General features: G+C 38.5%; 1 protein-coding gene across 1 annotated transcript; it reads left to right on the forward strand.

Annotated features, from left to right (window-relative positions):
- The first annotated feature begins 14,312 nt into the window (after positions 1–14,312).
- On the forward strand, positions 14,313–47,717 carry gypc (glycophorin C (Gerbich blood group)). Its single transcript, XM_052124545.1, has 5 exons — positions 14,313–14,521; positions 16,374–16,510; positions 44,305–44,349; positions 45,333–45,500; positions 45,742–47,717. Exons 2-5 carry the CDS (start codon positions 16,426–16,428, stop codon positions 45,750–45,752), a joined length of 309 nt encoding a protein of 102 aa, XP_051980505.1. The 5' UTR covers positions 14,313–14,521; positions 16,374–16,425; the 3' UTR covers positions 45,753–47,717.
- The last annotated feature ends 24,372 nt before the right edge of the window (positions 47,718–72,089 follow it).

Here is a 72,089-nt window from a genome sequence, read left to right on the forward strand (position 1 = left end):
CAACTACCTCAACTCCGACCTCTTGGCATCTGTAGATACTGCACCAGTACGGCAACACTTCTCACAGTTCTGTCTCGCTAGTGGAAGCTTGCATTTGTTATCTGACAGGTTGCCTCGAAGGGGAGTTTTGCTTTTACCTCAAAGAGAACTAGATGTTGGAGAAAACTTACTGAAACCTGTCAAGAACATGCTCAGGTTATATTTAAACCCCAAATCAAAGTAGAAAATTAAATATTTTGCTCAAAGGAAACCTTAAAGATGTCTTCAACCTGGTCTCATAAATTCACGTTAATATACTTACATTTTTGCTAAGTAATTTTTACGTTGCACGTTGCAGTTTACTGGTAAAACTAACTCTGAAGGCGCTACAACAAAGTGGACTTTTATTTTCAGATTATCAGTTTATAAACAAGGACTTTTCACCCTGTACTTTACACAGTGCTATCTTATGATATCCAAACACTTTTAACTATAGTTCATAACTTGTAAGGTGATACTGTACATTTTAATGTTTCAATACACAACCACTAAATTTACAACTTGATCGAACACGATCAAATTGCACGATACGCAACTGATAGAGCGTTTCAAAAGCGACGTAAAGTGCGAAGTACAAGTCCTGAAGAGGAAGCAAGTCGACATGTATATCGAAAGTGTCATAAAAGAAGCAAAAAAAGACGTGGTTGCTTCAACAACTGCGTTTTTCATGTCACATTTGCTTTTATGACACTATTGGTTAGGTTTAAAGTTTAGGTCGTGTTGATTTAAAACTCAATTTGCACAATTTGTATGGTGGAACTGCTGCATGACGCAACACAATTACAGCCATTCCGAATATATCTGATGTTTAATATACATCATTTAATATACTGGTTTGTGGAGTGGGATTTTGGACCAATGAGATTTCACAGTGGGCAGGGCTACTCAACGTGACGCTGCAGAAATAGAAACCAAGCAATCAAAAAATGTCCTGTTGCACTCCAATTTATATAGAAGAGCTCTTTTTCAAGGTTTTATCAGCTTTCGCTTTTATCGCGTGTTGATTTATTGCACTTTGGATAGGATTATTTTTAAAGGAATTCCAAATTATCAGCAACTTTTTTTTATCTTTCTTTTTTATATAAGAATGTCACATTTAAAATGACTAAAAAAATGTACCAGGCCTTCATCTTTTATGTTTGGCACTTTTCAAATGCCTTTTATCTATATAATTTACTGTTTAAGCCTTCTCCCAGACCCAGATTTTCAATATTAAACTATAAAAATCCATTATAAAAATACTAATTATTAGATTTTAAAACTAAATGAAATAATTCATAAACAATTTCAATATCTATTGTGAAAATGATTTCTGTCAATTAAAAAAAAAAAAAAAAAAACAGTTGTCCCACAGTTGTGACATCATTTCCACCACACCAATTTAGCCTCTATGTTTTTATCAAAACATCATTTTTAATTTTTTTGTAAATAGTCCAGAATAAACTTCCTTAATTAGAAAGTAAAATGTTTGTATGCATAAAGCTAATGAAAATTTGAGTGGAAAATGTGATTCATTGTCATGAAAATAATTCTAAATAGAATCCAAATTCTAAATAGTCCTAAAATGATGAAGTGTAAGAGAGGAAAATAACAAGAGAAAGTGGAAACTGCTAGGGTCATGACCCCAACCACAGAGTGTCAGTTCTTATCGCTACATGAAAATAGCCTGTAGTCTCACAGAGGAGAGTTTCCAGGAACGATTTAGTTTCCAGCTTGATGAATGATGATTACAGGTACGGACCCTAGTCAGTGTGCAACTAATGCACTTGTCTAAGTGGTTATTTTGTAAAAGCCCCCCAGAGTGAAAAGGAAAAGGTGCGGGCTTTGTTTTGGTAAGGTTTATGCAGGTTCCTGTTTTCCTCGGTGAGGACAAAATGAGCCCGTAAATATCATAGACCGAGCAAAGTACACAAACAAACACACACACATTTTGCCAAGACCAAATTAACTTCAATTTAAATTAACCAAATAGACGATGCATGTGACTCACATGCACACCACATGAGACACGAGTAATATATCAAACTCAGAATGCTAATTTTCTTGTATTTTCAAGCATTACCTGATTGGACCAAATTGAGGGACTGTTGGAAAAAAACAAGGATGATTTTTTATAATGCACACTCTTTCAATAAAAGATCATAAAAAAATTAAGGATGGGATTTTAATAATTACTACTTTTAAATTTTCGACGATACTTTTGAGGAAGAATCTCTACTAAACAAAACAAATACTATTTTTGTGACATTTTAATGTTTTGTTCTTTGTTTTTATTGATATAATATTTATTCTAAAAAAGGGAATTGAATGATTTTTTTTATATATATATAATTTTCCATTTTAAGTAAAAAAAAGAAAAACCTTTAACGTTTATTTTCATACTTTTGAGGAAGGTATCATATTTTTGTATTATTATTATTTTTTTATTATATATATTTATTATATATATATATTTATTACAACAAAACTCCTATCTGACATATTAAACATACTTTAAAGTTCACATTGACATCAACACCCTGTTAAAAATTACATAGACAAGTGCAACTCTTATTTATTATTATTATTTTCATTTTTATAAAAAAAAAAAAATATATTTAAAATTATTTTCATACTTTTGAGGAAGGTATCATATTTTTTAATGTGTTATTATTATTATTATTATTATTAATATGGAATATATTACAACAAAAAACCTATCCGAATAAGTATTTTAAAGTTCACATTGCCATAATCAATTAGTAAAAAATTACAAGGAAAACAATGAATAAAAGGGCACATACAGCAACATATGTAATACAACATCATGAAACTAATAGTTAAATATATATACGTTCAGTATATATTTTTATTATTGAATCAGTTTTCAATAAGAACTGGATCTCGATTTCCAACCCTATGAATAAAAACAGAAAGGAAAATAAAAAAAAAAATTACTTTGATGATGAATTAACATGTGATATTCAGTAAAGGAACATTTTGCATTGGTGTTAACTATTACACCATAGAGGACAGCCATAAATCTTGTGGTTGTGTTTGACAATCAGTTGAACCTCCGACAGCATCGCAAGAACAGCCCGATCATGCTCTCTAATACATTAGGAAGATCAGACCCTTCCTATCTGAGCATGCTACACAACTCCTTGTCCAGGCTCTTGTCATATCTAGATTGGACTACTGCAATGCACTTCTAGCACAACTTCATGCATGTAGAGTCATTTACAGGTGCGATTGGTCCTCAACAAGTCCAAGAGAGTGCACATAAGCCTCTGCACTGGTTGCTTGATCAAATTCAAGGCATTGATGCTTGTTTACAGAACAACCACTGGCTCCGTCTATATTCCCTCCAGAAGCTTACAATCAGCGGGTGAGAAAAAAATTCTCAATACATTATTTTACCTCTGTCTGTCACCTTCCTCTCTACTTTTTCTTCTCTGAGCAATTTGCAACTTTGTTTGACAGTACTTCTGGTATTGCTGTCTCCTTAAGACAAATCCTTTCTGTTGTATTCCGCGTACTGTCACTGGATTCGTTTTTAATAAAGAAGGTATATGTGTCTTTGTTACAGAGTATCGTGTGTGAAATATCAGGAGGGTAATTAGCTCATGTTTTTGATTACACTGAAGTGATTTTAATTGATAAAAATTTGTTTGTTTGTTTATTTCGGTAACAAGGTTTTACAGCCTCATTAGAGATGGAGTGTGTGTGTAATACTTGTTCCCACACGCACACACACACACACACACACTGTGTCTATATCCACAGAGAGCCGCAAACATAACATTAATTTCAATTTTTAGGTTCAAAATGAAACACCCGTAGCTTTTTTGTTGAATTGACTTAAAGGGTCAAAAAGTATTAATAGGCCTAGCAAAATATAATGCTGTATATATTTCTTCTGATTATGGGGTGAAATATGACCCGGACATGTTCTTGACAGCTTTTGTGAGATTCACGCATATAGTGTTTTACGTAGTTCCTGAGGGTGAGAATAAACCAGTCCCATGTTGAGTTATTTCACTCACACACACATCCGTTTGGCCCCTGTTGACTGGGATCCCTTCTGCAATCCCCTGCAGGTGTGCATTTACTCCCAACGGGAAGCCTGTGGTGTGAAGCTTCCCTTAACGCATGACTGGATCCATCAAATACACAGACACCTCCTTTTTTACTCATCTCAACTCGCATTTCTGCTTTAATTCATTCCATTTCTTCCCCTCTTTCATACCCTGGCTGTTTCTAAAGAATTGGATGGCATTTGCAGCATGCCTCCTGGTCCGACCGATGAGTTTCCTATTAGCTTATGCATGTATATATATTTTTATATTCCTACTTTACTCAAGTGTCACTGTTTCTGTTGACTTTATCGTTTTTACTTCACTACATTTTGAAGAAAAAATAATACTTATACTACAATACATTGATCCTTTCGTTAAAATATAAAATGGCATAATAAACAAACATTAGATGCATGCGGCTCGTCAATAGCGATGTCCGATTTATGATAAAAAATCATTTTAATTTGTCTTTATTCGCAAATCAGATTCAGTGTGGTTGCTAGGGTGTTTTAGGTGAACTGTGTGGTTGCCAGAGCATTGCTTTGCAGTTGCAGTGTTTTGGGGGCATTGTATGCCATTGCTAGGGTGTTTTGGGTGATTATTAGGGCATTCTGGGTGGTTGCTAGGGTGTTACTATGCAATTGCTAAGGTGTTCTCTGTTAATGTTGTGCATTGCTATGAGCATGGTATTAACACACAGGCTTAAGCTCGTGGGGGGATTTTGCAGCCCTGTGGCAGCACCCACCACTTGAAAGCTTGAAAGCATCAATCCGTTTTTGTACAATTTAGTGGAAAAGAGCGACCAGCTCTTCAGTCTTTCAAATTTGTCAATTTGTGCCGCACAGCACGTGTTTGTGTGTGTTTTTATTGCAAGAAAGTTAAGAAAGGGAGCAACGGACAGAAAGAGGGGCGCACCTGTTCCAGAGGAAGAGAGTTGCTGATAAGACCCCTGTTGATTCTACAGGTGGTCACTGATCAGAGCTGAGAGCTGCTCCAGTTATCTTCTCCTCATTACAGACCCCTGACAGGCAGCTCGAAGAGCGAGGAGGAGACATTCGCAGAAAAAAACAGAGGAGAGGAGAAACTTCAGGAAGATTGTAGGAAGAGAAGACAGGGACAGACAGATGAAAAGAACCAAACTCACCTTCATGTACCTTCGTTCTTGGGTCTGTGCGAGGCCTCCTGCCATTGTTACCTTGTTGGAAGACTCGCTTGAGGTTTCTCATTATGTCATATAGTTATATTTTACCTCAGTGGCACTAAGACAACAATATCACTTTTTCAAATGTTGCCTTTAAGCAATGTCACATTTACAGTACGAGATTATCATGTATGAATGAAACCACATTCAGTATCTTTACGTGCATTTAAAATGTTGTATTTCAGTCAGACTTAAACTATAATTATTTTTTATCGATAATGTCGAAATGTGACTGTAATTCTGCTTCGTCCAGCATCTATACACGTTAATCAGACCATATTTAGTCTTAAGTTCTGCACATACATTTTCCGAAAGACAGAGTTGATGTAACTGGCCCTGGTCCCCCCACTCCAAATGGGATTCGAACCGGCGTCTACGGCGTGGGAGGTGGGTGTGCTAACAAGGAGTCTAAAGGCTACATCCTCTAGCATCAGTTGCTAGTGCACCTCTTGAGGTCAGGAGAGTGAGGTTTACACATTACACAGCTATCTACCAGTTGGCTCCTATTACACTCACCCCCCCTAAACCTCACTCCCATTTGGTTCACGGCACCATTGTAACTGGCTCTGGTCGCCCTGCTCCAAACAGGACTCGAAACAGCATCTTCGGCGTGGGAGGCGGGTGAGCTAACAAGGATAAGCCTCAGGAGAGGTCAGGAGAGTGAAGTTTACACACTCCACAGCTATCTATCAGCTGACTTCCATTACACTTACCCCCCTAAACATAGTGTAATAAACCTCACTCCCATCCGGGTCATGACACCATTGTAACCGGCCCTGTTAGCCCCGCTCAAACATGCGCCTCCGACGTGGGAGGCGGGTGTGCTAACAAGGAGGCTAAAGGCTACAGCCTCTAGCGTCAGTCGCTAGTGCACCACTTGAGGTCAGGAGAGTGAAGTTTACACACTGCACAGCTATCTATCAGCTGGCTCCCATTACACTCACCCCCTAAACATAGTGTAATAATCCTCACTCCCATCCGGGTCACGGCACCATTGTAACCAGGCCTGTTCAACCTGTTCTGAATGGGACTCAAACCGGCATGGGAGGCGGGTGTGCTAACAAGGAGGCTAAAGACTACAGCCTCTAGTGTCAGTCGCTAGTGCACCACTTGAGGTCAGGAGAGTGAAGTTTACACACTGCACAACTATCTATCAGCTGGCTCCCATTATACTAACCTCCCTAAACCTCACTCCCATCCGGGTCACGGCACCATTGTAACTGGCCCTGTGCGCCCTGCTCTGAATGGGACTCATACCGGTGTCTCCGACGTGGGAGGCGGGTGTGTTAACAAGGAGGCTAAAGGCTACAGCCTCTATTGTCAGTTGTTAGTGCACCACTTGAGGTCAGAAGAGTGAAGTTTACACACTGCACAGCTATCTACCAGCTGGCTTCCATTATACTATCCCCCCTAAACCTCACTCCCATCGGGGTCACGGCACCATTGTAACCGGCCCTGTTCACCCTGCTCTGAATGGGACTCAAACCTGCGTCTCCGGTGTGGGAGGCGGGTGCGCTAACAAGGAGGCTACAGCTTCTAACTTCAGGGGAGTGAGGTTTATACACAGTTATCTACAAGCTGGCTCCCATTACACTGACATGCAATGCGTATTTAACCCAGCATATTTGTCATCCTTCCTTCAAACATTTTATTGGGCATTTTTTCATGTATACTTGGTAAGACAGATGAAGACTGTAGCTTGACTATGCAAAACCTGATCTAGTGCGATTATAACTGTGTACTGAATGACGTAATTGCCAGCGGAAAACACTTGATATTACTTTGGGAGTGTTACTTTGAGAAATCTTGGACGTTTTTACCTATTTTATAAATTTTCTGTAATTATGACTAGTGAATGTGTGAGTAGGAGTATTCTAGAAGGACTTTAAGCCAGCAAAACTACACAATTGTACCTAGTTAAACCTTCCATCTAAAGCATATATTTGTATTCATTGTAATTAAGGTAATTAATTGTCTCTGTGGAACTGTTTGACTGTACAAGTTATTTTGTAAACATTTTGTATTGGACTTGAGGGCAGCAAATGTAAACAGCTAAAACATCATGGTGGATGATTATTTGTATTTGCATTTATTTATCATCATGCAGAGAGACTTTATGGCAAATTTGCCGCAAATTCTCCACTGATATGTTTCACATGCAAATGAGCTTTGCGCCAAACTTGTGGCAAATTGTCTATTGTTACCAAAGGTTTACCGGAGGTTCACTACTACCAGTGAAGAGCTGCAAACTTGTGGCAAACATTTGCTGTGAATCAAATGCTCATTTAAATGTGAAAATACGAGCAGCAAATTTGCGGCTATTTTAGATTTTTTTTTTGTGAGGGTACGTCATTCATTATTATGACTTCCAAACCTGTTAAAACATTGAAGGAGGATTTAAAGGCAGAAAAATTAAATGCAAGAACAGCCTTTAGCTAATGCCATCAATTAAAACATGCTAATGCTACAAGACGCTAATGCTGCTAATAATAACTTAACACCATTAGCATTTACAGATAATGGGGAAGTGTTATTTTTAAAAGGTCAGGAAGAACTTAACTTTCACATATTTCTGAAAACCCTGAGGTTAATTAAATACCATTTGGGAAATTTTTTTTTTAATCGGTTAGATCAAAGAATGATTGGAAAAAAAGAACATTTGAGGGAGAAGTTCTAACGTGTTCCAGTTCACCATCAGAGAAACGTATTTTTTTTATCTCCCTCATATCTTTGATATTCAGATGGTGGAGGCATTAAAAAAAATGCGTCTTTATATTTGTTTGCGACTTACAGAGCAAGCTGGACGGAAATGTCAACGGCGTAAATACCAGCATTTGTTCTGCTTGCGATCAATATAGAGTATCATTATATTTCCTGTATCCCTCCACTGAGCTTAGGCAGGCAAAGTTTACAGAACTTTCCTTTGATAGCTCTTAAAGGGTTAGTTCACCCAAAAATGAAAATGATCCCATCATTTACTCACCCTCAAGCCATCCTAGGTGTATATGACTTCTTTCAGCCAAACACAATCAGAGTTATATTAAAAAATATCCTAGCCCTTCCAAACTTTGTAATCGAAATGAATGGTGCCTTAGATTTTGAAGCCCAAAAAAGTAAACCATACAGCTCCAGGGGGTTAACAAAGGCCTTCTGAAGTGATGCGATGCATTTTTGTAAGAAAAATATCCATATTTATAACTTTATAAACTATAATCACTGGCTTCTGGTAGTGGCCGTCTGCACGTTCAAGAGAGAGTCGTGTTCCGCCATGATGTAGGTGTAGCGTAAACTCCGGTGAGAAGTGACGAACACGGAAGCACAGAGGATAGAGGAGGCCAGTGAACGCGTGGACGGCTGTTAACGGATGCCAGAGATTAGAGTTTTTAAAGTTATAAATATGGATATTTTTCTTACAAAAATGCATCGCTTCGCTTCAGAAATTCTTTATGAACCCCCTGGAGCCGTATGGATTACTTTTTTGATGGATGGATGCACTTTTTTGGGATTAAAAATCTAAGGTACCATTCACTCCCATTATAAAGCTTGGAAGAGCAAGGACTTTTTTTTAGATAACTCTGATTGTGTTTGGCTGAAAGAAGAAAGTCATATACAACTAGGATGGCTTAAGGGTGAGTAAATTATGGGATAATTTTCATTTTTGGGTGAACTAACCTTTTTAGGCTCCCATTTATTTCCGAAGTTCTTCTTTGCTCAGGGGTAAAAAGAAGTTCAAAACAGCTGAGCAACGGTATACTGTTTGCGAACATTCAGACACCCACCACAGCTGTGGGAGGCATTTAGAGGAGCATTCAAATATACGAACAAGACTTCATGTAAAACTTTAACTAATTAAAATGTGTTATCAATGACTTTATGCCTCATTCTATGAGAAGAATTCATATGAGGTCAGTAAAAAAAAGCTGTTTTAACCACTCAATGATGATTTAAAGAAAATCTATATGCAGTAGATAATGTTTAATTTGTCTTGTTTACATTCTGAATTCATAGCGCTAATGCGCTAACACGCTATACACAGCCATAATATGCACCGATTACACAATGTTACTGTAATTTATGATGACAATGATACTAATGCAAAGATGGGTGTATAAAAGAGTGTTAATATTCATAGTACAGACCAAAGAATGAGAAAAAAATAGATTTTGGAAAATGTCTCCACATGAATTGTAGAAATGTAGGTAAATTTGCATCAGCTCCCTAATTACTCTTCACACCGGTGTGTTAATGTTGACTGAACTTAACTGGCTCAACAATGTAAACAGAATTAGCTGTCGTCCTCAAGGTAGGTGGAGCTTCAGGTCACACCTACTGATAAAGTGGACCAGTGTCAATAAGAGGCTGTTTAGCAGCCGGTGAAACGTTTTAATAAAAGTTTGCCACAGTGAGCTGTTATGAACAACCGAACAAACTCAAGAACACCTTCTTTTAGGACAGATTTAGTTCGAAATGGGGGCCTTTACACCTCTCAAATTCCTATGAGTGTGTGGGTTATACTGGTCTTCAAGCCTGACCAGCTTAAACTTCCCAAAACTCCTCTCAAATAGTCAAAATGACCAGGGTGAGAGACCAGCTAAAACCAGCCAACTATCTTAAGGCTGGTTTTAGCAAGAGAAGAGACAAGAAGAGAATATCTCTCAGATTTTACTTTCCTTTAGAAAAGCAATGGAGAGACAGAGAAATAGAGACTGACAGACAGAAAGTCTGTCAACAGGGTCTAGTAACAGAGATTTATTACAGTGGAAGTGATGCTCTAGAATGAGCTCTGATGGACAAAACAAGACGAGACACAGAGGAATGCATTCCGAGATCCAAAACTTTCTCCTCACAACTGTCGTTAACAGCCACTCATGTCTCTCCTCATAATTCTCCATGCTGCATCCACCAATAAAACACATCGTCCATCATAATGGGAGCCCCCATGGTAAGAAAAAGTGTCTGTTAAGGCGCAAAGAGAGGAAAAGATGTGGTGTTACGTGCCTTTACCTGAAGGCTGTTTGGTGAGATATCAACAGCACCACCTAATGGAACCTTTGATATTTTTATTTGGGGACGCTTGAAGTATTATTTTCTTCTTTATGATTGTTTGTAAAAGTCTGGCATGCAATGTGTGAGTTTTTTCCAAAGCAGCACACACAATCCCTTTTATCTCAAAAAGAAAAAATATTTATCCATTTATTAACGATTGGTTTAAATTTCACAGTTCATGGCAGAACTCAAGCTTCCGTTTAATTAAACCGCGCCATTGTCGTCTTCGGACTGATGAAAGAGGAAATAACTTGAGAGTGTTTAAAAGTGTAAAATCCTCTGGGTTGAACCTGCAGTCATTCAGTTTTTGCCCACTGTGTAGGAAAGAGATAATTGGCCAACTGTTCAATAGCTAATTGCATATTTCTCGTAAATTTCCTTTTTCGTCATTTAATTTTTTTCCAATCTGGATGCTGTAATGAACAGTCACCAGTCACATGGATGGACTGTTGGTGGTGAACAACGGAGGAAATAAATTATATTGGCCATAAATGAGGACATTTTGCAAGTGATGTGTGTGAGTTTAGCATGAAGTGGATTGCTATGGTTTTTAATTCGATTTTAAGATTATTGGGGGGGGTTTCTCAGAAGAAACATAGCAAAATTTTCCATTTGCTTTCCATTTAATCGCATAGCTTGGAGAAACAACTGAGATACAAAAAAGATCTTATTTATGATTTATCTTTCCAACAAGAGCTTTTTCAAGCATGATATCAAAGCAATTTGTCTTCATGCTCTCTTTTGCACAATTTCTTCCATCTTTTGTTCGACTGAGCTGCTCTCCGTCATGTTGGCATTTCAGTATGTAGGGCAGACAAATTTGGTTTCGAGCGTCTGCCTCGTTAAATGTTGTCACACGTCTCCCTTCATCACACCTTCTTTTACTTCTCCTCTTCTCACATTCTCTCCTTCCCTCGGCATCCTCTGAGGCTTCGGGCAGTTAGACCAGACACACACACAAGCTCATCGAAATCTTTCCCAATTCTCTCTTTGAGTGACAAAGGCTGAGTTTTGTTTTTCCCATGTGTGCATGCATGTTTGTGCGTACTTGCAAATGAATGCCTGTATAATCTTTTTCCAAGCCATCCCTAAACTACGGAGCCTCCCAGATGACAGGGTGGGAATATATAGTTTAAAATTCTTCAAAAATAGTTTTGCATTCCCTCTACAGTAACCATAGCTGAACTATGGTATTCATTATAAACCACAGTAAACACAAAATTTACCATGGTTTTACTACTGTACAGTAACCATAGTGATAGTACAAATGTTACTACAGTAACTATAGTTCAGCTATGTATTTGCAGTAAAACCATACCAACAAGAAATTTTACCTTAGTAGTACTACTGTAGCCATAGTTCAACCATAATATTGTAGGTAAACTATAGTTTAACTATGGTATTTGTAGTAAAACCATTTCAGCTCCAAAATGTACCATAATTTTACTACAGTAACCATATTTTAACCATTATATTTGTTGTAAGCAATAGTGATAATACAGGAAAACCAAAACTATGGTAGTAAAAATCATAATAATTCTGCCCAAAAACTGCAGTTTTCTTATTGTAAAACTTTGGTTAATTTGTGGTACAAATGATGGTATTTGTAGCAAAACCATACCAACAACAAAACTTACCATAGTTTTACTACAGTAACCATAGTTCAGCTATAGTATTTGTATTAAAACCATACCAACGAGAAAATGTACCTTAGTAGTACTACTGTAGCCATAGTTCAACCATGGTATTTGAGGTAAAGCCTTAGCAACCACAATATTTACCATATTTTAACTACTGTACAGGAACCATATTTTAACCATGATATTTGTAGTAAACAATAGTAATAATACAGGAAAGCCAAAACTATAGTAGCAAAAATCGTAGTAATTCTGCCAAAACATGGTTACTACAGTTTTACTATTGTATAACTATGGAGTGGTGGTGGCGTAGTGGGCTAATGCACACAACTGTTAATTAGAAGGTTGTTGGTTCGATCCCCACAGCCACCACCATTGTGTCCTTGAGTAAGGCACTTAACTCCAGGTTGCTCCGGGGGGATTGTCCCTGTAATAAGTGCACTGCTTTGGATAAAAGCGTTTGCCAAATGCATAAACGATAAATGAAATGAACTATGGTTGATTTGTAGTACAAATTTTATTACAGTTCTAAGCATCATCGAAACAAACAGACACACATTCAGAGAAACAGTTCAAGGGATTTATTTTCAATAAATATGAGCAGTCACTGAGTTGTTGAATCCTCCATGTAAGACCATCTGACACGCAGCACACTGGAAAGCATCCAGACTCCCGACATGCAGGCAACCAACCGATACACGAGACAGGACCAACTAGGCAGAGAGAGTGATGTTAGTTACTTGACAACAAACAACAATCTAGCAAATATACTGAGAACATGAAGGTCTTAAGAAGGGAGTGAATTAGAGGAGAACAGGTGTTGCTCAGCACGATAATCAGTGGTATGATCAGCGTTCCCCCCGGGAACAATCAATGTTCCCATGGAAACACACCTGTGTCTCAATATCCATAATTCCCTACTATATAGTATGGCAAAAACTGTATGCCAGTGGAGTATTATGTCCGAATCTAGAGTATTCAAAAGACATTAAGCGAGAAATGTCCGGGTGACCTACTACTTCCGGTGGGAATCCGAAATGTGGATCGGTTTAATAATTTCCTATCCCACAATACATTGGAAGCTGAGAAATCAAACAAACCTGTATGCAGAAATAAGAGCTCATGAGCTAAGATGACAAAATTCAAATTGCAGGGCAACGTGCACCAGCCAAGCAACAGCCATTGAGATGAATGAAAATGCTCTATATTAGACCTTCTTGGTTAAAGTAATGTGCCATCCAAAAATAACACTAGAAAAATAGGCTTTATATATTTCTAGAGTATACTTACAGTGTTTAATCTGTCAGAAATAAACTGTTTCACTAATATACGCACAGCCACACTAATGAATTTTCTTGCCAATACGTTTGTTTGAAAATACAATTAGCGAAGACTGCACTCAACATTAAGGAGTCATAAATAATGTGTAACCAGACGGCACCATCGTTGTTTTCCTTTGCATTAGTCATGCAGAGTATAGCAGGTCAGTCAGTGTGTTTTTACGGTAATTAATATATTTTCCCATATGATCCAGCTGTAGCTGGCAGGAGGGTGACTTGGTTAAACCCGTGCAGCATCTGTGGCTGTTGACAGCCGACATCAGTTCATTTTGGGGTAGAAAATGGCGGTAATTAAAAAGTCATTGTGGTTCCTTTAATGCTGTCAGTCTCTCACCGCCAACAGCTTCTCCAATGAGAGAAACAAGGTGGATTCTCATCAGGGCTGGACTGGTAGTCCAAGTGCATTTTCCCGGTGGGCTGATGCACTTTGGGGCCGGTCAGGGGCGGACTGGCCATCGGAAGAACCGAGCGGGCTGTTGGGTTGGCCGCGAAACATACAATATACTGCAAAATTAGTAAGAGTAATGCTTTTCCAAACATGGTCGAAAGTGTTTAAAATAAGAGTGCTACGTGTCGTCAAACAAAAAATTATTTTAGAAATAATTGGAATCATTGTCCCTAGTGGCTGAAGCTGGAAGTTTTGTCAGGGGCAGATTTACAATTTCTGAGGCCCCAAGCAACCAACCTGGGACTCCATTTCGAAATTGTTTGCATAAAAATGTACATCAATTTACATAAATGTATCCTATTCGAACTTGTACATAGAAAGTACATTTTGACTTCATGTTGACTTGCAATTTCAAGGCCTAACATCTGCTAGCTGACTTCATTGCCAGTTCCTTCACAGTCAGCTTCCTCCAAACACATATGTTTATGGGTGTGGGTCTTTTTCCCTAGAGCCCCTTGTCAGATCTGGTCCAGAAAGCAACTACAATGTATTTGAATACAAAGGGTGGGGCTTGTTGGCTACACATGTTCAGATAGTCACCATGAGAATACAAGTTCACAAGCCCCATATCTGAAAAACACCAGAGAGAGGGAGACACGCAGAAAGACAGATAAAGAGAAGGTGAGACATTCAGCCGTGAGCACTGTCAAACTCAAGATAACTACCACAAACTTTACCAAAGTTTCAGTGAGTGGACATCAGCCAAATAAACAAGACAACCAACTACAAAACAACCTGCTGCAGACGGCCTGGTAAGTGTTCAACTCTGTCTTTCACTCTACTTTGTTGAAAACTGCAGGTTTGTTGCTGTCGTCAGACCCTCGTGTAGATTTGTAAGGACACGCTGCCTTTCGCTAGGACACTAGGTGAAGACATTAGATTCAAGCTGCAAGGCAACACCTGCAATGTAACTAATAGCCAGTCTCATTCTGTCATCTGCGACACTTTCAATTTGACAAATAATACTCATCACAGGCTGTTGGTCCTCGGTGTCATTTCTGCCTCTTTCTGGGAAAAGTTTGAAATAATCTACAACACCTTAATTAGCTGCCTAGTGCATGTACTGTATACCTTCTCAATGCGACCTTCTGCTGAGGCTCCGTTTCAAAACCTAGTGTGACTATCTACTATTAAAAAGACAGCAGCGTTTCGAGCCAGCATCCTAACAGAAATGGGAAATCATTAGTGAATTTGGAACTCTACTGCCACATAAATAGCTCATGGGAGACTCGACTCACAATTGATTTTTAACAGAGTTTGATGTTAGCATGTTGCTAAGCTACCAACACATCTAAAATCCAAAAATTGTCGTTGTTTTTCAAAGTATGTGGTTATGAGGAGCGTTTTTGAAAGTCTCTTTCAAACGTTTTTGGCGAAGACAATTTCCGTTGAGGTGAGATCCGTAAACTTAGCGAAAAGTCATACTAAGCGTATTAGTTTGGATGTGGCCTTGGAAGGAAGTATAATGCTGCTGTCTGCTTTTTGGAACAACCTTCCCAACGAGGGCACCTATGATACCTTACAATACTGTCTAGGTGGGCAGCTAATGTTGTAAAATAAGTGGTCTCTGCATCACAAATCCCCGATAGCACATGTACATCACCCAGACGTCTATTTGATGTGTGTGTTTACATCTGGAAGACATGTTTTTAACATTGTTAGCTCATAAATGAAATTCGTCAATAAGTCAAAAAGTGTGTCTCGGATGTCAGTAAGACATTCAGCAAATGTATTTGAGATGTTTATGATTTATAATGTTTTTAAATCTGATCTTTGAAGATGTTTAGCAGATTTGAATTAGTTTCTGATGCTTTCCAGATGAAAAGATCTAAAACAGACATCTCAGAGCTTATGTACAACATTGTACATAAGCTGGCAAGGAAAACCGCTTAAACTACCAGTTAAAAGTTGGGAAACACTCAACTGAATTTGTGCTTCTTCTGATCTTACAACATTCAATCTACAGGCTTGAAATAGATAAGTGTCCAGCAAAAAGTGTCCACTTTAGTACTGTTTGAAAAGCATCTCAGGATGCCCCTAATGATGTTGGTTGAAGAATGCTTAGTGAGTCTAGACAAATGAAACATCTTTTAAAAAATAAGACCGTTTTGACCTCTACATAATTCCCATTCTTCAATCAATTTATGGTATTTTATAGTTTTGATGACTCTACTATCATTCTAAAATATGCAAAATAGTAATAATGAAAAATAAGTTGGTGTGACCAAACTTTTGACTGGTAGTGTACGTGAACTATCCGTGCAACATGGCCCTACACACAATTTAGAGATAAATGTGTTGTTGACTGATAACTATAAGCACCCACACGTTTTCACCCAACCTTCAATTTTCTAAAAATTGGGGTGTGGGATTGTATGACAGCCAATCAGAGGCCAGCTCTCCCTAGGAGATTTTGTGCTTCAGCCAATCATTTCACAGTCTGATATCAGCTAACTGTCAACACCTTCTGATTTCAACTGACCTGTGAAAGCTGATTCCATTCTTTCTTAGGGTCTCATCAATTGAATTCTAAATTCTATGAGTACTGTTTGCATTACAATATTTAAAGACTATAACTTAACAGTACCATGTTTTTGGTCTAAGGCAGGCTTATGCAGGCACCTTAACTGTTGGACAATATACTCAGACTGCAGTCATGGACAATTTCACTGATGTCCCTACACTTGGGCCAGTAGACACAACTAGCAAGATTCATAAAAGGACATCAAACAATGATACCTGTAAGTGTTTCTTTAAATTCTAAATAACAAAACTGTCTTATAAACTGTTTGTTATTCTGGGCTGGTATTTGCTTCTTTCAGGTTGCCCTTTGATTTAGCACCTTTGAAAAGTGCACTGATGGTGTATGTACACAAGGCTTTTTCGTGATATTCAGCGATGAGTGAGCAGACTGCAAGACTTTACGAATCAAGACTGCTGTAGTGCTCAAACCTCATGAGAATATTGTGCAAAACATCAGAGGTTTAGGAAAGCAAGTTTAGATACAGTAAAGCTCTTGATTGATAATCCGTGTGTTTAGATAAGAGTTTAAAGATCTTGCGTGAACTAGGCTAGGTTATACTTTGTTTTTACACATGCCGTTTTTTCTCACGCATCAAATCATACTCATCTGACCGCGGGCCATACGATTTGATGCATGCGCACTACAAAATACGTTGCGTATTGTCCTGAAGACGAAATAAGCGTAATGCGCACTGTGCACAAAACGTAGCAGTACAGAGAAATCTGAAGTTTGCTTTAGATTTAACACTTAAGTAACTTTTTTGTTTATATAGTATATTTTTTACTATAGGTTAAAACTGGGCAATGTATTGAATTTTCACAATATTTTTGTATTGATTTTCGTAGGCAATGTGAAATTAAGCAACATTGTAAATGACGCAATGGTTTAAATGAGCAAAAATGGTGTTATAGTTGGTCAGTTAAATTTATTTTTGAGAATCAGTCAAATTTGTCCATTTCGATGAATCAATACAACTATTTCGATTGGTTTGCAAAATCACTCAAACATGTTGACAGAAGTCGGCGTGTAAAATTTTGTTGCCGATATATTACATTTTCACAATATATTCGCAATGATTTCCGCTGGGTATATAAAATCAAGCAACATCATGAATATCGCAATTATTGACCATATATTCCCTTACAAAAATCGAGAGTTCTGGCAAACTTGCCCATAAATTTGCCACTACTCTTCATTGTTGCCAAATGTTTGCTAAGGGTTCACCACTATCGGTGAAGATCTGCAAACTTCTAGCAAAAATTTGCACCGAATTGCAAGCTCATTTTCATGTGAAATTAATGAGCGGGAAATTTGCAGAACGTTTGCAGCAGGTTTGCGGCAAGTTTGTCAGAACTCTAGATTTTGGGTCCCTTTCCTAAAGAGCGATTTATTAGACTAGCACCTTGAGTAAAGAAATGTTTTTGTAGTAGCTCTAATTTCAGTTAAAATTAGCAAAAATGGCATCCATTCGATTCATATTTATGAATCAGTTCAAACTGTCCAATTCAATGAATTGATTTAAAGCTCTGGATTAATTTGCGAAATCACTTAAACATGTTCACAGAAGTCCCAGCTTAAATTTATTTTAGTATAAATGTATTTAGGTAAGTATTGTTGTTTGTTACTATGTATTTGTAAGGGAAGTCACACAGAATGAGGAAAGGAGAACACTGGGTCACCATGAGACTCTCGTGCCAGACCCTCTCTCTCGTCTGCTGGTGGGATGGCGGCTTATATGCCGCTATACTCATTCTCACTGGATTTAGTGACAGGTGTTAGACATAATTTAGCTCAGGTGAAAGCCCCCTTACCGCTTTCTCTCTCTCCTTATGGACATTTAACCATGGCCCCGCTACCACATATCCCCACTGCCCGACTCAGGCTGGGGAGCCATCTGGCCTGTATACCCCCCCCCATTTCTGGAAAGGAAGTCGGCGACAGCCATCTGTGCCCCCGGTCTGTGGACCACCTTGAATTTAAAGGGCTGGATAGCCAGATACTATCGGGTGATGTGCACGTTGGTATTCTTCATGCGGTGGAGCCATTGGAGTGGGGGCGCTTTCTGAGCAGAGGGTGAAGACCCACCCCAGCAGGTAGTAACAGAGAGTGAGGACCACCCACTTGATGGCCAGAAAGTCGAAATCGGTGCTTTCTTGTCAATTTGGGGACGCACCTGCCCTTGGCCCAAGTGGAACCCCAGATACTGTAACTCCACCCACCCAATCGCGCACTTCTTTGGATTTGCTGTGACTCCCGCCCATCACAGCAACGTCAGAACTGCCCTCAGATGCTACATGTGCCACTGCCATTCATTGTATGTGTAAGCCGAATGCAGTCAGAGGATTCGGTCCATGAGGTGCTGAAATGAAATGAGTCCCAACAAACCAAACAGAAGTGTCACAAAATGTTGTAATCCAAATGATGTGGAGAAGGCAGTTTTTTCACAGGAAAATGGAGTCAAGAGAATCTGCCAATAACCCTTTGTCAAATCCAGTGTCAAGTAAAAACAAGCAGGGTCTAACCGATCGAGCAACTCATCAATACGAGACATTGGGTAGGCATCAAATTTAGACACCTCATTGACTTTTATATAATCCAAACAGAACCGAACAGTCCCGTCGCTCTTAGGAACCAGAACAACCGGGCTGGACCAGTCGCTGTCGGATTTCTTTAATACTCCCATATTGAGCATTGCATACAATTCTCCCCAGACAATATTTTTTATGTTCGGGCAATCGGTATGGACAGCTACGTACCACCACCCCTGGCTCGTTCTCAATGTGGTGTTGGATGAGGTTCATGCGACCCTTTAGAGGGGAAAGCACATCTGCAAATTCTTGTTGTAGTTTGGCAAACTCTGCGAGTTGGTACGGTGAAAGGTGGTCTCCGCAAGTGACTGGGGTGACGTGATTGTGTTTGGATTTACCTCCGGCCCGAGCTCCGCCCTCTCCTGAACTACCGTAGCCAGTGTCACCGGGGCTGCCTCCACAATTTCAGGAGGTTGAGGTGATAAATTTGACGTGCGCCCCCTCTATCGGTTCGCTTTACCTCATAATCGAGTTCCCCCACTCGTCGTGTGACCTCAAAGGGCCCTTGTCACTTGGTGAGTAATTTGGAGCTCAATGTGGGGAGTAATACGAGTACCTTATACAGTCGGCTCTGTCATTCTTGAGCTTGGAGCAAATTCTCCTGTGTTATGTGCCCCAAGTTGTGGAGTTTTGCTCTAAGATCAAGAACTTATTCAATTTCATTCTTACTGTTAGAAGGTCCCTCATCCCAAGCTTCACATATGATATCAAGCACGCCGCACTTGCACCCATACAGCAGCTCGAATGGGGGAAACCCTGTGGAGGCTTGTGGGACCTCTTCTACTGCAAATAACAGGGGATCGAGCCATTTGTCCCAATTTCTATTATCCTTGTGCATAAATTTACGAATCATATTTTTAAGGGTTTTATTAAAACTCTCCACCAGGCCATCTGTTTGTGGATGGTAAACGCTGGTGCGAATTATTCGTAAAGCTCACTCACAATTCGTAAAATTATTTAGAGACAGGTGTTAGACATATTTTAGCTAAGGTGTAAGCACCCTTACACTTTCTCGACCACGCCCCCGCTACCACAGTATTGTTATTCTGGTTGATATAAATGAAAATTATTAAATACTATTATATTTACGTATTATATTCATATTTGTAAATGTTTTTATTATATTTATTTTTAATTAATTTAATAATTATTTTATATATATAAATGACATGTACAATTCATAATAATATATTCTTAATATTATTATATATATAAAATATTACATAAATAAATAATAAAAAGTTTTTACTGTATTTTATTCCTAGAATTAAATATTTTGAATTTATTTGGCAACAAATGGCTGTTGTTTCTAAGCCATTAAGAAATATATATAGAGAATATCTTTGAAAAGTAGAAAAATATTTAGATGAATTTTTTTTTCACCCAGCCCTACTGCAGGTTTACATACCCCGTAAAGTATTTAGTTTCCCCAGAGCCATTTTGCAGTTTTGCTTTTATAAATGTCATGATTGACAATGTGAGCCATTGCCAAAGGAGAATACATTGATTCATTACCTGTCTACTCACCATTCATGCAAACAACATATTCGCCGATCTCTTTAGAGAGATTCTGGACTCCGCTCTGACTGGCAGGACTGTGGATTGCCGGTATATTTAGCTTTTGTCTGAAAGATCTTTAGGTTGGAGCAATAAAAGTCTTTTCTTCCACTTGCATTCCTGCCTTTAGCGTTATAGTGCTTCTCGCGAAACAAATTGCACATCACTCCACCACACAGGCCAGTGTAGAGTGAGCAATGTTTTGAAAGCTTGAGATTATTGGCCTGACATACTTGGAGTGACTCACAAAAACAGTGAGGAAAAGAGAGCGAGAGAACACTTTTAAACAATTATTTCTAGCTTTTATCACAAAAAGGACAATAACAACATGCTAAAGCCCTATTCGGACAAAAAAAGCACCATTTAAAGGGATAGTTTGCCCAAATGCAGGTGCCTGGAAACCAGTGTTGGGAAGTAGTTAACTAAAAGTCACAATGCTTCAAACGTATCTACATTTATCACAATGTGTATATATAATTTTATGTTCACTTTAATGTTTCACCCTATTTGTTTAATGCTTACTCATGCATTATTTATCAATGCATAATCAACTGTGCATAAACATTTCATCCCTTGGCTGTGGATAAAGTTTTGTTTGAGATGTATTGTTATTGGTGCACTTGTGTTTGCCATTGTGGCTGCTTAGATCTGGAGGGTGTCCTGCGTTTTCCCTGCCTGCTAAATCGATTGCAGGTAAAGTAATCTACTTTTGAAGTCACCTGAACAAAGAAGCTCTCCAAACGAGAGCTCTTACCGTACATGCTATGTGGAGAGGGAATTGTGGAGTTGCTGTCAAAGGGGCCTGTCCCAGTTGCCATGGTTGCTGTCTCCATGGAAATGGGAGATATATCCTTGTTTATATATGGGCTTTTATGGCATGTGAATGAATATAGGGTTATTAAATGGTTCAAAGTGATGGCAATTTAGAGATGCTACATAAAAATAATTTAAAAAAAGGATTTCTGATGCTTGTTCAGTTTACTTAATTAAAATGATGTTATGCTGGAGTTTTGGGGTTACCATTGTGGTGAGTAGCCTACTGATTGCAGTAGCCTACTGATTGCTAAAATAAATTGAGTTGGACCAACATAAGAAAACTATTTGAATAAAACCGTAGTAAACCGTTGAGGTAAAACTACTACAATACAATGATATAAACTAATTCAACTAAAGTATGTTGACTCAATAAAACTTAATCTGTGATTAAACTTATTCTGAATGAAGGGCATTAACCCCTTAAGTTCTGAGTTTTTTTTTTTTTTTTTAAAGTCCTGTTTCAGTGGCATACCCAAAATTAAAGGATTATAACTTGATAAAAAAAAGCAAGGACGGTCAATTGTTTGGTAGAATTTTAAGTTTTTAAAGTTCACATTTTTTAATGATATAGATTATGTTCAATTCTGCCTAAGAAACTACTTGAAAATCGAGAAATAAAAAAACTAGATTTTTTTTTTCAGATTTTTCTGATTTGAATTTATATATTTCAGGGTTTAAAGGTAGCTCTGAAAAATCTGATTCATTTGTTTTGTTCCCAATCATGTCACCTGTAACTGAGCACAATTTTGTGTTCATATGACAAAGCAATCAAAAATTATTTATAGTGTTATTCTTAGTGTCCAAAAACGTCTCCAAACAAATAAAACATAATAATTGTACATAAGAACTAATTTCACGTTCAAATACAACTATGCATTTAGGTATGCTCTCTCCGAAACATGCAGGCAAGTGTAATGAGATCTCGTTTAGTTCCATTCTGTGTCATTTGAGCCATCATTGAGTCTTGGCATCATCTCCTGGAGGCCATTGTAATTAGGGTGAATTATCCTCTCTCGATTATCCTCTCTGCAAATTTCAAAGCCTTGTTCAGTTTTGGTCATAATGCCTACATTCATTGTAATGTAGAGTTCCCCTTCTGTCACTCACTCAAAGTTGTGTTGAATGAAGCGACACAAGGGGTCTTCCTGGGACGCCAAACTTACCCCTGAACCTGAAAAAAGGCCATGCTGGACATGTAACACCCTGGACATACGGGTATAAAGGGAAGCGGGGCAGCGAGTGCCAGTCAGAATTTTTCTTCGGAGCCGAACAGTTGTGCAACAGCAAGCTAAGTTCACCACTATTTCACTCACCTCTACTGGCGATAAGCACTACTATTGGATCTACGGCGCATTGCCAGCTGGCGCAATACCTTTGCCAGATTTTACAATCTCAGGGGTGAGTCGGTCTCGTCCCGTGTTTTGTCAGGTCCGAGCCGGTAAAACTCGGTAACGCAGCATAACTGACCGGGTGTTCTGCTTGCACAAAGCGCCCTTCACCAAGTTGATCCAGTGCGCCTTCTATCCCAGGTGAGCCACTAAACGTCGCTCCCTGGATGTTCTCCTCCCTAGCCTTCTGGCCGGCGAATTCAGACCCACCATGAATCACAGGTGCTCTGTACTGGGGTCGGGCTCCACAGGCTTAGTTCCCTTTTCAGGCAAACTCCCCGTGATGTATTTCCCGCGGTACGGTCCCCCTGCCAGCGGACCCGCGTTTCCCTTGGGCAGCCCCGTGGTAAACGATCGTACCTTATTTTCAGCTCGCTGCCCCGCTTCCATTTATACCCGTATGTCCGGGGCAGGGCATGCAAATTCTGTCTGCCAACTTGACATTGGCCTTTTCTCAGGTTCAGAGGTACGTTTGGCATCCCAGGAAGACCCCTCATGTCATTTCATTCGACTCAACGTCTCGTTCCCTCCCTCGGGGAACGGAGGTTACAACAGTAACCATGATGCTTCTAAGCTTTAAAACTATACCTATTTTGTGTTGGTCAAGACTGTAGTTAATATTTTGATCATTATTTTATTCTCGGCTGGCCCAACTCAGCTGATAGGGTTAAATTGCTAATAGAAACTTTCTCAAATTTAATTAATGTAATGACTTTATTTTTTGAGTGTACTCGGAGCTGTTCATTACATCCTTGAGAAGGACGATTAACCATAGGTTACTCCAGAGAGTCTGATTCTCACTGCATTTTAAATGAGCATCTGCTAAACGCCACATCTCTTCTAGAAAATTATGTTAAAATGAGCTTAAGTTAGTAGTTGGTTTTTGCATGGTTTCTAGTTGGATCAAGCTGGATATTTATGGTCATTGGCTTGTCTAAACTGGTCTAGATGTTCGACCAGCTGGACTACTTGCTGGTTTTAACCATGCAAACTATCTTCCATGTTCTTAAAACCAGATTGTCACCAGAAATTGGCACAAACTAGTTTTTACTTCAGGGTTCCAAAGAATTTTGACCAATACATTTCCCTCACTTTTCCAGTTGTTTTTGATTATTGGATATTCACTAATGAATCCTTCAAACCGATGTTTGACAGTTTTTGTGAAATTCAACCCTTTTTAATGAAATCATTGGGTTCAAATATGGGTTTGAATGAAAAAATTCCCTGATATTCCCAGGCTTTCCATGACAGTTGGAATCCAGTAACTCTTAAAACTGTATGACCAATGACCAATGACCATGAAGTCACAAATGTTCAACCAAAATATCTGTGAAGGACAAGACATAAAAAAACTTAAAGGGAATACAATGTTTTCAACACTGACATGAACCTCAAAGGACCCGGCCCTGAGGACAGCGAAGAACACAGCAAAGCGATTCACACGTTTGTGGAAAGAGAACCAGAGGCATTTAATGACATGAGCATTCACTTTAGCACTATCTTAGCAACAAAAAAAGGAGTGAAAGTGGAAAAAAAAAACCTCAGGTGTGAGCTGTGATTTTCCCTGACTGTCGGCACTTTCTCCTCACTTAGCGAGACCACATACACACATTTTATTCTGAGGAAAAGACAGCGATGAAAGACAGAGAGAACATGGGCAGGAAGTTGATATCTATTCTTAGTTCTATTGTTGTTCAGGCAGAAAATAATCGGCTAGTGGACCATTGAAGGAGTGTGTGAACGGTGAACAATTGGGAATGGCTTTGATATCCACCGCATTTGAACACTAGAGTGTTAGTGCGTGTGTATGTGTACAATCCCTTAGGAAAAAATAATAGCCTATGAGCTTGGAAATAACCTAAGTGTGCATTGTACGGAAACTCAATCCTTGCTTTTTGTGTGTGAGTTTGTATTCCTCAGGGTATGCTGGAAAAAAGAAAGAAACATGCTACAAGAGACCATTGTAAAAACAGAGAAAAAAGGCAATTGGAAGTGTGTGTTTGTATCAGTGTGCGTCTTCCGCTCTCATATACACACGTGCACACACACACTCTGCAGCTTTAGATTAAGAGGGAGTGTCTGTTTATCAGAAACTCTCAGGAAGTCATGAACACTGAGTTTCATCAGGACTGATCGTCACGTATTCATATGTAAAACTGTTCGATTCTCCCTTATCTCACAAAAACATGTTCAGGTCAAATTTCATCCAAAAATCAAAAGGAAAAAAAAAAGAAATTATTATTTGCAAAAGAAATAAATTGTCTTTAAACAGGCTTCATGTTTTGTTTTGTTTTTTGCATTGTGACATGTTATATATATTTTGTAATTATTAAAAAACAAAATTGTATTATTATTATTATTTAATATTTTTATTATAATTTTGTTTTAGGTCTTTTACCACAGATTATTTTAGGTGCATTTTGTTTCTCTTTTTATCTGCATTTCTAGAATCAAAAGTCTTTTTCCACTTATGGCATTATTGTGTTGATGATATATCTCAAATGAGTCTTTACCCAGAATCCCACAGTCCTCTTGGCCTCCTCCATCTTCAAGTGAGGTGACAGAGAAGGAAAGAGACAGTGGCATGCTTTCTTTGCAGTCTGGAATATAAACAGACAAGAGTGTCCAAAGTAATTATCCATGAGTCCAGAGAAGCACAAGATTACAGCAGTATAGCATTGTCGGGATTCCTCAAATCTTTTTTTTATTACATGGGTCCTCCGGCCCCTTGCAGATGGAGGCAACCCCTCCATTCCCAGACAGATGGCCGCGGCGAGGGCTCCGTGACAGCGCATCTCTTCTCCCTCCCGGGTTTCAGCACCACTGTAACATAAAAAGGACGGCAAGGAGGAGGCAGGAACCAGCTGTAAACATAAAGTTTAATGGTAAACTTACAGCCAACATGAACAAACGTGCAGTGTGGCCGCGTACGTCTCTCTCTTTCTCGAACCGGCGTCTGCCCGATTCAGGCCAGGGCACCACCGGTCTTACTAACCCCCCCCCATCCATTCCGGCCGTTCTGTCAGTTGGTGGCTCACCCCGCCTCCTGTGAATCTGAGGAAGTGGCAAGGGGAGGCGAGGGGAGAGGAAAATTTGCGAATGGAGACGAGAGAGAGAAGAACTTGACTGCCTTGACTCAGATGCGCTGTCGCCCGGTCCTTAACCGCTCCTCCATCCTCTGGCGGATGCTAGCTCGCTCCTCCCCCGGCGGACAGCAGCGGGTCCTCCGGCCCCTGGCAGATGGAAGTGACCCCTCCAGCCCCTGGCGGATGGCTAAGGCTGCTCCCCTGGCAGATGGCAGTGGCGAGGACTGCGCGACAGCGCATCTCTCCTCCTTTCCGAGTTTTGGCACCACTGTAACACATAAAGGACGGGCAAAGAGGAGGCGGGAACCGGGCCTGGCCACGCCCTCCTCCTCGTCACATGTAGGTATAGTAACATGATTCTATGAGACCAGTGTGGATAATTACCAGCAACTTAATTTAAGATGCCAAATCTAACCAATGCTAATGGGCAAATGTTGGCTTTTATTTCTGAAAGGGAAAGGCGTTCCATCTGAAATCATCAGTAAAGTGTCACTAAAGCATTTCTCTCACACATATGCAGCACTTTGCAACACGCCGCCATAATTTCAGAGAATACAACCCCGTCCACCAATTTATTATTCTAAAGCTCCATGTTCTCAAAACTGCCTCTGGAGCGTATCATCCATTTTTTCTCCCATTCTTTCAAAAATCTTTTTTCTTCTTCCCTAGAGCAGATGTGTTGGGTGTTGAGGGCGTATCGACGACAGGCATTCTTATCAGGCAGAGAGATTTCAATTTTTTTCATCTGTGGCAAAAAGTACTTTTTACAGTAATGTAATTTCCTTTAGTGTTGATGCTCACGGCCTCTGTGATGAAACGCATACAGACGGCCTGCTGATTTCTGCAGAAGTGGCTTTTGAGAATGTTCTGGAAAGGAAGGAAGAGAGCAACTAATGCCAGCACTGTATTTGTCTTTAATATAACAGAAAAGCAGCTCTCATTTAACAAGCAAACACACGTTCTCTAAGTTTACATCATTAGTGTCACAACATTCTAATATGAGAGAATTTCCAGTTACGTTTGGCTGGAACCACTGACAATGGCAGCCATAAGGAATGTTGTAATATCACAGAAAATCCAAGCAACCTCACCTGAAGACCCTTCTGACTTATTACCATGTCTGTCTCTTTTCCACTCCAATGGCACCCTACCAAGGGAGTGAAGACAAATCAAATGACGAATCAAAGGGCCTTGTACCGCACGTCAGAGCTGACGGGCTTTCTGACAACTCCAATGCTGCAGTGCGTTTGATCATGGCGTACGTTTGTGTGTGAGTGTGTGTGAACGTGTCTGTAGCAGACAGGGAAAACGGCATGTCCATTCTGTCAGGTTCCTGGGGAAAGCAATGTACGCCTTTCTTCTTCCTACCTGTCGAGACGTCTGGCTCTTTTTTTTTTTTTTTTTGCAAGGTTGGAGTGATTTTGATGTTTGAATCCAGATGCAAACATTTCTAGTCAGATGTTGATGATTTATCATATAAGAAGATATCTTTGCTTGTATTTATTGACATTATGATGTCAATTAATATCTAATGCTAAAGCAAATACACTATATGGAATGTTGACACCCAGAGTTTGGCAAATCCATTTTTAGTCATGGTCACTTTGAATCATTTAATGCGTTCATTTAGAATTATTTTAGACAATCAATTTGAGCCATTGAAAGCAATCGAGTCATTTTAGGTGATCACATTGAATCATTTAAGGTGGTCACTTTGAGTTATTTAAGAAGGTCTCTTTGAATAATTTTAGGTGATCTTTTTGAATCTTTTAATAAGTTCACTTAACTTTGAGTCACTCAGGGTGGTAATTTTGAATCATTGTGAGTCATTTAAGCTATTATGTTAAATCATTTAAGGTGATCATTTTGAATCATTTTGAGGGAGGCATGAAATTATTTAAGGCGGTCCCTACAAGTCATTTTAGGTGATCACTTTGAATCATTTAAGGCAGTCATTTTGAATCATTTGAGGTGGTCACTTTAAATCCATTAAGGTGATTCATTTTGATCATTGAAGGTGATTACTTTGACTCAATTTAAGTGGTCACTTTGAGCCATTTTAAGTGATCACATTGAATCAGTTAAGGTTATCACTTTGAATCATTTAAGGTGACCACTTTGAATCTTTTAATAAGTTCATTTAACTTTGAGTCAGGGTGGTCATTTTGAATCATTGTGAGTCATTTAAGCTATTATGTTAAATCATTTAAGGTGATCATTTTGAATCTTTTAATAAGTTCACTTAACTTTGAGTCACTCAGGGTGGTCATTTTGAATCATTGTGAGTCATTTAAGCTATTATGCATATATTTTGAATAATTTTAGGGAAGGCATGAAATTATTAACAAGTAATTTTAGGTGATCACTTTGAATCATTTAAGGCGGTCACTTTAAATCCTTTAAGGTGATTCATTTTGACTCATTTTAGGTGATCATTTTGAATCCTTTTAAGAAGAGTTCATGGAGTTATTTAAGGTGGTCACTGAGTCATTTTAGGTGATCACATTAAATCATTTCAGGTGATCATTTAAAATCATTTAAGGTGGTCACTTTGAGTCACTTAAGGAGGTCACTTTAAAACATTTTGATTAATTTAAAATGATTATGTTGAATCTGTTATGGTGATCATTTTTTTACTTTGAGTCCCTTAAGGAAGTCACTTGGAGCCATTGAAAGTAGTAATTTTAAGTAATTTAAGATGGTAATTTTAATTTATTTAAAGTGATTACTTACTTAATTAGTCAATTAAGGTGGACACAGAGTCATTTAATGTGGCCTCTTTTGAGTCATTTAATGTGGTAACTTTGTTTGGATCACTTTAATGCGGCAACAATGTGTCATTTAAGGTGGTCACATTGAATCTGTAAATGTGACCAGTTTGGGGTCACTTTTTATATTGGTGTCAAAACAGTTCTATGTGGAGGTCATTTTGAGGTGCTTAAGCATTTAGCTAACACCTTTTTCAGTCAGATCTGCTCATTTCTGAATGCACCCATTGTGTCTCATTATTAATTGAAATGCTTCGGATATAATCGTCCTAATTCGGGGCACTGTGTAGGTACATGTAAGGTCCTCTGCCGTTTTATCTCTCTGTCTCTTTCTGTCACATTGTCCCAGAGTTAATGAGAAAAAGGAGAACATCTGTCAGATGTGTGGAGCTTGGTGCCCCAGAAGTACCACCAATGTGTGTGTGTTTGCCTGTGAGAGCTATCTGCCCCAATAACTATCAACTGTAGAAGTTGAGGTCTCTATATAGGCTCATGGTGTCACTGTATCTGGTCCTCAGAGGGGCAAAAAAAAGACGCCTCGGCATGCCATAGTGACAGCTGGGAGATGATGGCTCAGATAAATTAATAAACTGCGAGAAGAAAGAGAATGTTCTCTGATCTAAATCAGGAGATGCTTGGTATGATGGGCTTGTATGCTTTATTAAAAGTTTACTGTATCTTTAAAGAGAATGCGAGAGAGAGACAGAGAGAGAAATTTGTTCCAAAACCAATTGAGCTGCCAACAGAGGTAACTTTTTTTAAGGCATTCTGAGGTGAAGACTGCCATAAACAAAGGCAACTAAGATGTTTGCTGGTCTCCCAGCCTGATTCTGGTCTGGTCTGCTGGTTTTAGAAGGATTTGGGACACTTGTCAGCAGACAAGCTAAACCCCAGCTAGACCAGCTAGGCCAGGCAAGAAGCTAGATCTGCTTAAACCATCTAAGACCACCAAACCTTAGCTTAGGATGGTAATCAATTGCAAATAACAAAATCTGGGCACTTATCAGCAGGTCAGGCTGAGATCTGGTCTCCCAGCCAAGTTCTGGTCTTTTTGCTGGTTTTAGAGGGGTTTTTGGGGACTTGTCAGCAGGTTAGTCTGAGAGACTAAATGGCTAACACAGTAAACCAGCTGTTTATCCTCCAGACCAGAAGAAGACCAGCTTGGCCAGGCTAGGAGACTAGGAGACTAGCTAGACCAGATTAAAGCTAAGATCACCCAACCTTAGCATAGACGTGTAATCAGTAATGAATCAGGTCTCCTGTGTACTACCTAAACCAGCCTAAGATGGTTTACTTGCCTCACAGTTTGGTTCTGGTTTGGTTTGCTAGTTTTAGAGAGTGTAAGCAAGTTTAAAGTAGATTTAAGTAGCACATTGCCAGACTAAGTGAAGTTTCGGAAGTCTTATCTGATTTAAGCTGGTCAATTTGGTCTCTTAGCCTGGCCAAGCTGGTCTTAAACCAGTCTAGATCGTGTCAGCTGGTTTTCTGGACTAACCAGCTGGCAAGTGCTCGAAAACCCCTTTAAAACCACCAAACCAGACTGGAACCTGGCAGGGAGACCAGTTCAGATAAGCAAGCCATATTAGGATTGTTGAAAGCTGCTTTAAATAGTGCACAGGATATCTTTGCTGGTTTAAGCTGGTCTAAATGATTTCCCAGCCAGGCCAAGCTGGTCTTTAGCTGGTCTAGCTGGTTCTGGTTCCAAACCAGACTGGAACACCAGCGAAGACCCGAAAACCAGATTAGGCTGGTTTACAATGGTCTTTTCAGCAGAGTAGGCAGTAAGACAGCTCACTAGGCTTTGGAACAGAGCTCTGTTCCAGATATCTTCAGTTCCAAACCTCTATATTTCATGAGTTCATGGAGTCTGGTTCAAATTCTGGTTCAAAAACTTTAAATGAAAGTAAAGGAAGACATCCCTTTTTCATTGATTATTAGCATTAAGCAGCAAAGAATTGTTGGATACAGCAGACTCTTAGATTAATTTAGAATAGCAGTTACTACTCTCTGAGTGCTTGAGTGGTTTCATCTTGCGCTCATTACCCTGAAAAATTCCACCATCTGCCTGTAATTGTCAATTCCCATTTAAACATGTCACAAAATAGCAGTGAAGTTGTTGTTAGCATACTAGTTTGCTCAGGCAGTTGAACCTGAGAACGTGGTTTGCAATTGCAACACTTTGTGTTAAATTAGATCATACACCAAAGACACATTGTTGAAACATGTTGATGCTATGGAGTTTTCACGCCAACTCAATCAGAAACATCGCTGACAAACTCATCTATGAGGTTGCAGTGAATTGTTCTCAGTTTACATTAGTGAACATTATCCCTGTTAGAAATTATCCACAGATCTCAGGAGAAGCAGACATCTATAAGATGTTTATAAATGTTAGCAATTTATCAATTTACACTTATTAGAGGTACAAACACCCTGGAGTAATCTAATATTTTGTCTTACTGTACTGGCAGAGCTTTTATAGTCAAAACAAGAGAAAAAAAAATCTACCAGTGCTGAAGAAGTAATCCAAAGTATTTAGAATATGTTACTGACCTTGAGTAATCTAATGGAATACGTTACAAATTACATTTTACAGCATGTATTCTTAAAAAAGGACGCAGAAGTATCATAAAAGTAACGCATTAGCTGCTAACACACACTAATGTCTGCTATACAACCCTTGTGGCAAGGTTGAGAATGCAACACGTACTTGCGTTATGTTAAGGATTGTATTCTGACACATTTTGGAACACACATGCTCTCACACACTCACAAGCATAGCCAAATGATCTCATTGACAAAATCTTTATATGATTTGGAGCAGCCTTGACTGTTTTTCCTCCTTTTCCAACCACAATCCACATGTTGCGACAGAAGATGCATCTTGACTGCGGTCGCCCCACAGCTCTGCTGTCCGGATGCCAGCACTGCAGTTTATCTGATAACAGTCGAGGGATGGATTTAGTTGTGAACAACAGATTCACAATATGTCTTTTCCCCTGCAGCTTGTCTAAGTCGTATCGACTGTGTCGACGGAGCAATATTATATTAGAATATTTGACAGCTATTTAACCAACTCAAACCGAGGAAGGTGTCAACCATGAGTATGTTATTCTCAGGACATTATCTGCATAGGGGAAAGAAAGCACTAACCCTTTCCTGGTCATGCTTTCCTGTTGGCTAAGTGAACAGTTGTGTTCTGGTGATGTCATGGGTTCAAAGGGACTTTTTAAGTGGCGGATTCCATGGCCGGGTTTTTAAGTTTCACTGGGAAGAGGGCGTAGTTGCTGTTAGCTTATTTCACTCCTCGGGTTGACACAGCTGGTAATTTATACCATGATATTTTGAATCCAGATGAAATAATACAGCTTAAATCTGTCTAAGTTGGTTTGCTTAACCCCCATCTCATTGTCTCTTAGACATTTTCTTTCTTAAAATAAAGTGTTGGATAAGAGTCTAGATAAAATGTGATGCTTGTATTGTATAGATTTTAAATTCTGTTTCTTGAGCGTTGGTCACTATGGAAATAAAAGTTGTACAAAAAAGCTGTACAATGTCTGGTAGATCATGGCGCTAGCGACGCCAATATCATGGGTTCAATTCCCAGGGAATACATTAACTGATACAAAGTATACCTTGAATGCACTGTAAGTCGCTTTGGATAAAAGCGTCTAAATGTTTCTCCTTCTTGTACGAATTGTTACAAGTTGTCATGAGACTATGTTGGGTTTGCTGGTCTTAACTGGGTTAAGCTGATCTCCCAGTTTGGCCAAGATAGTGTTTAGCTGTTCTGTCAAAAATAAAAGTCATACGAAAAAGTTGTACAATGTCATACGATTTTGCCGTCTTGTTTGAATGTTTACGAATTGTCATGAGACTATGTTGGGATTGATAGTCTTAACTGGGTTAAGCTGGTCACCCAGTTTGGCTAAGCTAGTTTTCAGCTGGTCTCCCAAGCTGTTTTTTAGCTGGTCTGCCAAAAATAAAAGTAATATGAAAAAAGTTGTACAATGGCATACGATTTTGCCATCTTGTTTGAATTTTTACAAATTGTCATGAGACTACGTTGGGTATGCTGGTCTTAACTGGGTTAAGCTGGTCTCCCAGTTTGGCCAAGCTAGTGATTAGCTGTTCTGTCAAAAATAAAAGTCATATGAAAAAGTTGAACGATTTCTAATGATTTCATCATATACTACGACGTTTTTTCAAGTTATCTTGAAACTATGTTGGTTTGCTGGTCTTAACTGGGTTAAGTTGGTCTCTCAGTTTGGTCAAGATAGTGTCCAGCTGGTCTCCCCATCTGGTTTTTAGCTGGCCTACCAAAATTAAAAGTTGTACGAAAAAGTTTTACGATGTCTTACGATTTCGCCGTCTCGTACGAATTGTTACCAGTTGTCATGAGACTATGTTGGATTTGCTTGTCTTAACTGTGTTAAGCTGGTCTCCTAGTTTGGCCAAGATGGAGTTCAGCTGGTCTCCCAAGCTGTTTTTAACTGGTCTTCCAAAAATAAAAGTAATACGAAAAAAGTTGTACAATGTCATCTGATTTTGCCATCTTGCTCGAATTTTTACGTATGGTCATGAGACTATGTTGGGTATGCTGGTCTTAACTGGGTTAAGCTGGTCTGCCAGTTTGGCCAAGCTAGTGATTAGCTGTTCTGTCAAAAATAAAAGTCATATGAAAAAGTTGTACGATTGTACGATACGATGTACGTAATCATATACTGTGACATTTTTTCAAGTTATCATGAGACTATGTTGGGTTTGCTGGTCTCGCAGTTTGGCTAAGCTAGTTTTCAGCTGGTCTCACAAGCTGGTTTTTTAGCTGGTCTGCCAAAAACAAAAGTAGTACGATAAAGTTGTACGATGTCTTATGATTTCGCCATCTTGTACGAATTGTCACGAAATGTCATGAGACTATGTTGGGTTTGCTGGTCTTAACTGTGAAACCCCCAGTTTGGGCAAGCTAGTGTTCAGCTGGTCTCCAAACTGGTCTGCCAACTGTTGACCAGCTGGCAAGTGCCCAAAACCCCCTTGAAAACCAGCAAAACAGAACAACCGTTTTCTCTTTAGCTAGGAAAACAAAGCATGGCTATGTTCGTAATGGTATACTAACTTCCTACTTTTTGAATAATGCACAGCCTTAGCTGTATTGCTGGTCTTAATTGATTTAAGCTGGTCTCCAAGCCTAGCCAAACTGGTATTCAGTTGTTCTCCCAGCCTGGTTAAGCTTTTATTCAGCTGGTTTAGCTGTTTGGTTAGCTAGCCTCCCAGCCAGTCCAGCTAACAAGTAGCCAAAACCTTTCTAAAAACTCTATTTTTGCTATAATATCTGAAAAGAACTACATTTTATGCCCAGTGCCTGGCCAGTTTTTCCAACCAGATACCATTCCCACATAATTTTCTGACTTCCTGTCGAAAAGCTGCAGTGCAGCTACTTATTTGAAGCAAACGTGCTAAAGGAAAATCACACCTCCTTTCCACACCTGTAAGGACTACAATAATAGCTCATGAACGCACGCTGTGGTCGGTAGATAAAAACCAGCCCAGCACTCCAAGATTTATACTGCCGTTTGGCAACAAAGATGTAAGAAAATAGATGGTGGTTACTATTTCAGGTTTCAAAGAAGTACAGACTATTTCTAGCACCACTAATGTAACTAGTACGAGTAATTGCATGCCATTACGAACATACCTTTAGATTCACCTCAGATGGACAATGGAACATGTCTTTAGTATGTTTTCTGAATGGGTCGATAGTATGTTATGTATGTGTGCTTAGCTGTTTCATCATGTGTGCACTAGTATGGAAAGGAAAAGTCACTTTCATCCCTCTGAGGAAAATATTAAAGGCTCTTTTAGCATTTTCTCCCCAACCAATCATCTTGTCATTTTGATTTATTTGAAGTGTGTATCTCTCTGCGTGTGTTTGTGAGGAAGAGTAAGAGGCTATTAGGTGAGAGTTTTATGAGGAGAATGGAGGGGGTACAAATTACTTCCATGGGGGGATGAACTTACGGCTTTATCTTATGGCTCTATTTAATTTCTTACTGTCTCTCTCTCTCTCTCTCTCTCTCTCTCTCTCTCTCTCTCTCTCTCTCTCTCTCTCTCTGTCTCTCTGTGTGGCTAGGAGTGTACAGTTTGCATTAATATGCTTTAAATGATACCAACAACTGTAGTAAAGAACCCACAATTACCACACGCAGGCCTATTTATTTTTTCTTCAAATGTCTAATGCAAACATTCAGTCAATTATGCGTAATTAATTACACATTCATACTCTGGCTTTATAAATATCATTACACCCAATATCCACTTTTATTTGATCAGTAAAAGGAATGTTCTGAGATTAATGCAAGTTAAGTTCTGTTAGCACAAGAATGAAATTTCGTAACTCATTTGTAAAAATTGCGTTAACAGTAATGCACTTACAATGTAAGTCTACGGGGCAACGTATTGCATCGGTATAAAGGTTAAAATACTCGCTGTTTTGAAAGTATAGCCACAAGACTTAAACATTATTATACATGTTGACATGAGACTAGTATTATAAAATAGCTAACTATTAAATTGTTTGTAAAAACTTATATCCAGTCTTTCAACTCTGGTCAGGACCATGTAAAGCCGGTAAAATTAGTCCCACCCAGTAAAAACTTTTATTGTACAAACTGTACTACAAATACAATACTTTGTACAATGTATATTGTACATTGCATTATGCTTAATGTACTTTGTATATCAAATTGTATTATTGTGAAACACAATAAGGTTTTATTTGTTAATATTAGTTACCAACATTAGTTAACATGAACTAACAATGGATGATACTTTGACAGGGCTGTCGCTGTTCGCTGTCATTTTCTGCATATCGCGGCGCCGTTTTGTGGTCCGTTCTGCATAACGCGGCGGCTCATTTTAGCTTATCGCGACCCATTCTGACCGTTTCAAGTACGACCCACCAGCCCGCTCGTTCTCCCTGGTCCGATATATATTTGAAAACTTCCAGTGGCTGTAAATGTTTATTGTTTATCTCAATATAGTGCAGAGTAACTCCAGCCAGGTCTCCTAAGCAACCAAATTGGCGCAGTTGCTAGGGAGGGTAGAGTCACATGGGGTAACCTCCTCGTGGTCATGCCACGGAGAATAGCATGAAGCCTCCACATGCGCTATGTCTCCACGGTAACACGCTCAACAAGCCACGTGATAAGATGCACGGGTTGGCGGTCTCAAACGTAGAGGCAACTGAGATTCGTCCTCTGCCACCATGAGGACTTAGAGTGCATTTGGAATTGGGCATTCTAAATTGGGGAGAAAAAGGGGAGAGAAAAAACTTCTGTAAGTGCATTAGCTGAAAAAAATATATATATATATATATATATATATTTGGTTTCTCTCAGTGGTGACAGACTCCATACGGGTCAGGGGTCCCAGCAGTCCCAGCATGTGATATTTTTAAGTAAGCAGAGTCCTAAAACTGGCCGCCTAAATGTGTACTCGCCACACGGCCAATGTCATTCTCATCTCTTACATCTATCAGTTCCTACTTCCCTTAATAAATAAGAAATATGTTTTTCTCATCTTTCCATTTCAGCTCTTATGTAAGAAATGGAATAACCAGAAATGGAAAGACAGCGAGGCTTAAAAGTCATTTGGAACCATTCCCCACTAACGGGAAAAATACATCAATAATACAACAAAGCCTTAAAAACTATTGCAATCAATTTCAGTGAGGAGGGTTGGAATTCTGTAAATGTTAGGCCATTTTAAATTGATGCATTCTAAGACTGAAGCCCAAAGCTTATTTATTTATTTTTTTTTTTTGTTTTTTTTAGGGATGCAATTTGTATTACCCCTAGTCCTAAAGACTTTTAGTTAAGCATCAGCTAGAAAACACTGGAAACCACCTAGCAATGGCCAAGCAAGAACTCATAACACCTAAGCTACCATGTAGCTTGTACAACCTAAAAACCTTCTTGAGGTGAGCGCCTTTCACATTTTATTTTGAAACTTAATCAATATAGTTGAGATATTTGCATTATAAAACTTTCTGAAAAGAAAATTCCTGTATGTGCAACTCTACATAGACATGAACTATGTGTCTAAAAACACACAAAAAACATAGACTAGCACAAGCGCAAATGGCATGAAATTCACAATTGATTTTTAAAAAGTTCGATGTTAGCATGTTGCTAAGCTAATGACGATAATAAGTGCAAAATTAACATTGTGCACAAAAATTGGAAATCAAAGTCCATCAGTAAGGAGAGCGATACCAAAAGAAGAGATCCAATTAAACACTCAAACATCCGCCCCTTCCTACCATTCTTTTATAGGCCAACAGTCTGGTTCCTGTAGTAAAAAACCCATTCATATATCCAATAGACGATTTTCAACGATAACTTATAAACCTTTATAGACAGACCATCAGCTACGAGGTTGTTCATCGATGGTATATGCTTCTGTCGAAGCCATCCTTCTGCGTTATTTCAACTTAATAGTTTAAGAATCGTGTTTGATAGCGGAATTTATGGTAAACAACTACATTACCCATAGTACAGCAGGGAAGGTTCCACCAATGAGAGAACCGCGGCCAACGAAATCCCACAAAACGTGCCTCGGAGCGACCGCCCACTCCAATGATGCACTGTAAATGACGTAAACAAGTTGGTCTTCCTTCACTCTTAAACTACTTATATATGTGTATATCGGAATATTTTGCAATCGTAAAATATATTGTTTCTATACTAAACAACCTAATGTCAATAGCTTTCAATATTCCCATTTTTTTATTCAATGACATCATTTGCAATGCTTCATGGGATTGTAGTCTGTGCCCTCATGAAAGGCAGTAAGTACACAGCCTTGTACCTTTGTCTTTATGTCCAATTTTCAAATCGTTTTTTGCCTTAAAACAAATTTTGTGATGTAATTCTCCTCGGAGCTGGGTTGGTTTGATTCGTGGTTTACATATATTTTATGAAGGATTGTATAAAATGTCTATGGAAGATATTAATTGGGAAAATACTTCCGAAACCCAGACTGATGAGAAAGTGGGCGGCCACTGTTACGCTCTATAGGCTTTGCAATCAGTAAACTGTCCATCCGCAGTCCAAGCTGAACCGCCTCTGGACTTCATTAATATGGCGAAATCTATCAGAGAGCATACTTTAGGACCCGAGTGAGCCGTCTGTCAGCATGCCTGTCATAAAGAGACAAGCACTGTTTGGACCTGACAAATAAAAGCCGTTATTTTGACAAATTGCCCCATAGATTAGGGACCATTTTGAAAGCTGGCCCCCTGAGGTGTGCCGGAAGCAAATCTGCACCAGGTGTTTGTTTGTTTGTTTTTACGGCAGCTGAATGTGGGGCAGGTGGGTTGGGTTACAGTGATGGAGTGACTGACAGATGGCGGGGCCCTGGCTCTATAGGGGACGTGTATAGATCAACATGTTTCTCCCTCTGCATCAAAGGGAGGTTTTGAAAACAACACTTTAAACAACACTCAAATGAGAAACGTTCGTCATGTAAACCTCACCTTGATTTGATTCAAATTCAGTGTGGATTTTATGTTTTTGTGTTTATTTTAAGTGTGTGGCACTGATGAAACAAGGCTGACAAGTATTGTAAAAAGTATTGTTTTGGAGGCTGTTGTGCCACTAAAGTCAACTAAAATATTTACCTACTGGAAATAATCTATCAAATTAGTTTCTGTTTATTGATAATTGTCGATTCATACCTTCCATGATCCATTGGAACAACCCAGTCTCATGACAATGTTGTAATAATAGTGCGAGATGGTGAAATTGCGAGAAATCGTACAAGTTGTCTCATACAAAAAACGTACAACTACTCCCAAAGAAAATTACGATTTTTCATAAGTGCAACCCCTGACCCAATCGTAAACCTATCTATCATTTTAATAGGAAAACTACTTCAAAATATCAGGGTCCGAAATGAGACGAGGGAAGCATATTACAGGTTATTGACATACAGCAGCCATTTAATTTGCATAAATAAATCTGGAATTACAGTAGTTACAAAATTCCTTTCCTTTCTTAAAATAAATTGTTGAACAGGAGGCTTTTAACCCCCTTTTTGGGCTGCCCCCTACAATTTTTCACACTCTAATTTAAAAGCTCACCATATACATATATTTTGGACTTATATACAGATATATCTTTTTTCTCTATCACATTCCATCACAAAATGCCAATCGGAATTGTAGGTGGCACTCTAATGCACTTCAGCCATCACAGATGTGCTCGTCCATAGACATTCAGTCTAATTTTCTGTTCATGCACCACCCCTATTGTTTCATCCTCTATCTTGGCCTCTGAGTGGACTAGAAGCTCAATCTAGGTGTCACCAGAAAGCTAAGATTTTTGCCTTTGCAATGACTTAAATCATTTTATTACCAATAGTAAATAACATATTTTTCTGATGATTTGTTTAGCAAGTTGTTCCTGCCTGTCTAGCTGTAGAGAGAACACACTCCTGCTTGCTTGACACTAGCGATAGCACATGATGAGGATGTATTCTTCAGGGATCTCGAGATGTGTTTTTCTAAGTTATAAATTAAGGTTAACTTGACACAGCGACTTCAGAACGCAGTGTTTATGATGCAATGCAACTAAAGTGAGATGCTCCAAAAGCATCCGTCTGACACGTGCACATTGACATGTCCTTAGAAAATCCCTTATAATAAATTAACTTCAGAAAGATTGATGAATTTAATTGCAAAATCGATTGATAGGGTTATGTTCAATGATATGGTAATAAACAAAATATTGCATTCTAAAGCCACTTTTAATACCACAATAATGTCATGTATTTTAAATGTCTGAATTATTATATTTGTAATATATTTCCATTTATATTCTTTCTGCTGACGTAACCGAGATCACACGAATGGGGAAAAGTCATTTTAACCAATAACATCATAATTTAACAATTCACGATTCAATCCTGATAAAATAATTGTATTATTCTGTTTCATATGGGAAAATGTAATGTTACTGAATGTGAATGCTTCTTCATGTAATTCATCATTCTTTCATTTTTATTTTCAGACATCACAGAGAACCAAACAATTGGTAAAAAACAGTTTCTGATCCATTCATACAGAGCAAAACCCCTGAAAAATAAAATGGAATGGTGTTAACTAATTTACCAGAACTGTAAATACCGAAGGAATAACAGCCATGCATTGGGCCTGTAATGCTTTTTTGCAATTTGTGTGTGTGATTGAGCATTAAACAGATGGATGTGTGTAAATGAGGCTGAAACAGATGAGATTTTGGAGCTGTTTACGAGAGATTTAATGAGCCTCGAAATGGGGGGTGCATGGTGATAAAAAGAATAGAAAAAAGGTGATACAGGTAAATGGAGGAAAAGAGGGCAGAACAAAGGTAAAAGGAAAGAATCTAGAAGATGTCTTAATTAGAACCGTTCAAGTTTGGGCTCTTTATTCACAGATGCTGTGTTTACGAACAGAAGTTTTTTTTTTTGTTTTGTTTTTGGTTTACTGGTCTAAATTTACATTTATGCATTTGGCAGACGCTTTTATCCAAAGCGACTTACAGAGCCCTTATTACAGGGACAATCCCCCCGGAGCAACCTGGAGTTAAGTGCCTTACTCAAGGACACAATGGTGGTGACTGTGGGGATCGAACCAGCAACCTTCTGATAATCAAGATTGCCAGTTATGTGCTTTAGACCACTACACCACCACCACTCTAAATGCTCTGGTCACTGGTTTTAGAGAGGCTTGGGCAGGAGTGGGCGTGTACAGTGATGGTTAACTTTATCAAGCACTAGCACAAATAGCATTGAATTTACAATTGATATAAACAGAGTTTGGCGTTAGCTTGTTACTAAGCTAATGACAACAATAAGCACAAAATTAACATTGCGCACAAAAAAAAAAGAAGAATACAAAAGTCCAGGGGCTTTCAATGGCGTTATTTATACGATGATCAATGGAAACATGGGGAAATGCTTCACGCTGCAACCCCTCCAATGTTCAAGCTAAATCTACACCCTAGAACTATTTTATCGATATATATTGGCGGTGAAAGAACTATTACGATCAACATTTCTCTCACTTCATTCACCTCACCTTGAATTTCTTCTAAATCTTTACAAATGTATAGGCAGCAAACTAGGTTTTGAAACAGTCACAGCCATTCTATCTTTCTCTCTTCTATTTAATTCAAGGTGCTTCATTATCATGATGTCCTATCCGCGCCTCCTCCTATCCTTCCATCTTTCTCTCTTATTGACGCTTGTACTTTAATGACTTGGAGTGGGCAGTGCATTTAAAGCGCTGATTAATGAAGCGGTAATGATAGGCTAACACCTAGATGTAGCAGGTAATTAAGCATTAACGAGCTGTGCAAACACACACACACAAGACCCTATCACACATAACGACACATCATGGCCAAGGGCTTTTATTGGCCAGAGGTTGCTCTTTCAGAGCTCAGGAGACTTAATTGAGATTTCAGTTATGTTTCTCAATTAATTCCTTATTTTAAGAACATAGAAACAAATTAGACAATTGTTGACATACAGTGAGAGTATGGAGCTATAAATTGATGTCGTTCTAGGGAAATTTAGGCACCGTTTGAGATATTTTTTAGATTTCTTCTGAAACTAAACGAGACAAAGATGAGGTCACTAAGGTCTTTTTCTCAGGGGAAAAACCTGACAAGCATGAAACTGAAGCCTAAAGGCCAATGTTTACTTTAGTTTTCAAGGTGCCAGAAATTTGGAAATTCATCGGCATAACAGTGAAAACTAATATCACAGTTCCTGCAAATGAGCATGTTTACATGCATGTTCTTACACCGATTAGGTTAGTCATGTCCTATATCAGTGTAAGGTCATAAACAGCTTAAGAATAAACCGATCAACATGGGTAGATTTTTTTCCCATTACCCTCATTTTGCATTGCATGTAAATGTAACGGTACATCCGATTTACGCAAGGGTTGTGTTTATGCCTCTTCAGGGTCTGATGTCAAAAGCAGACAATCACTTGAATATTTCAAATATCATGTAAACATTTAAATATGCTGATTTTGAGAGGTATCCCAGGGGAAACATATACAAGGAGAAAAAGAAGGGATCTAAAACTGACCCCTGTGGCACTCCATACATAACTTGTGCTTGATCTGACAATTCCTCATTTACACAAACAAAGTGGTAGTGGTCAGTAATTAACTATAAATGACTAGTTACTTTACTTAAAAAAACAGTAATCAAATTACTTCAGTGATTACGTCATAATTTAAAGTTACTTTTTAAAACAATTTTCAAAGAAAAGTTTGTAGTTCCGCTCAACAAATTCAAAATAATGTCTTCCTTTTTTATTTTCCTTAAAGGGTAACTAAACCCTAAACCAACTTTTTTTAGTTAATGATCTGTAAGAATGGGGCTTTATTAGTACTGGTCATTGATTCAAGTAATTATTTTGACATTTGTGTATAAAGTGTTTTAATTCTACAATATATGGTGTAAAAAAGTCTGAGTGCTGCCCTCTTCAGGTTGAACAGTGGCTACTGCAGTTGAATTTTCCTATTGGCTGTTTGCGGTACTTCGTGATGTAAGCGGTGACAGCTGACATAAGCAGGTTCCAACTCACCACGCCCTTGGTACGAGCTACCACGCCCATGGCAGTATAAAAACCATCTCGTTTCGTCAAAACCACTGTAGCGAGTCAGGAGTTGGAATTGCGAGTATTGAAAACGATCAGGATAGAGTATTTTAGCAGCTTTTTAGCATAGCATTTATATAGTTATTTAGATTATTTCGTGTAGCCTAGGTAGTTAATTAGCATATTTGTTAGTGTAGTATTGTTAGAAGCATAGTTAGTTAGTAGCATAGTATTGCGTCAGTTAGGATAGCTTCAAGTTAGCGTAGATTATCTGTATTTAGTACAGTGGTCAGGGTACTTAGGTGTAGTGTTTCTGGTTGCAACAGCACTGCTGGACTGTATTGCTTTCCATATAGACTTGGAAATTAGGCGCCAGGGGTTGCACGTCCTTGTTCTGGAAGACCGCGAATTCCCGCCTAGAGCTGTAGGAGTGTGCAAACTGCATTTTACGTGGGATTGCTTCTCCAACGCAGTGGAGGTGGAAATGGGCTTCTCCAAACAGCTCGTGCTGAAAAGCGACGCAGTGCCAAACGCTGCTCCTCCTGCATGGACTCCACCACCTCAGCGGCGTCTTGAGGTGAGTGATCATATATATTTGAATCACAATTTATGGTTAGGCTAAAGTTAATCCTCTGGGGTCGACAAACGCGCGTTCGCGATGCGGGAGTGTTAAACGTATTGCACCCTTATACATTGTATTACGGTATTGACTGTATAGTTTTATTTGGAGGTATACGGTTTTGTACATGATGACGTTACGCTTTACGTGACATTCTTCTAAGTTGAGAGAACAGCTAACTGATGTTATGTTCAAGTGAAGCTTGCTAAATAAAAATCCTGCTAAAAGGATAAACATCACTGAACAGCATTTCGTTTGTTTTTCCTGCACGCGAGTGAAGGTGAATGCGCACTCGGATGCTCAACGGAGTTAAAACCGCAGTTTGAGCCAGCGGCTCGAATTGATATGGCTCCGGCCCTGTGTCCACAGACAATTCACCCTCCTCCACTTCAGGTGAAGGTGGAGGAGAAAGGTCCTCGACTTCAAAAGACCACTCCGTGGCAAAGCTACTTGCGTCACTCCAGTCACTCTCCATTTTAGAGTCTGACAGCAGCTGTCAATTAATCTGTCACTACGGGTCTCAGGTGCACGCCCCCCCCGCTCAGCCCCACCCTCGGTTCGTCCCCTTTATCCCCGCTGGGGTCTGCCCACTTTTCGAGCATTTTTCAAATATTGCTAGTGGGTGGAGTCAGACTCTGAGCAGGGGTTTAGTTACCCTTTAAGCTGTCACAGAAACATTGAGGTACGCATGAAAATATTTCATGTTGTAAATGTACCATACATAAAAATAAATATTTTAGAAATGTGTAACCGAAAGTCAGTTCAAATTGTAACTTGATGTCAGTTACTGTAATTTGATTATTTTAAATATTTCAAATCGTTTTTGAAATGCGTTATAATACTTTTCGACTACAAAAGTATTTAGGTCACCATAACTTATTACTTTGTAGTCAGATTACACCCAACACTGCTTATCATTATGTCAAATTTGATGTGACATATTTTGATGTCATATTTGTATAAGACTTGAGAGTTACGACAGAGGGGACAATTTTCAGTCTGTTCCTCATACAAGCTATTTTATGACATGAGAATGCTTTTGATTACAGTGCATGTACATGCTTTTGTCATTTTTGGAGCTCAACAGCCCCAGTCTCCTTTACAAAAAGAGCACACAGAACACTCTGCAATATTTTTTCTTTTGTGTTCCAGAAGAAAGAATGAAAGTTGTATGGGTTTGAAATGGCATGAGGATGATGACAGAATTTTCATTTTGGGGGGTACCAACCCTTTAAAGAGATCTTATTTTTGCCTTTTGTCTCCTATGGAAAAGCCTGAAATGAATAAAAGGTTGCTGTCTATTTAAATCAGAGTGCAAACATCTGCTCTCCACTCCGTAGAACTTCATCAGTTATCACATAAATTACCCTCTTTGTGGTGCTTCCTCTGCAAGATCTGCTCTCTGTCCTTTTAAGTACAATTCTAGGGTTGTTATTAAGTACAGCAAGTTTCTTTATCCAGGGAGGAAAAATCAATCACTGATTCAATGAAATTACATATCTGAATGTTGTTGTTTGTCTTCCTGTGTTTCAGACATGGCTCGTGAAATGTTTGAATCTGTGGATGGCATTTTGTTGGGTAAGACCGCTATTATATTTGAGAAAGCTACAGTTTAAAAGGCAAAGATTGTCTGTTTAGCTACATCACTTGGAATTACAGACAAGGCCATTCTGATCACATATGAGTCTCACTTACTATTTATGAATCAATATATTTAATATATTTGCATTTCAAATATTATACCCAATGCATCATATTTATATACAGTACATCCTGCTAAACATTAATTGAATGACTGTTCTTAAAACAGTCAACATGGAATCAAAATTAGCCCTAAATAATTGCTTACATGTTTCTCACTGTGAATTTTGTGACAGTAGTTCGAGAGTTTTGCTGCTGAAATCGGTCTATGCTTACTGAAATTCGAAGCACTTCTTTCAAGTGAAATGTCCACAGAGTGGCGCCAAAAGCGAGTTTTATTTTTAGTTGTAAATTATGTAATCAACAGGAATAGATACTTTAATCCATAGCCAAACTCCAACCCTAAACCTAACGTGTCATGAAAAATGTCATTTTAGAGCGAAAATGCAACCTCAAAATGCTCATCATTCATTTTAAGAACGTGATTACTTCTTAGTGTCCTCGGGACCAGAACCCGTGCCTTTGAGGCTGCTTGCACAGTGTCATTAGTGCCACAGGAAAAAGGTAAACATGGTTGAATTGATCCAAAAATGTCTGATGGGGCAATGGCACTTGATGGTACCTTGGCAGAATGAAATAGATTTAAGGGTACGAAACGTTCAGTAGCTACAAATAGATTATTTAATCAAAATGTAATAATTTGTTCCACCTCTGAAACAACTTAACTTTACGACTGACATTTTACAATCCGATTATTTTCGGATAAATAAAATCAAGTCCCGCCCTAAAATGTTTTCTTGTTGAGTATCAGATTATGGAAGTAAAATGGGTTGCAAATGCTTTTTCCTGTATATATGTATATATATATATATAATTTTGATTGCCTAATTTCTTCTGGTTCTGTTATGGGTGTTCCATAGGAGTCTCAGTAGTAGCCGTTGTTGTGGTGTTACTGCTATTGTTGGTGGTGGTTCTGCGGTATATAGCTCATCAGAAGGGCACCTACAACACCCATGAAGAGGCTTTAGCACTCAAGAGTGACCCAGAGGTACAGGAGGTCCAGAACGTGCCAGAGGAATCAGAAGAAGGTAAAAAAAAAATATATATATATATATATATATATATATATATATATATATATATATATACACAGTATATCTTTATAAATGAAACAATACAAAAAGCATTTTATTTAAAGCATTAATGATTAATTATTTTCCATTGCAATCAATACAAAACAATGAATAAAAATACGGTTAAATGTCAATGTTTTTTATACATTTTACTACATTTAAATTCTAAAGTTACTGCTGAAAATCTGTTTTACAGAGGAGCAGTAGTATCTTCTGTTGAGATGCGCTGGGGGACGTTTCCTGTCCAAAGTGTATAACTGCAAAAAAAGGATCCACTGTGGTTCTTCCTCTTCGCTTTTAAATCACATATGTCATTTCCAACAGATGTCCTTTTCTGACTTTAAACCCAATCACTCCAAAACTGAAAGAGATTCCAGTGCAGAGATGCACACTTCCAACATATTTTACTTTCCTGCCTCATAGAATACTCAAATGTGAACAAAGTGAAATGTTTTTTTTAAAGGGATAGTTCAACCAAAAATTTAAAATCTTCATCATTTAGTCATTTACTTGTCCTCCTTGTATTTTTCATACAATAAAAATGAATGGTGACTGAGGCTAACATTCTGCTTAACATCTCCTTTTGGGTTTGGAACAACATTAGGGTGAGTAAATGATAATGGAATTTTCAGTTTTGGGTGAATTATCCATTTAATATACTGTAACTTTCACCTTGGTCAAATATTAAATTGTTGTTGTTGATTTTTTTAGTTTTTTGCCCTTTTTTAAAAACAATAAAAAATATGTGTTTCGGAATGTGATGTATTTTTATACCTTGTAACCTTTTTACCAAATTGTACATGGTTTGTTTACAGCTAAAGTCTATTAGATATTTTCAAGTGCAAGTTTGTGCTCTGCAATAATGTAAATTAGCACGTATAATATTATATATTATATGCAGTATATATTTTCTTTTCAGCTTTAACTTTGAAAAGTGACACATGGTAAATAATCTGTCAAAAAAAAAGTTTTGCATGCTTTTACTGACAATCGCTTGAAACAGACATAAATAGAATTACATTATAACACGATGGAATGTTTATATATACATATAGTCTTGAACTACTGTGGAAATGTAATTAAAAGTTTGCTTGACAATTTTTCTGTAATAGGGGAAGCTCTTTAACTATTTGACATTCTTGAAAAATCACATCTCCACCATGTGAGTCAAACTTATGTCTTGTACAGTAATAGGAATAATGCCACTACAAGAAATCAACATGCCACATGTTTGCTCAAAATTTGCATATATAACCCAATTAAGTTTGTGTGTGATTGTACAGTACATTGAGTGCTAACGTTAAACAGGCTCACTAAATCTATAGATCTTCAAAGTTTTCAGCTTCTCGTTATGACAAATCCATTTAATTAAAAATGAGAATTACTTAAAATAACATCCACACATGCACAGCTCTGATCACAGCCTGATATTTACATAGTTTGAACAACCTTATTTGCAAAGATGCATACATAACACTTAAATACATTTTTGGGCACAAATAAAAATTAAATTATTATTTACTCATCCTCATGTTGCACCAAAGCCATATGCTGGTATTTATTTAATGGAACAAAAGTTGGAATTTTAGAAGAATATTACGCAACTCTCATAAAACGACATTTCAAACTGATCACATCTGACCAATGGCGTAATGTCTCATTACAACACATTACAAGGTGCATAATAACAGTTCAAATGAATGCACAGATAAATAGAAAATTATATTCATTGCATACTCTTAAATATATATACACTGTGTATCATATCAAGCATTCAGAAAAAAGCATATAAGATTAACACTTTCAGAAAATTCTTACCTGCTCGTCTGTTTTAATCACCCTGAAAAAAACAACTGATCATTTTTATTTTCATTATAACATCTTTTAGGTCTCTACATATGAATCATGTAACCATGTAATCAGTTTTCTAAATTCACAAGAAAGTTTTGTGTGGGTAACATACCTACAGATCGAAATTACACATGTTGTCAGCCACTGACTGTGTCTTGTGAGACAAAGTTTTATTCCTGCAGGGGGCGCTTGATGCTCTGAAAATCGAATCTTTCATGTATCTGCATTTAAATCTCAGAATGTTTTATATCCCTTTGAAGACATTTTACACTGGATAGTTATTTTTAATAAAAAACATATCATTCCAAGGATTCATGCCTGTAAATGGAAATCCTCCTTTACATTATCTATAAAAGCATTTCAAATAATCCTCATCCAGTAATTATAAATGACTGTGACTGGCCCATCCTGACCAGTGTAACCAGTCTCCGGCATGGGAGGCGTGCACGATAACGACGAGGTTAAAGGCTACAGCCTGTATTGTCAGTCACTAGTGCACCTCTTCAGACTAGGGAAGTGAGGTTTACACACTGCACAGCTGCCTACCATCTGGCTACCCTTACACTTGCTCTGAGGAAAGTAACAGGTACCATGTGATACTGCCATCTATGCTAGAGCGGGATGAAAATAATATTTGCTGTGATCACCCATTCACCGCTGTCAAAGTTTACCCTGCAAACGCTTACTTACGAGATTCAAATCCTGGAGTGTGAAAAAGGTCTATAGTAATATATTTAAACAGTGTGGCATTCCCTTAAGAAAATTAACCATAGTTTTACTACAATAACCACAGTTTAACCATGGTATTTGTAGGTATACCATAGTAGCCATAAAATTAACCATGGTTACTACAGTCATGGTTACTACAATATTACTATAGTAAAACCATGGTTAATTTTCATATCAGTGAAACAAATAGATACTGTTAAATAATGTATACTTAAAATGCACTACAAAAACTAGAAAACTCCCTATTTTATATAACTGAATCGAAATATAGTAATAAAAATTAGCATTAACAGAAGTTTTTGGCTTCAAGTGAATCAGTGAATCATTTATGTGAACTAGTTCATTTACCTGAATCTTCCGAAAGAACATCACTTTTCTGTCAAGAATTGATGGCGCTGCAGATGGCTGCTTCATTGTGGAGTGCTCTAGCATTTTCGTTACTTTTGTTTGTTTGTAATGTTTTTTATCACTCTTTCCTGATCAGTTTCACCAGGGATGAACTGCTGAATATTCAGCAGAGCATACCTGATAATTTTTTACCAGTGTGTGATTATTCAGATGTTTTATTAGACATCTTGGAGGCGCAGCAGTGCTCTAAAAGTGATCCAAAAGACGCACGCGAGGGAAGCGAGCCGGCACGCTTGTGAAGCTTTGTCAGTAAGGCTTTAGGCGTCCGCTGCCGATTTGATGTTTTTTCATCAAAGAAAGTTGGTGTATAGATGTAACAGCATTGAAGAAGATGTGCTGTCCTAATTTAGAGGCACTCTTCATCAACTGTAAGCCTTTTTACTCGCTGCAGGAGTTTTCCTCGTTTATTCTGGTGAGTCTTTATACCCCGCCTCAAGCATGCATGAACGCAGTGTTGCAATAGCTGGCTGATCACATCACAGACACAGAGCAACAACATCCAGTCTCTCTTATCATTATTCTGGGAGATTTTAATAAAGCTAACCTCATACATGAACACATCACATGCTCCACCAGAGAAAGAAATATATTGGAACACTGCTATACCACTATAAAGGATGCATATCGCTCTGTCCCATGTGCAGCTTTAGGACTCTGATCACTGTCTGTTTCAACTTCTCCCGACCTACAAGCAGAAACTAAAATCAGCTAAGCTTGTAGTAACAACAAAAGCCTGCTTTGACTGCACCGATTGGAGTATTTTTTAGGCTGTAGCCACAGCTCTGGATAAGCTCACAGACACTGTGACATCATATATGAGTTCTTTGAGGATATGTGCATCCCAACAAGGACATTTTTATCATTCAATAACAATGCCATGGTTTACAGCAAAACTCAGACAGCTTCATCATGCCAAAGAGGATGCTTACAGAAGTAGGGATAAAACATTGTACAAGCAGGCCAGGAACACATTTCCTAAGGAAATATGTGTGGCTAGAAGAAGCTACTCTGAAAAGCTGAAAAAACTGTTTTCAGCCAATGATCCTGCATCTGTGTGGAAAGGCCTAAAAATCATCACCAAGTACAAGAAACCTCCCTCTCGCTCTGTAGAGAGTTAACTAATGGATGATGAACTGAATGTGTTTTACTGCTGGTGTGTAAAGCCCAGTCTCACACCCTTCCCCTGCTCTGCTCTCCACTTCATACACACACAGACACCAACACTTCCTGGAACCCCCCTCCTGCTACTCAATACTCAAACAAAAGACTATGAAAGCTTCTGGCCCAGACAGTTTTTCACCTGTCTGTATGAAAGTCTGCGCTGACCAACTGGCCACCATCTTCACACAGATCTTCAATAGATCACTGGAGCAGTGTGAAGCTCCCTGCTGCTTCAAATGCTCCACCATTATTCCAGTCCCCAAAAACCCCAAAATCACAGGACTTAATTACTACAGACCTGTCACTCTCACTTCTGTGTTCATGAAGTCATTTGAGAGACTGGTTTTGGACATCAGTGGACCCCTGCTGGACCCCCTTCAGTTTACTAACCAAGCTAACAGGTCTGTGGATGATGCTGTCAAAATGGGACTGCGTTATATCCTGCAACACCTCGACAGACCTGGGGCTTATGCAAGGATCCTATTTCAATACCTTCATGCCTGATCTTCTCTCAACCAAACTGACCCAGGTCTCCTTGCCCACCCCAATCTGTCGATGGATCACCAGCTTTCTGACAGATAGGCAGTAGCTAGTGATACTGGGGAAACTCACCTCCGGGACCCTCCCTATTAGCACCTGTGCTCTTCAGGGATGCATTCTCTCTCTCCAATGCTCTTCTCCCTGTACATTAATGACTGCACTGTAACTACATTATTGCACTATGGGGGAGTCCAGAGGCAGTTAATATAAATACATATCTCATGTACATATGTAAATTCACACACATTTAACTCAATAACTGCACATACCCATACTGTGCACATATAGTACCACTTGAACATGCACATACGCCATTCTGTTACATGTCCTATTATTTGTATGTCTATTTATCTTACTATATATGTTTATTTGTATGACATTTATCTTACCTTGTTTTATATTCTGTGTCTCACTGTAATGTTTTGTGTGCTCTTGTTTCTCCAATCACCAAAAAATATTCCTTGTGTACGTGAGGAAACTTGGCAATAAAGCTCATTCTGATTTTGATTCTAAAATTAATCAGAGTTCCCAACACTAAATATAAGGGTTTTGTTTATTTTAAATGGTTCCTTTACATAATCTACATTTACATTTATGCATTTGGCAGATGCTTTTATCCAAAGCAACTTACAGTGCAATTATTACAGGGACAATCCCCCCGGAACAACCTGGAGTTAAGTGCCTTGCTCAAGGACACACTGGTGGTGGCCATGGGGTTCGAACCAGCGACTTTCTGATTAACAGCCCTGTGCTTTAGCCACTACGCCACCACCACTCCCACCAATAAAATACAGTGTGGCAAATGTAGCATTTTCTGATGCTACAGTGCTACTTGTTGGAAAATGTAACTCACTAATTTCACACTATTGTGCATATAGCTGAGCTGCTGTTATGCTATGTTATGCTAAATATAGTTAAGTTAGTAGCATTGCTACTTTTAGGTCATTACTCCCCTATGTTAAACAAAATATAAAACAACTGTAGTTGTAGAATTTCAAAACGTAGAACTTAAAATAGCCGTGGAAAATGGTGTTCCTGAAAAAGGACTTGCAAATCAAAACCAGTGCTGCCACACAACACAAGAAGAGACCAAACATCCCAAACACAGAAAGTCTCTCTTTATCTAAAGCAATTTGTGGAAGCTGGTACAACTCACAACGACAGAAACCAGTGACCTGATTAAGGCGGGATGAAAACAGTTTCTAATTAGCGGTGAACAGCATCACCCCCTCCGAGAGTTGAGCTGAAATAAAGTGTCAACAACAGCAGGAAACTTTCAAAGGAAAAACTCCAATATAGCAAACGCGCTGGGGGAATTAGCCCATACCCGAGCGTGTGACTATTATACGACCATTCAAAATACAATTTAACAGCAAGAAGCTCAAACAAAGAGTGGAGAAGGACCCACAAATACATCAAACGAAACTAGTTATTCTGAGCTATTTACTCTCCACTAAAGCTCTCTAGAGATGCTTCAGCATACAGCGTTCAGACCACCAGTGAACCCCAAAAATAACATGTAATCAAGCTAATATGTGTTTGATACAGTACTTGTGATCTAAAGTACAGTAGGCTGTAATAGCCTCATATAAGTAGGGGACTAGTTGTCACTTTTTACTCCAGCATAAATTTCTCAGTGTAGGTTTATTTTTGATAGTCAACTTCTGTAGAGATACATACCTGACAGCATGCCCCAATAGCAGGGCATGTCACAGCTACAACATTCAAACCACCAGAAATTTTCCCATAAATAATGTCTAATCACAATATTTCATGTTTGATCAAGTCGATGTGATATGATGCCTCAAAAACATGTCATAAACATAATAGCTTTGCAAGATGTGAAAATGAACTATCTAGAGGTGCAAATGGCCCATTTGTTTATTTGTATTAAATGGGTTAATGATATCCTCGGTGATGGGATATCAAGTAATTTTCATCAATTTCCTGCTGTGGACATGCAGCAAATGAAATACAAAAACTTTCTCCAACGCTGTACGTTTTTTTCCTGCTGAGAAGGCGACACAATAGGGCTGATTTGATGCAATGCTGTTTGGACATGAATCACCATCAAAGACATCAATTCGCATTGATTTCTCATCTCCACAGAAACCATTAGAGGGAATAAAACCATCAGATATGACAGGACGAGTTTCAGCACTGTTTAGAGAGATTGACCTTTGTCAGGGGTGTCTGAAACAAGGCTGTCTTCTCTAAATATTCCAAGTATAAGCCTGGATAGCTGGCCCTGGTTAGGGAACAAAATAAATATGCTTTTATGTTAATGTGAAGTTATTTATTAGATTAAAGATTAAACATTAAAGTAATCATTTAGCCAAAAATGTCAATTCTGTCATTATTTTCTCACCATTGTGATGATTCACACTGATATGCTGTTATTTTGTATAGCTGACAAATAGTAGAAGCTTTTTTCCACACCACAGCAGTTCATAGTGACCATATCTGTCAGGTCTAAAGCCACCTTTTCACTGTCTCCGTACATCTGTCGTATTTCTCCTCCTAGTGGCGGGCATGATAAACTGTCATTTTGCTTGCAATGGATTTTATTAATTGAGGGAGATGCTACCAAAGGTTTACCTCAGAATGACGTTACTGTGTGATTTTGTTGAGCAAATGAATGAATTCAATGAAATTTAGGACTAATATTCACTCAGTATAAACTCCAATATAGCAAATCCGCTGGAGGAATTAGCCTGTACCCGAGCGTGCGACTATTATAAAACCATTCAAAATACAATTTAACAGCAAGAAGCTCAAACAAAGAGTGGAGAAGGACCCACAAATACATCAAACGAAACTAGTTATTCTGAGCTATTTACTCTCCACTAAAGCTCTCTAGAGATGCTTCAGCATACAGCGTTCAGACCACCAGTGAACCCCAAAAATAACATGTAATCAAGCTAATATGTGTTTGATACAGTACTTGTGATCTAACGTACAGTAGGCTGTAATAGCCTCATATAATCAATATCAAGTAGGGGACTTGTTGTCACTTTTTACTCTAGTTATATTAAATCTATTATCTAGTATATACTAAAAAAGTATAACTATCTGTGCATTCAACAGTTTGAACCGCACGCATTCCAGCCAATCAGAATCGAGTATTCGAACAGACCATGTTATATATATTAATAGCCCATATGATGCATATTTCAAGTCTGTTATTATATGTAAAAGAGTTGTCTTCTTTTATGTTCAGAGATGATATACTGTACAATCTACAAATATAACTTAGTAACTTCATACTGTACTTTATTGTTTAGCATTTTGTTTGTGTTCCTTCGTTTTTAGCTAACGAAGCAAAATGAATTCCCTTATCGTCTGGATGTATGGGCTGGTGATAAGGGTGAAGGTTTTTAGCCTTAAATAATGTGTTAATGTGATTTAGCAAAGCAGCTTAGCATGGATTTGAGTCTGCTCTATTTTCATGATGCCAACGTTGTTTGTGTGAGCGCATGTGAATGTGTCCAGAGGGCAGGTCTGAGTGGCATGAATTTAATCCAATTTCTCCATCTTTCGCACTGTGGATCTAGCCATAACTCACCCCATAATGATTTCCTTTTTGGTTGCCAGGGGAGGACACACTAAACAGAAATTAGCACAGGTTTTGTGTGTTAGCAAAACTGTGTTAGTGTCAATTTTTCTATAAGTTGAACGACATCGTTAGCTTTGGAATTTTGCGCCATCCTCAATTCCACTCTGGGGTCGAAAGGGCCACATTTCCAAACTCCCCTGAATGGGATAGCCTGAATTAGTGATAAACCATTAGCCTAGGCCACCATGGAAAGTTCTTAGCTGCTTTGTGAAAATGATTCTATTTCCAGACTTCAGTTTTTAACCCTTTCCAACTAGGGCTGTGTTGCATAAGCCCTATATAATTTTCCTGAATAATTTAAGAACTTTTGTTCAAAATAATTGGCTGGCCGTGAAAGGTTTCGCTAGTTGGGCTAATTTCAAGAAACCTGTCAAAAACATCCAGGATATATTTCAAAAGAAATAAATGAGAAATTAGATTTCTCTAAAAGAAAATGAAGCCTATTTTCAGGACCATTAAGATTGTTTGCTTACTGACTTAACTTTCCAGGCAGTTGAGCAGATTTGTTATACTGACTTAAATGTATTCTGATTTAGGCCACATCCACACTAATTCGTTTCGAAAGTTTCCTTTTCTAAACGTCATTGTTCCCTATCCACTCAGTTCACTCAACATTGCTGTAAGCACTATGGGGAGTGTCCTTCTTCACGACCTTGCTGAAACCCTTATACTATCACGGCAATCATCTGATTGGCAATGGTGTCTGAGCCTGCCGCTTCAGGTGCGCAGTTGGCCTATATAAGGGCACTCAGTCACCATTTCTTCAGAATTTTCTTTCATCAAGACTGCAAACGTAGTTTTCTTCGTGGAACCCTCTCTTGGAACCCTTGGAACAGGACGATTCGTCGCCTGTGCGCAGCTCCTGCACGAGATATTTACCGCTCCCTTATGTGTTCCGGTAAAGAATTGTCCATGTCGCCATCGAAAACGCTCTTGGTGAACAGGTTCTTTGCTTCAGACGCTCGTCGTTGATCAACTCTGCGCTTCAGCAAAACTCCTACTTGCTTCCCACAGCCTTCTTGCTGGAGTTACTGTATCCTTTGTGTGTGTATGTATATATATATATATATATATATATATATATATATATATATATATATATATATAGACACACACTATCGGTCAAAAGTTTTGAAACACTTATTCTTTATTATAATTGTTTTTCTTCACATTCTAGAATAATAGTAAAGTCATCAAAACTATGGAATAACATAAATGGAACTATGGGAATTATGTTGTGTCTAAAGAAAATCCAAAATAAATCAAAACTGTGTTATATTTTAGCATCTTCAAAGTAGTCACCCTTTGCCTAGAATTTGCAGATATGTACTCTTGACACTTTCTCAACCAACTTCTTGAGGTATCACCCTGGGATGCTTGTTAAACCGTATTGAAGTAGTTCCCATCTATGTTGGACACTTATTGGCTGCTTTTCCTTATTATTTGGGCATCAATTTGAAAAACTTTTTTTATTACATTTTAGTTTTATAATGATTTATAAATTAATATGGTGGCATAATTATATTTTTGACTACAAAACTAATTTAAAACATTTAATCGTTCAGATCAAAAGATTTTAAGATCATGAGAAACATTTCAGTCAAGTCTTTCAAAAGTTTTGACCGGTAGTGTATATACTGTATACAATATTAACTAAAGAGCTGATTGCGTGATACGCATCTTTTTAAAGATTCCTATGCGAACGGCATGTCCCTCCTCCTAATGAGCACGAGAGCTGTGTGTAATGCCTGGGCAATGCCCACCCACAAGCAGCTCTCACAGGGGACAGACTGCCCTCACTGCGAGGGCATGAATCTCAGGACATTACGCTCTAGGATTGACTTTGTTCTGAGGGAAGATACAAGAGAGCACCCTCCCATCCACCTCTTCTGTGTTAAGTCCAGAGGGACCACATAAGGAGGCATGGTGGGGCAGTGAGATTGAGCTGGAAGAATTAGAGGAGGATCTCGTGCAAACACTGCAAACCCCCCGAACTTACGATCTAATGTCCTTGTCTGTGCAATATGTGCATGATGAGCTCCGACCCTCTTTTGGAGCACACGGCCTCATTACGTTTGGTGGGTGGTTTAAGTGCTTGGTCTTGAGTGGTCTCCTCCAGAAGAGCCAGAAAAGTCTCGCCTGGATGAATGGTTTTTGCAAATCGGTCATTGCCAACAGACACGGTCCAAAGAAGCACATCATTCTTCCCTGGGGTCCACACGGAGCTCATAAAGACCTGCCATGCAGCTTACTCTTCACGCATTCAGGTTGGCAGTGCTGCCGTCCTTACTAAAGCTACCCCCACTGGAACAGGTGGTCGCAGCTCACCTCCCACCCTGCCCACCCCTCCAAGCTGTGTTGACTGACGTCTGCACTGACTGGCTAGAAGAACTTTTGCAGCAGTGGGCCAAGTTAATTCAGCACTTCACAGTATGTCAGTGCTCCAAGTTTATCAAGCTAAGCTCCTCAAACAAATAAATGAGCAAGGCCAGAGCTGTTCAAATAGCTCCGCAATGCTACAGATTTGGCGCTGTGAGCCACAAAAGCAACCGCTCAGGCCATCGGCAAAGCGATGAGCAACCTGGTGGTTCTGGACTGGTATATTTGGCTAACTCTCACGGAAATGCATAATGCAGAGAAAGCCACCCTCCTCGACAGCCGGTGTCACCCAACGGTCACTTTGGCAATGCCGTGGAAGACTTTTCAGGTGCTTCAAAGTTTTCTCAAACGATGAAACATTTTCTGCCAAAGACAAGTAGCACATCCTTATCCTTATGATTATCTCTATTTAGTGTTATAACTTGGTGTGTGATGTCATGTAGTGTGGCGTGGTGGAATATCATTCCTCATAGTGCTTACAGCAATGTCGAGTGAAATGAATCGAAAGTGTGCAAAGTTTCCGGTAACACATGCAAACTCGTTTCCCTGAGATGGAGGGAATGAGATATTGCGAAAGCTGGCTGCACTACTACTTCCGAGTTTCATAATACGAGTGACTCACTCTTGTCCCTCAGTCAGAAAATTCTGAAAAATTGGTGACTGAGCACCTGCTTATTTAGGCCAACTGCACGGATGAAGGGGCGGGGCTCAGACACCATTGCCAATCAGAGGATTGGCATGATTGTATAAGGGTTTCAGTAAGGTCGTGAAGAAGGCCACACTCCATAGTCTTTACAGCAATGTCTCGTTCCATTCATCTCAGGGAACCAAGGTTACATGTGTAACCCGAGACGTTTTCCAAAGTACTAGGTTATGACAATAGTTTTCTATCGAGTCTTAATTTTCAGTGGTGGAAAACGCTGTTCTAGTGTGGATAAGAAGCAGAAATGCAACGAAATCAACTCATTTTCAAATGGAAACTTATTTATGTGGATGTGACCTTGAAGCTGAAGTATGTGACTTGTATGGGTACACCTCAGAAGTGTGGTGCCAAAGCACAACTGGCTTGAAAAAACTAAACAATGTTTCTCTGTGTTGTTTTCTAATGTTTTTTCGAAAAGTATTGCCTTTAGTCACAGAAATAATTTGCCTACGATGCTACAGGATTTTCAATATGTCATTTGAAATGGCACAAGGTGGTCTGTAGTTTGTAAGAATGACAATTTCGTTTTTTTTCCCTCCCCTGGCCTTTGAGTACAGTTCATATGCCTTCATAATGCAAAAATATACCATGATATTAAAGCTAGCAAACCTCCAGGGTTACATTATTACCTCAAAGTACCACCCTGTCTCCGGCACAATTCAAACAAGAGACTTTCTATTCCATCTTAGAAATCATAGTTATTGGAAAGATAGGTCACAGAAAATAATTTGAATTAATTTGATTGAGAGTCTGCATCAATGTAATGACTATAGCTGTCATGATCCTGCCTCTTTAGTCTTGTTTTATTCTTGTTTGGCAGGATTGAGACAGTTTCCTCCACCCATCTCTCAGACTGTCCCATGTGTGTTTGTTTTCCTCTATCTGTCATGTTTCTCACAGGTGATGCTCAGCAGCGCAATCAGCACTGTCCTTGATTATTGGTAGCACCTGTCCTCAATCTTCCCTTCCTCTATATATTCTCTCCTTTGGCTTGTTTTCCATGTTAGCCTCTTTTATTTAATTCAGTTCCCCTGTCTAGTCAGTTGGTTCCTGTGAGGTCTTGTTTTTATTGGTTTGTTATCCTTTCATTCTGTCTTGCTATGTTTATTTCTTCCTCGTAAGAATTTTTTGTTAAATTAACATTTATTAATCTCCAGTGCTTGGGTCCTTCTTCCAAATTTGTTGACAGAATGATCTGACCAATTATGGCCACAGTGGAGAGATATACTTTAGTTTTTCCCCCAATCCCAGTTTTTCTGTTTGCATGTATAGAGAAGCTCTACAGGTTATGTCAGGAGGACAAGTCTGTGGGGGGTATGCTTTAGATTTTTTGGCACTGTATCCCAGATCTGAGGATAATCAGGCCTACCTGATTGAGCATTTTAGGGAGGGTCTTAATGAGACCATTAGGTCCTGTGTCCCAGATGAAGGTGAGGACTGTCACTTTCTCAAGACTATCAGGCTTCCCATGAACTGTCGACAGGCCTGTCCATTTCCCTGAGGCAGTTGACGAACCAGTCCAGTTCCCTGTGGCCATCACCGAGCCTGTTCAAGCCCCCGTGTCTAGTCAAGTCATCCCATCCAATCAAGACGCCACTTCTAATCAAGCTGACATGTCAAAACAAATTGCCAAGTCCAGTCACCACTCGTTGTCAAGTTGATAAACCAAACTACCTTGATTAGTCAAATTGCCATACCTAGTCAAGCAGTTCAAGTTGAACTGTGAAGTCAATGACAAAATTCCACTGTGATTTATATCCTCCATTGAACATTTTTATAGGTATGAAAAGGGATTTACTTAAAGTCCACATAGCAAAATTTCCCATAGTTAATGGTGCACTAAGTAATTTGTTATGTATCTCATCTTGGACTTACACTGACACTTAGGGGCATCGATACAGCATCATTTAAATGCAATAAAGATGCCTAGTTAGTGCAACGCAAGAGTTAAAGTCTCCAATAACAGAGTGATTACTGAGATTAAGTGAATAGTGTTTAGCTGGTTTGTGTTCCTAACATGGCAGCTCCCATGAGGAGACCCTCTCCATGTCAAATGAAATGGCTTTTATTAGGTTACTGATATGACTGGAGTCTTCATCTTATGTGAGGGGTCATGATAGTTTAAAAATGTTTATTTAAATATAACGTAAACCTTTTATTAATAAGGAAATAATAGTGATTGCACCCTTAAAAATATATAACAAGAATATGAACTGTTCTAGCTGTACAGGCTTCTGTTTAAATAATGCAGAATTATATCTCAGTCACAGGAATCTAATTGAGATATAATAATCCTAAAGTGTCCTGGACATTTTAATGTGTGCTTGGGACATATTAATGGTTAAGATTTGTAACACAATACTTGATTTTGTGTCCAAGCAAAAGTGCTGCGTCAAGAGAAAGAGAATTAAAGCCAAGACTTCTTTATTTCTCTGGGAGATGATGTCTCTTTAATTCCACACAGACACACACTCTCAAACATACACCCTCTAGATGCTGCCCATTATCTGTCCGGTGTGTAAAATGTTCCTTGGAGCGATCGATAAAGATCAGGTCAGAGGAATTGATAACCTTATAAAGTTAGTAATTACTTTCCTTCCTCAGCTATGGGCATTAAAGTTTTTATTATGGATCGCTCTGCTCACTCTGCGAGTTTTCGACAGTGAGAGATGTTAGAAATTAAAACACGCGGACTGTGATTGTTTCGCTGAGTGAGGATACATGGATGTGGTCATCTGACGGTGAGGTCGACTAATGGACAAAAATACAAGGGCTACCAGTGCTTCTGCATTACTCTCGAATAGCAGCAAACGATCTTAAACTGAAACGTTCAGGTGCAGGTGTGACAGATGTCTGGGATGTATTCATTCGCTTTAGAACAGGAACTCAAAAAAACATCTGCACAATATAACTGCTTGGATTTAGGAATTTGTGTTATAAACAGGGGATTGTCATTGGTTGGGTAGACCCACCCAAACTTAAATCCAATGGCTCAACAATAACATTGGCTCAATCAATGGTTTGAGTTTGGGGTGGGACTATCTCTGTGTAAAACCAATGGAAGATGGCAAGAGTTTTCTGTAATATGTTTGAAAACAGTCAAATCCCGCCATTTTCCAAAATCCCTAAACCAAGATTAAAATTATCAGTTGTAACTCCTACAGCTTTCATGCTAATTTCACCAAACTTGGTACAGACCTTCAGACTATTCTGACTTTGTCTTTTCGAATTGGTCGAGGAGTGTTACAATCTAAAACATGTACGATGAGCCTGATATCTGCTTTTCAATTGCCAAATCTTAAATGCTTGAACTTTAGCCATGGATGCGTTGTCAGGATTGTGGTAACCCGCCTAACAGAAATCATTAGAACAACTTTGGCTAACAGTATTTAAAGATTAGGAACAAATTAGATGTGAATATTTTGATTCGTCCCAGTGACTCGAGTCTTTTCAATCCTTTGACAATTTCTGCAAATTACACCTTTGTGCCAGTAGATGATTTTCTTGTTGAATGAGATTCTCCACTCATTCAGTCAGTCAGCAGATTTTCGTTGCCGAACGAGATCAAATCATTAATTTAGTTAGCAAACGAGTATCATACCAGTACATACAGTTTGTTTATGAATGGGACGTCTCATCTCGTTCAGACTCAAATAACCTTCTTAACTGTTTCAGGGAAGGGCGTTTTCATTCAGCAGGACAAACCAATGATATGCTCTTTCACAGCCTGTACTCGAATGTTATTGGCTCAAACTATAGTCAGACTTTACAGGCAAGAAAAACCACCAAATCAGTCTTGCGCTTTAAACTTTTTTGGGGGGCGGCTGTGGCTCGGGTGGAAGAGTGTGTTGGCCACTAATCACAGGGTTGGTGGTTCGATACCCGGTCCACACGAGTCCACATGCTGAAGTGTCCTTGGGCAAGACACTGAACACCAATTTGCCCCCAATGGCAGGCTAGCACCTTGCATGGCAGCTCTGCCGTCATTGGTGTGTGAATGTGTGTATGAATGGGTGAATGAGACACAGTGTAAAGCGCTTTGAAAACCGCTAAGGTTAAAAAGGCGCTATATAAGTACAACCTCAATGTAATGTTTGGAAAATGCTTTAAGAACATGGATGTGTTAGGTGGGAATGTTCTAAGAGCAGGTGCTCTCAAGTCACAGCATAATAGTCTGTGCACAAAAAAGGAGAGCCACAAAAACTGATGCAATCAATAAAAACATGTTTTATCAATAATATTCTTAAGTGTAGTGCTAGTACATTTTTATTTGTGCTAATGAACTTTTTAGTTCACTAGCACCAGTGCTAACACCTAAAAAAGTAAGCATACTGTCCTGTGCTAGTAGCTGTAGCTGTAGCTTTAAGCCTCCTGAGCTATGAATGAGTAACATCTGAGCAATAATGTTTTCCTCTGATGGAAATTCTCTTGATCAGACAGTCCCTGAAAAGGAATTACCTTATTACTGACAAGTTCACATGCCCCATTTTGAAATGGAACCGATAGCTTCCTTCAGAAATCAAGCTCCCTTTTACATTGGGCAGAAGTTTATTCATTCCCTGCAAATATGGCTGAATTCGTCACACTCAAAAGTGAGCAATATGACTAAATGAGAAGTGGTGCACTTCATTTTGAGGCAGTGTGCAGCAAGCAATGCCTTTCTGATAGAGCAAATACATTTCAGTTCTTTTGAAAGTTTCAAAAGAATAGATATGTGTTCATTTCATACTCCACTCAAGAGCTCAAAGTAATCTGGGTTTAGCGAGTCCTTCTCATGAGAAAGAAGAGGGAGACAGAGAGTGAGAGACAGGGAGAGGGAGAGAGAGAGAGAGAGAGAGAGAGAGAGAGAGAGAGAGAGAGAGAGAGAGAGAGAGAGAGGGCGGAGTGGATATAGAAACTTTTCAAACAAAGTAAAGCGGATGAGACATTAAATTAGAAATGTTCTGTTTGGCGGCCTGGCGGATTCCAGTTGATGTGAGCATGAAAAAAGATTTACATAATTTTTATACAGTACAAAAGATGAAAGCCTGGTGTGACTTTAGTTGCATGGCAAAGCTCATATGCATGTGAAAAATATCAGTGGCGAATTTGTGGTAAGTTTGCGGCAAATTTGCCTCGATTTTTTGCCGCTTTATTGCAATTTATAAAATCATAAATTTTATTTTGCATTATGCTTTAAACAAGAAAGAAATGCTAATTAAGTAGGACAAATCTGAATTGGATAAATTATCTTAAAGCTGAGGTGTGTATTTTTAATTTCTTTTTTTATGATAAAATACTTTCTCCTATTCCATATCAATATGTAGCAATAGCTATAAGTAAGCCATTAGTAGGTTGATTTCCCTGTAAAGTGTAAACACTGAAGTTCTGCAGCGCTTTCCAAAATTGCTCCATTTATTTGATCGAGCCGAGGAGCCTGACACAGCAACATCGACTCATCGACCGATGCCGTGTGTTTGTTCTGGGACTATCTGTTTTTTTGACCGATGGCAGATGGAGGTTGTATTCGGAATTCTGTTTGAAAACTATGTTTATTTTTGCAAATCCGTGTTGTGACGCTCAAGGGCGTAGATTTAGCTTGAACATTAGCGGGGTGCAGAATGAAGCATTAACTCATGCTTCCATTGATCATCGTATAAATCATGGATGTAGGGGGATCGTCCGGGTTACATTTGAAGTCTTATAAAATATGAATTGCATAAAACTAAATATGTTTAGGACACTTTTAAAGTGTCCTAAACAGGTGCAACACGTTAAATCGATAGGCGGTAAACACTATCCATTCCATGCAAGTGTACATTTTTGCTATGGCTAGCTCTGACAAATGTCAAGCTACAGGACATCGCTTGACAATCGCTTGGTTTCTATTTCTATTTTCACCCCGCCCACTGTGAAATCTCATTGGTCTTAAATCCTGCCCCTCATAACTGTACAGTAAACATAAAATATTTTTCATGATTGAGTTTGGTCATGCAGCAATTTTGCATTCAGTGTGGACGGACAAATCGCTCATCGATGGAAGCTTGTTGCGTAACATTGTTTAAAGCATAAACCTTGTTAGATTTATGCGTAAAAGTGGGTAAAAAAAAAAAATACGGAAGCCCATTTATGCCATGTATCTAAACTTTTTTTGGTAGGTCAAAATTATGAAACAACAAAGTCATAATTATGATATTAAAAAGTCATAATTACGAGATACTAAATCAAAATTATGAGATTAATTTGTAATCTCATAATTATGACCTAGCATCTGAAAATTGACTTTGTATATCCTAATTATGACTTTTAATTCCAAAATGATGACGTGTGTTATTTCAACATAAAGACTTTTTATCTCAGCATGCATCCAATATTATGACTTGCATGTCATAATTTATTCAAACAAAGACTTTTGATCTTAATTATTACTTTATCTCAAAATACCAATACCAATGCATTCTTCCCCCATATAGGTGAAACTCGCAAAAGTTCATTAATTTCAGTAATTCAACTTAAAAGGTGAAACTAATATATTATATAGACTCATTACAAGCAAAGTAAGATATTTCAAGCCTTTATTTGATATCATTTTTATGATTATGGCTTACAGCTTATGAAAACCCCAAATTCAGAATCTCAGAAAATTAGAATATTGTGAAAAGGTTCAGTATTGTAGGCTCAAAATGTCACACTCTAATCAGCTAAACACCTGCAAAGGGTTCCTGAGCCTTTAAATGGTCTCTCAGTCTGGTTCAGTTGAATTCACAATCATGGGGAAGACTGCTTACTTGACAGTTGTGCAGAAAACCATCATTGACACCCTCCACAAGGAGGGAAAGCCTCAAAAGGTAATTGCAAAAGAAGTTGGAGGTTCTCAAAGTGCTGTATCAAAGCACATTAATAGAAAGTTAAGTGGAAGGGAAAAGTGTGGAAGAAAAAGGTGCACAAGCAGCAGGGATGACCTTAGCCTGGAGAGGATTGTCAGGAAAAGGCCATTCAAATGTGTGGGGGAGCTTCACAAGGAGTGGACTGAGGTTTCAAATGTCGTATTCCTCTTGTCAAGCCGCTCCTGAACAACAAACAACGTCAGAAGCGTCTTACCTGGGCTAAAGAAAAAAAGAACTGGTCTGTTGCTCAGTGGTCCAAAGTCCTCTTTTCTGATGAGAACAAATTTTGCATCTCATTTGGAAACCAAGGTCCCAGAGTCTGGAGGAAGAATGGAGAGGCACACAATCCAAGATGCTTGAAGTCCAGTGTGAAGTTTCCACAGTCTGTGTTGGTTTGGGGAGCCATGTCATCGGCTGGTGTTGGTCCACTGTGCTTAATTAAGTCCAGAGTCAACGCAGCCGTCTACCGGGACATTTTAGAGCACTTCATGCTTCCTTCAGCAGACAAGCTTTATGGAGATGCTGACTTCATTTTCCAGCAGGACTTGGCACCTGCCCACACTGCCAAAAGTACCAAAACCTGGTGCAATGACCATGGTATTACTGTGCTTGATTGGCCAGCAAACTCGCCTGACCTGAACCCCATAGAGAATCTATGGGGCATTGCCAAGAGAAAGATGAGAGACATGAGACCAAACAATGCAGAAGAGCTGAAGGCCGCTATTGAAACATCTTGGTCTTCCATAACACCTCAGCAGTGCCACAGGCTGATAGCATCCATGCCACACCGCATTGAGGCAGTAATTAATGCAAAAGGGGCCCAAACCAAGTACTGAGTACATATGCATGATTATACTTTTCAGAGGGCCGACATTTCTGTATTTAAAATCCTTTTTTTATTGATTTCATGTAATATTCTAATTTTCTGAGATTCTGAATTTGGGGTTTTCATAAGCTGTAAGCCATAATCATCAAAATTATATCAAAGAAAGGCTTGAAATATCTTACTTTGCTTGTAATGAGTCTATATAATATATTAGTTTGACCTTTTAAGTTGAATTACGGAAATTAATGAACTTTTGCACGATATTCTAATTTTTCGAGTTTCACCTGTATATATATATATATATATATATATATATATATATATATATATATATATATATATATATATATATTTTTTTCTCTCTTCATTTTTTACAGTGTAACTGTTTTACCTCAGAATCTGAGCTACGGAAATGAAGACGTCCTCTAGAAAGAGCCACAGTGACATTGAACCACCTCAGCATTGCTGAAGGAGAGAAGGTTGAACGACCGCCACTTTAAAAGCCATTTGGGCTTTGATATGTCACAGCTCTGGGTATGAGGTACTGAGGATAAGCAGTTGCACAAATTGCACAATAGAAAGAGAGAGAGCTCTTATAGAGGACTTTGTTCATTGGAGCATAGCCGCTGTGGCAGTAGGTTATAAAGTTTAATATTTTTGGCGACAATTCAAAGAGAATAACACAAAAAGATGGATGCCAGGATGCAACTGCCAGACACTACACAACCCTCAGCAATTCTCTTCTGAATGTCATAGAGATCGAGTGTGTGTGTTCCAAAGGCCTTAGTGTGGAAATACACTTTTGGTCTTTTAGTATGTGAGCGAGAGTCCATACATGTTTTACAGCATAATTCACTGATATATTATCAAGAGCCAAGGCTAGTAAAAGCTAAACTGTAATCATATATTCATATATTTCATATATTCGCAAGAGGCTACATTTAAAGCCTCTTTAAAAAAGGACAGGAATGAACAAAAGAAAGACAGAGACAATGTAGACAAATGAGCCTGGAGTTTTAATTAATACCTCTGTTGTTCTTTTGAAATTTAAAGTGGTTTCCATCCCCCGTTTTTCAACTTGATGAAGAAAACATCCTGGCATGCAGAGGCGGAGTGATCCATCTTCGTTGTACCTCAGAGGAATGGATTCCTCAACGGAGGAAAGCAGTAATTGCAGTTAAACTTTATTCATTAAAGTACCATCTCAGCAAACAATAAGTCCTGCTGTCACAGACAATGGAGACCAATCAAGGGAAACTCAACAAATGTAAAACACTTAACGATCCTAACCCAGACCAATGTGCAAAAAAGGCTTGTCGAATCAAAAGGGACTGTTTTCTTAGTTGTTAGAGAAAGGGTTTTTCGTTCTTTCTTTTTATCTGCTGTCATGAATATTGGACGTTTGTGGTGCTTTTATGTGTAATTCTGAGTTTCCAAATGGAAAACTTTGACATTCTTTGACTTGCAGCCAAAAGTCCCATCCATAGTCCCATTGCAGCTTAATCTGACTAAGAACACTCTTTTCAGACAGGAACCTGTTTAGGGATGGACCAATCTGAAATAGATGATCCCATAAAAAATAAAAAAAACATAAAAGGCAAAAACTCTACATAAACAGACAAATCTTTGTTATCAGAATTTCCATCCATTCAAATAAAGTACTGATTTCACAGACATCATAACTTTTTGCCAGCTATTAAATACAAAATGGTGAACAGGAAGACCAAAATTCATATCATTGTACTCGGCATGACACATGCAAAGTAAAGAGGCCAGTCTCATGACAACAGGCCAAATTAACCAAAAGTTAAAAGTCATTTAATTTTTACCACTAGGCGGCACAGGCCCCAAAATTGTCAGGTACCTCTAGGACATGGCACCAGTGACACATACAAAGTTTCATAACGATACACCAATGTGTTTATCAAAACATAGCGTTTAAAAGCAAAATAAAAAATGGCCGACACCCAATATGGCTGATATTCGAACATCGGGTATCATTCGACAGAAGTTCTAAGCAAAAATATATTTTTTTCATATTTCTTGACCAGTAGGGGGCACTATGCCAAAACTGTTTATGTAACATAACGGGCTGATGGCTATGACATATACCAAGTTTCGTTTCAATAAACCAAAGTGTTGCCAAGGTTCGGCGTCGGCTTCACAAACTCTTCGGTGTGCTCGCGTCAAATTTGTTTATAAGTTATATGAGAACTTTTTGGTCTATCAGAAATCTTTTGACAACTCTTTAATAAGAGGGTCCCTAAAATGGTACCCACCAAAGTTCGTGCGAATCGGACTTATGGCCTAGGAAGAATTAAATAAAGTATGTTTTTCCGGAAACTTTTATATAGCGTAAAATCTTGTCAGACTGGTAAAATTTGCTGAATGATTCGCTCTTTCTCACAAATGCTTGTAATATGCACCCGGTACATTTCAAACAAGATTTTGCTTTTCCAACTCCTAGAAATTGCATTGCAGTCAGGGTATCTGATTAGAAATTTTTACCAGGTTCTTTAATTTTTTGCGCAATTTGCACCAGACAGTCATTGAACGAACTATGGGAGGTGCCTAAGGGGACACTTTTGGTATAATCATTTAAAGTAAGAGAGGTTTTTTTTTTGTCTATTTTAATAGGATGTATGCGTCCGCATATTTTGTTAAACAAGCATACTCTTCACACTGCAGTTTATTAAATCACACCTTCAAGGTCACTATTACAGCATTCTCCCTCTCTCTTTTTCCATTTCCTCTGGAGCATTTTTCAGCTGTGCTCTGTTTTCTCAATGAGATAACATGCCATATTCCCCCAACTGTCTCCACAGCTGTAAATGCATGACTACCCATTCCAATCTCCCTATAGGAAAAGAGAATGTGTCTGCTTTACTTCAGCGGGGTCTGCCACAGGCCGCTCAGTCTCTCTGGATGAGAATGCATTGAAACATACAGTATCCTTCCACAAGCCTTGACTGCAGAAAATATTTCACAAATCATCATATCAGTAAAAAGACAATAACATTCCTATATGGCCATGGTTGGTCATTTGTCATTATAGTAAGCACGACAGAAATGTCCACACGGGATATGTCGTTGATTCATACATTCTCTGTTTATGGACCTTCTTTTGATCAACATCAAGATATTACCTTAAAATGTATTTGAATAGATCAGGGAAAAGTGAATAGGGGAGACCAGGACTAGTTGTCGAACATTTTCCCTTCTTTATATTTATTTTTGATAGCCAGTTTCTGCATAGCCATATACAGGGCTTGACATATTAACATAAAAACGTTTTGGGACCACATCATATACTAGTTTTAGGTGATATAATTTCCATAAAAATGTATATCAAACTGTTCATAGCTGTTTTGTTTTATTATTATTCATTTTTGCCTGGCTGTCAGTGGCAAATATGAAACCAAGTATTAAAATCAGGCAGAAAAAATGACCCAATAACAGTCGTTGCAGTTGGGGATGTTGCATCTTCTATAAAATACACTCCCTATTGATTTTGCACAAAACAATATTTCAAATATGCCTCAACAGGGCAATCAGCACTCTGCCAAGCATGAAAAAGCATGCAGAATCAAAGGAAACAAGCTAACATGCTAATGCAGGAATGGTGTATGAGGTTTGAAGTAACTAATTTGGTTTGTTCGCACGTACGAACAATACAATTTCAACTATTAAAGGTGTTTAAAGTTGAAGTGTGACATTTGTTTTCCCATTCACTGATCGTCTTATGCATATTGCACACAAAATAGGCAGACCAAGCTACAATCGCTTACTCCGATGGGACTTTCTGGCACTACGTAACTTTTTAGAATCACCTGCAAACAAAGTCACGTTTACAACATACCGAGTGGATAGAATGAAGAGAACCAATCACAGGATTTGCCAAATTTGTTCAGGTTAGTGCCATGAAATCTTTGAAAATAGTGGAATTGACCATTCCAATATGGTCTAATATGGCAGTATAGGAAGACTCGCTGTACAGGTAAAAGAGCCAGTCAACTTTTAGATATAGACATTCGCTGGACCAGCCAGAGACCACTTCCACACTTATATGTTTGAAAACACATCTTTTTCTCTACATTTAGGCCATACGTTCACACCGAGATGGCGTTTTTGACAGGGAAACGGGAGCTTTTCGAAAACACTCTCAAGTGAATGAATTTGAAAAGGATGTCTTCGCATTGTTGTGTGGACAGGAACAATTTAGATATCTGAAAACACTGACTTATTTGTTGTTATGTGACACAGTCGTATGATCCATTCAACCCAAAACATTCAAGATGGCAGCCCATGTTGTAGTGTCATTGTATAGCCTGATATTCACTTTGATAGCATTGTTAAAGATAAATGTTACATTGTACAACGTTCACATGGCATTCCTTCAAAGACGATGGGAAGTTTACTCGGAATTGCTGTCCAGTGACAGAACATGAGGAATTAATTCAGTTTCAGGCCGTACATGGAATGTCAACTGTTCACATGCGCAGGAGGGGATTTAAGAGTATTTATACGTGTCAGTGTTGATGAGCAACTTTTTGAAAACACTTGAAAATGGCAGTGTGGACGGAAAGCATAAACAAAAGCGCAGTTTTTGAATGCATTTGGATTAATGTGGATGTAGCGTGAGAAATAACTGTTTGTTCTGGAGTATTTCCAAGATGGCCGCAAAGTGGACTGACTAGCGTTGAAAGAGACTTTGATTGAGCCATCGTGGTACGAGTGTTTAGCAAACCTGTTTTGAAAAAAAAAAAACACATTTATATATTTGAACATATCTTTAATTTACAACTTTGCACCAAATAGTTTTAAAACATTTCAAGCATGTGCTACCCGATACGTTACTTTGTAAACGGACCAGAGACTATTTAGCCTGATGGAGACCACTTGTGTTAAAATGAATGGGAGATATGGCCAATACAGCAATAGAGGAAGTCTTGCATTACAGGTAAAAGAGTCAACTTTTAGATAAAGACAATGGCTGTCAGTTAATTTGAGAATGCATATTTGCTGGACCAGCTGGAGGCCACTTCCAGACTTATACGTTTTAGATTGAAAATGCATCTTTTTCTCTACGTTTTGGCATTACCGTCCTCACTGAGATAGTTTTTGACAGAGAAACAGGAGCTTTTTGAAAACACTCAAGTGTATGAATTTGAAAATGCCGTCTTCACATTGTAGTGTGGACAGGAAAAGAGATAAGATCTATTTTTACATATCTTTAATCAGTTTGCACCAAACTGTTTTAAAACATTTTAAGCATTTTTATGATAGAAACACTTCAAATCATTAACGGTTGTTTTAAATATAACATATACTGCCTGAAGCAATGTTGAACAATGTTGGTCCTTTATGAACAACTTAACCAATCATAACTCTCTAATTCCTAAATTAACAGAAAATAAAACTACAGAATAACCTAACTTGCAAAAAGAACAGTTATGAGAAACTCTGTAAGTCTGATCTATTGTCGCTGCCATAGTTCTGTGGCACATCTCATTATGGATTCTTATTACCAAGATTGGTTTCCAGGCGGAGTATGAGAGCGAGATAAGGTTGGCTTTAAAATTATTTTAGGCATGGCCATTGTGATAAAAAATTATAACCAATCCTCTTATCTTCCGAGTGCAAGAGAGTAATCATCTGATATAAAGGTATTTTTTGTGAGAGAAAAAAACATACTAAAGAGATTTATCTGAGGCCTTTTTGGAATGTTTCTCTGTGATTGGCTAGGCTGTTGGGCTGCTTCACTGTCATTAACTGAATCTATATATTCTTCCCTCACATTGGTTCACGTGTTGGCAGGTCTCCAGAGATGGTTGTTATAGATTATCAGAAAGCTGTAAGAGATAGTCTGCTGTTAACTTCTGTAAGATGCCCTCAGGTGTCTGTTTACCTCAGGCTATTAGTTTGTGCAGTTTGGTGTAATATAGAGGGTTTTTAGCCACAGGAGGTTAAATTACAGTTTTACAGCAAAGATGAAAAGGGGCGATTACATTTCTACTGGTTACCTTATAGTGAGTGGCATAAAACAAGGGCTATCATCAAATTATTTCGACAAAAAGGGATTAACAGCTTTAATGACGTCTAGAAGGGGTGATTTTTGGGAAATATAACGCACAGATTATAATAAAAAGAAAAGAAAACTATAACACATAAACACACAAGAGGGTCCCCCTCTGAAATGAAAGTGTGCTTGAGTCTCCTGCTTAATTACTGTACTTAAAAGGCTTAAATCATGTAACTGCGCATGCGGAAAATCCCCGTTGCATGTACGGTCTGAAAAGCAATTGTCCTCGTGTTCCGTCGCCGGACACCAATTCCGAGTAAACTTCCCTTCGCCTTTGAAGGAACGCAATGTGATGGTTGTACAAAGTAACATGTATTTTTTAACCACGCTATCAAAGTGAGTATCAGGCACAACAGCGCCACTATAACACCGGCCGCCATCTTGATTGTTTGGGTTGGATAGATCACATGACTATGTCACATGACAACATATACATCATCATTTTCAGATATATCCGTTTTCACAGTCCACACTACAACACGAAAACAGCATTTTCAAATGTATCCACTTTGGTCTGCGATTTCAAAAAGCTCAGTTTTCGAGGACAAAAACGGCGTCTCAGTGTGGACAAAAGGCCAAAACGGAGAGAAAAAGATGCGTTTTCAAATGAAAACCTATTAGTGTGGACAAGGCTTTAGTATTTACTTTGATGTCATCATGCAGTTGCATAAGTAAGTTTACGTATGAAAAATCATTAAATTGACTATGTTCGTCCATCAGAGCTGAGCTGTGTTTTCATTCATAATACGACTACTCTGACTAAAATCTATTTACAATGTATTAAAGTCAACATTAAATGGTATTTGAAATGTTATTTATTTCCATAATGGGACATTTCAAAGTCAAAAAGGATATTTAACGAGATGTAGGATGGGACTTGATTTTGACTCCCGTCATTTGCTTTAGTTTGCGTTAAATTAAATATAGCATAAACAAGGGCTGCACGGTTATGACAAAAATCATAATTGTCGATTATTTCCCATGATATTGTAATTGCGATTAATTTCGATTCATATCATTTACATAAAAATCCTTATTTGGGATGGATCGACTGCACGCCATATTCTATATGTTGGCACCACATTCAAAACAAACTGAAAATTGTGATCCTGATTGACTTTATTGCTGTTTTATACAGTACATCAGTAAATAAAGAATAGGTACCTAAACAGTCAACTTTACATTGACCCTCACAGAAGCATTAAAAAACAAAGCAATTTTGGATAAATTATACACAGAAGCGAGCAATGGACATGTCTCTGATTTGGTTTAAATGATCAACCACTGCAAATACATACTTTAAACAGAAAATTAAATGGAAAATGTAGACACAACATAAGTAGACCAACATGGACTGCTATAATTTACACTTTCCACAATTAG

Source organism: Xyrauchen texanus, chromosome 50 (assembly GCF_025860055.1).
Source record: "Xyrauchen texanus isolate HMW12.3.18 chromosome 50, RBS_HiC_50CHRs, whole genome shotgun sequence".
Lineage (NCBI taxonomy): Eukaryota > Metazoa > Chordata > Actinopteri > Cypriniformes > Catostomidae > Xyrauchen > Xyrauchen texanus.

Excerpts from the sequence above, each read along its gene's own strand:
- gypc (XM_052124545.1), top strand. The coding sequence starts at position 16,426 with ATGGACAATTTCACTGATGTCCCTACACTTGGGCCAGTAGACACAACT. Across the intron at positions 16,511-44,304 it reads GACATCAAACAATGATACCT|ACATGGCTCGTGAAATGTTT; the intron begins GTAAGTGTTTCT and ends CCTGTGTTTCAG. Across the intron at positions 44,350-45,332 it reads TGTGGATGGCATTTTGTTGG|GAGTCTCAGTAGTAGCCGTT; the intron begins GTAAGACCGCTA and ends GGTGTTCCATAG.